The sequence below is a fragment of the Capsicum annuum genome, chromosome 3, assembly GCF_002878395.1.
Source record: "Capsicum annuum cultivar UCD-10X-F1 chromosome 3, UCD10Xv1.1, whole genome shotgun sequence".
NCBI classification, from domain to species: domain Eukaryota; kingdom Viridiplantae; phylum Streptophyta; class Magnoliopsida; order Solanales; family Solanaceae; genus Capsicum; species Capsicum annuum.
In genome coordinates, this window is record NC_061113.1 from 177401153 (window position 1) to 177473241 (window position 72089).

Below are 72089 nucleotides of genomic sequence, written 5' to 3' on the forward strand. Positions count from 1 at the left end.
GTTTGGCATAATTATATAAGCTTGCAAGCATAATTGGTATGACGATACCAAGTAATAAATACCTTAATTATGACTCCTAGGTTAATGGTTAGGTTTATGTGCAAACTATTTTAAATTGGGATTAAAGGGAATTATTTAGCTCATCATGAAGTTGTTGTCCCAGGGGGACTAACAATAGAAATCATGTTTGCCGGCGTGGGGGTCTATATGACCGTGTTCTTAGTTTACACACTATATTTTGGAATGGCTAAAGCCTTGGTGTTTTTATCCCTTTTTCAAATTCCTTGGTTCGTGGAGCTAGCATGCACTGGGGCCTTTTTAGCAGGAAGAGCTAAACCTATATAGACCGTAGGTACCTTTAGGATAGAGCGAGCTTCATAGTTCAGGTTAATGGCTTAAACTCTCATGTTCATGACCCTTGTCCCTATCCCGACATCTTATATGTATGTATATGAATGTGGTGCAAATGGTTTTTACTGGTTTTCGTATTGAAATTATTTTATCCTTATTACCCGAGTTATATACTAGTGCTTATCCTACTGAATATCCCTGGTCGCTAATCGTTTCATGATGTAGTATCCTAAGGGTTTTCTGTTGCTCCTGTGCAGCATTAGGTGGTTGAGAATGCCGTTGAGTTGCTATGAAGTGGTGATACTCCATCCTTAGAAAGGCCTTGTCATTTCATTATCCTTTCTTTATTGTCATAGTACTTTTGGATTCTTTTGGTCATAGTCGGGGACATGTCCCAACTTAGATGTTATTTTAGTTTTAGAGGCTTTCATGGACAAGTCTAGGTTGGATTGTTGGTTTGGATCTTATAACTTTCATTTGATATAATCTTCATTGGCTTCCGCTTATTTAATATTATTGTGCTCTTGAGGTTATGCTAAGGGGGTGGTCTCCAGTCCATGGTGGGCTTGAGATATTTGTCATGATTAGGCCTTGGTTCGAGTCGTGACATCGCCCAAAAGTACACTTCCAAGAAAGTATAAAGCAATCAATGTCAAAATATTTTAATCCAACTAGATTAGAGTCGATCCCACAGGGAATAGGCCGGATACATCTTTCGAACTTGTTGAAATCACCAGGCAGTGTAGAACATTAAATGGGGGAATTTTTTGTAATCGGTTGAAAGTAAAAATATGTAGAATGCTTTTGGTTATAAATAATCTAAGATGAACACTAGTCTTAGTGACCCAGGACCATAAAAGTGGTACCTAAGGCCTAATATTGGAGGGTCTGAAAAACTAAAAATTGGTGTTTGAGTCTTAACTTGTTTATTCTGCTTTTATCACTCACATTATATTGTTTTACATGTTAATGTTGTGCATTCATGCTTGTGTATTTTTTTCAGATTTTCAAAAAAACCAAGAATGGAACACTGGTTTATTGACGAATTAGAATTTGGAGGAGATTATGATCCAATTAGCTTTCTCTCCTCTGAGTGTCAGGGCGCATACTACGCAGACTTGGCTAGAAAGAAGTTGTTCTTCGAGAGACGGATTTCACTTGAGCATATCCCTAAGACTCTCCCTGACTTTTATTAGAGATTGGATAATACAAATTTGATTTGTTTTGCTCTCAATCCTTGGTAATAAAATGAGAAATGGGTGAGGGAATTTTATGAAAACCTCAAGTTCGTCTATCTAACTAATTCGGTGACAAGAATTAGAGGCAAGAATATTAACTTTAGGTTGAGGTGGTCAATGCAATCTATGGGCTTGAAAACCAAAATTCCTCTGAATTCACGGTATAAGATTGTGCCTCGAGTAGTTGGTTGGTTTTGAAGCTTTGTCCTATAAAGGGTATGTCTTAGAGTGTGAAAAAATTAGGAATTACTGTTAAGTATTTCACAAATAAGGAAATAAATTGTATATCCATAATTTATAGTCGAGTTTTTCCATGCAGTAACATATTCTCTATACTTTTAATGAAGGAATGGATGGTCGCTTTCATTTTAGAAAACATTCTGGTGAATTTTGGTCACTTCTTCATCCGAGAGCTAATGGAGTATAAGGTACAGGACAACCCCACTCTCATATTTTATTCATTGATCACTGAATTACGTAGATAGGCTAGAGAAGATGAGTTCCTGAGAGATAATTGGACTTATCTAACAACATCGATCTTTCCATTGAAGAAGCATGATGAAGGAACTGTGATAAAGAGCAAGAAAAGTAAGATTGATTCAAGAGAGTTGCCTCATAGGGAGATTGATTCTTGTAGACCATCTTCTATGGGTCCATTTTAGGTATTAATAGATGAGTTGAGGATTGTTAGAGACCTTGTGTCTATACTTCCTACTAGGTCGGTTATGTCATCTAAGGGACCTACCAGATATGTCTCAAAGAAATATTTTGACAAGTTCTTGAAGGACCAGAAGAAGCAGATGGCCCATCTCGCGAGATTGAAGAAGGCTTACTATAAGCTAGTTAAATCATATGGAGAGTTAAGTAAGTCTTATAAAAATATAAATAAGAGAGATATTAAATATATAAATGCATCACCCAAATGTCAAAGGGTGTGAAAGGGTTGTGGAAGGTTCTAAAGCCTAAGGATCTACTTCCCTTTTCGAGGCCAAAGGTGGATAATAATGTTCTCAAATAATTTTCAAACAATGATACTAATGGTGAGGGTATGGATGATGAAGATATTGAGAGTGGCGGGAGTCCATGACATGGTTTTATGGAGCCCCTTTTACCTCTTTATGCTTTAATATTATGTAGTGAGGACACTATAATTTCTTTTAGTTGGGGATGACTTGTCTTGGTAGTTATTATATGTTTTGTTATTTTGAAATATTTATTCCTTTGTCAGTCCTTGGATTATATTTTTGATATTATCGTCTTTCTTTATTTTATGAATATTTTGTGCCCGTGTCAGCTTTATACCCTTGTTGGGCTTAATCATTATGGATATTATTGTGCTACCTTTTTGGGCTTGTGCTTCACTTGATTTTGTTGGATTAGCCATTTCTCTAGTTTTCACTTTTAGATTAGTTTCTTTTTAATGTTAGTTTTTGTAGTCGGGTGTTAGTGTCATTTGGGTAGGGGAAGTTCGAGTACTCGTAGCCATTGTGAATTGGGGTTGCTATCAATTGATATGGTAAAGACTAAGTAACTAAATGCTATGGTGAATTGTGAGTAGTTGTGGCACTATTTCCCTTGTTGGAGTCAATTATTTGGTACTAATAGATTTAGTCTTGCATTGTAAAATGTTGAAATAAGCATACCCCTCTAAAAATTTTGTAAAATAAGTGCATGGAAGTGAAATGATATTTGTGAAAATACTTTGGCTCTTTTGACGACTCATATACTAGGAAGTGATAATGTGAAAATGACTATTTTGTTCTTATCTAGAAAATGAAATCGATCCTTCTAGAATAGTTTGCATGTCATGTGTAGTAAGGTTATATTCAATAATTCTTGTGCTTATGTGCATCATCTAGAACTTGTCCATTTGGTCTTTCAATGCTGGTCGAGATTGTATATGGTTGGTAAAATTATTTTAGGCCTTCTTTTATGATTTTTCAAAACCACTTTAGCGTTAAAAGCCTACCCGTGCATGGATGGTACCACTACTTAACCCATTTGAGCATAATAACCTTTCTTTGGCATCCACGTTATAAGCCTTGAACCTTTTTGAATTTTTCCCCTCTTTTGAACCCTAACCTCTATGAACTTGAAATTGCCAACTTGAGGCTAAAAGCCTAAGTTGGGGGGTGATGGAACATAGAAGAGGTGATCATTGTTTGTGGTTTTGTAAGTGGGTTCCTTATGAATAAAACAATGATTGAACTAGAAGATAAAAATCAAGAGAAAAAGAGAAAGTTTTTAGTAAGGTGGTGAACTAGAAGTGAAAAAGATAGACACTTGTGTGGTAAGAAAATAAAGAAGCAAATGATCAAAGTTTGAGTTGTAAAGTTATATGTAGAGTTCAAGGAATGTGTATCCACTCTTATCCTAAATTCTTATCCTATCCTTCCCCAAACCTACACTACAAGATACAAAAAGTCCTTTGGGATCTCTAGCAGATGCTTTTGAGTTAGCAGTGACTGAAAATAAAGGCAAGAATATGGTATGATACTTGCTTGCATTGGAAATTAGTTGTTGAGTATTGAATGTTTGTGTATTTGTCCGTTCTATGAATATCACAAATATTGATTGTTTTGGGACTTTCTTTCTTGTGAGGGCATGTAAAGTAGGATAGATTGGTGAAGTTGATAAATTTTGAAAATAAGGCAAAAGAGTGTATTTGATTGACTTTTGAATTTGAGTCACTTCTACAGAATTGGTTGTTACTTGATCACTCTTGAAATTCCATTATATTTTTAGAAGTGTGTTGGATTTTGAGAAAGTTTCTTGACTAAGACTCACGTGCTTGTTGACTAATTGTTAGAACCAAATAAATTCATAGTCGCTATGCCCATATGAAGTGAAAATAATGATATGGTTTTCAACTTAAAATGATAGCCTCGTTGACTTTGATTTTGTGTTTTCTTGGGCACAAGCAAAGTCTTAAGTTGGGGGTGTTGATGAGCGGCAATTTTGCCACTTATTTGTATCTCTTTTCTAATGATTTTGTATCATCATCCATAATATGAGGCTAATTATCCATTACAATATATTTATTTTAGGTATTTTGAGTTTACAAGGAGTTTTGGTGGAAAGAAGTAGAAATGAATAAGAAGAATCGAAAATGAAGAAAAAGAACTAAAATTAAAAAGTCGGAAGCACATCTCAGAAAATGCCCTCTGGTACCACTAAAGCGGCCTGAGGTGTTCTTTAGTGGTCTGATGTGGTTTTTAGCGGCCTAAGGGGCGCTTTAGCAGCCAATAAGTGCCTCAGTCAACGTTGCTTTAACGGTTAATTTAACCGCTTTAGCGGTCCAATCAACAAGGTCAATGTCTCTTTAGTGGTAATCTTGACCACTTAAGTGGTCTGGTCAACAGCCATTTTTTCGGCCCAGTCAAAGTCAACATACTGCTTTACCAACCAATCAGGCACTTTAGCGGTCACTGGAGTTGATTCCAAGGCAAAGTTAGAATTACATATTGTACGATCCTAAAATACATAAAACTGAGCCCAAGCCATTCCAAATACATCTTTGGAATAATTTACAATTTGGAAGCTAGGGTTCCTGAACCAACACCCTTGGAATTGAAGATTGCAAACTTTGTATTGTTAGTTTCTCAAATCTTTCTTCTTTTCATTTCTTTGTATAAAGTATTTTGGTGTAATTACATTTCATACTTGAATATTTGTAGTTAGAGATATTGTAATGCCTATGTGTTGAATTTGTGTTTGAGTTTATCTTATGTTGTCGTATTAACTGATTATACATGATTCGGAAATGGGTTATGCTTATCTAAATTAATCTCATATTTTACCATTTCTACTCTAGTTAAGATTAAAAGAGGATATTGTAGTGCATTTTGTGTATCTACCTCGATTAATGGTTGAAATAGCTAATTGGGATTGGAAAAGATTAGTTTGGCATGAGTTGAGACGTATGACCCATCTTAAGAAATTTATTGCTAGACATGTCAAATCCTAGCACAGCTAAAAGTTGTTTTTGTAATTCATAATTCTTAGCTTGGTTTGAAAGAATAAGCGAGGACTAAACCCTCAATGGTCGAAAGACATTAGAGGGTGATTTTGTATCCAAGGCTAATTTGCTATACTCGAGGCTAAGTTGTGAATAACTAATTGAAAACAATGGATCATTGATGGATTGATTCCCCGTGTCATGTTCCTTATTTTTCATTGTTGTGAAAGCCATTTATCACTAGTTTATATTTTAAATTTATTTTATCCATGTTTCACTTTATATATCAAAAACTTCCAAAACACTAGTATCTTTGTTTGGATTTTAGTGAGTCACTTTTAGTCCATACGTTCTCAATTACTAGTCACATTGTTCCTCGTAGATTCAACCCTAACTCTTGTTAGGTAAATATATTGATGAAAGTGCATAGATTTATATTCGAGAATGTACTTTAGAGTTGTCACATACATACCTAGATTTACTTTGCATGCTCTATCAATATTGCATTTCAATACACCTATATAAGGCAGCTCCCATTTGACTATGCAATGGTGTAGTCTTGGTTTGTAAGTGCCCAAGGTTTTGAATATATCTCTACACTCCTTAACTGGGATCTTTATCCATGGATACATTTATTTCATAATACAATAAATATTTTGTAGTACTTGACATATCATGTTTTGTGGGGATCTATCTCCACCGTGTTATCTCTTAATTCTCCTCTTCAAGAACACCCAGGTAATCAATGTTGGTATCACCTTGTAGATCACCTATAGATTAAATAGAGCAGGCACATGGCAACATATCATCATGATATATGGTAGTTGTATGCCCTCCACGGTGAGACCTAAAAAATTAGTAAAGTGTTTCCATAGCTTTACAGTTATGGGAGGTGTTAAAATATAAATGCTCCATGTTTTTTTGATGATATTGCTCATTGCAGCAACATCTGCCACCATATTAATCCTCATCATCTAGATATTATCATTTGTAGGGACCCTTGTTTTCCATATCCTCCAAAAAAAAGAAATTTATTTTGAAAGAGATCCCCTTATTACATATATTCGTGCATACCTTATTTTTCTCTCTTTTATGTGTTAGTAACTCCTATGCTGATTTAACACTGAAAACTCTAGTTGAGTCACCCATCCACCATGCCTTATCTCTACCTCTATGCAATAATTTAGGACTATTTTATCAATGATATATTCCATGATGTCTCACCTTCTTCTTTTATAAATTTCTTCACTTTACCACTTTTACCCTTAGATTTTGTTCTTCCACATAGTATAATGCACCCAATTTCATCCAGTTGTAAAACTAAAAGCTTGATTCCTCTATTTTATTTTTCCACCAAACGTTACAATCCAGTTTATCCTTTACTTGAATCATTTTTCTTTACACAGGAGAGATCCCTGAATCTTGAGTAATAACAGGGTGTTTCTTCTTATAGTTTTTGTTCTACATGAAGTGAATCCACAATGAATTTGAGAAGGTCCTAAAATTCCACAATAGTTTAGCAAATAAAGCATTATCTATAGTATGTAGTGATCTAAAACCAATCCATCTTTCCTTTTTAGGTAGACGTATTTCCTGCCAGGTTACCCAATATTTATGCATTTAATCTATCATACCTTTTGAAGGGTTCATTGGAGACATTAAATACAAGGGCGAAGATTGCAGAATACTACTAATCAACCTATACCTTCCTCCATAAGTGAAAAGTCTAGTATTACAAGACATCACTCTTCACCTTTCTAACAAGGTCTTCAAAAGGGCACTCCCAAATAATTTAAAAGGAAATATCTAACAACAATTCCTATAATCCTTCTTATCTTGTATCTATGTGCAATGTTAACCTTCTCATGTAAATATAAGCAGCTTTTTGTCAAGTTGATGAGTTGACCTGAAGTTTTCTCATATTGATTCAATACTTTGATCATTTTATAATTGAACCTTCATCCCCCCAGTAGAATAAGATAGTATCATCAGCATAAGAAAGGTGATTTATCTTTTTAATCCACTTGGGTAACCCAAATCTAATGGATCCATATCCTTATTAGTCTATTCAAGCCTCTTGTTAAGACTTCTGCAGCAACTATAAATAAGGTTGGAAATAGAGTATCCCCTTGATTTAGACCTCTTGAAGAGGAGAAAATCCAAAGCAACTTCTATTAAGTAGTGTTGAGTAATAATTATTTGAAACCAAACTCAAGAAATCCGAATTTCCCCATCTCCTTTGTCAAAAATATCCAATATATCCTGTCATATGCCTTTGTCATCTCCAACTTGACTATAATATCATGGAATTTATTCCTATTATTTATATCCTTGATAATTTCCTGGGCAAGCAATACATTCTCAATAATATTTCTCACCTTCATGAAGCTTGTCTGATTCTTTGATATGATTCTAGGTAGCACTTCCACCAATCTACCATGAATGACCTTGGAGAATGCTTTATTAATATAGGTGCTTCAGTTGATGGGTCACAAGTCTGTGAATCTACTTACGTTTTCTTTCTTTAGGATAAGAACAAGGTTTATATGAGTCAAATATTTTGGAATTTCAAAGCCACAAAGAAAAGATATACCTATCCTGACAATATCTTCCTTGATGATCTCCAATAACTTTGAAAAAAAATTCCTGAAAAACTATCAAGGCCACAAGCAAAGTCACTATTTAAAGAGAATACTTCATCTTTTAGTTTTTCCTTTGGAGGAGTTTTGTCCATGACTTTCTTTTGTTCCTCAGTGATAAGATAAGGTATGCAATCTTGCACTATGAAATCATCATTAGAATTACCCTCTTTAAACTACAAATTAAAGACCTCTGTATCTTTTCCAATACATCCAGGATCTTTGAGCATCAAGCCCTGATAACACACGGTTCCATTCAAAAAACAGCCTTATTATTTTTCCTTTTACATAAGCATGAAAGAATTTTGTGTTCCTATCACCACCATTAAACAATTTCATCCCTGATATCTGCTTCCAAAACACCTCTTCTAGATGATAATGGTTTATAAGATCCTTTTCAACCTCCAATAATTATTTCCTATTCTGCTTTGTGTTGTTGAAATTTAATGGCATTTCTTTTACCCTGACAACATCTTTTTGCATAGAAACTTTATGAAAGATGCTCCCATATGTTTCCTCACTCCATTTTGATAGAACCTTCTTTAAGTTTTTCATATTCTCCTGAACTATCCTAAAATTCTTCCTTAAACTTGTGAGTCCCAATTTTCTTTCACTAATTGGTGAAAATCCTCATGTTTCACCCACAACTTCAAAATCCTAAAACGTATGATTGTTCTTTCTTGATTAGCATTGAAGTAAACATGTAATACAGAGTGATCAGAAACTTCTCTAATTAGATGTAGTTCTTCTGAAGCAAGGAACTCATTCATAAATTACATATTCCCACACACCCTGTCCAACCTTTTAACAATGTTACCCTCTTTACTCTTCCATTCCACCAAGTAAAATTACTCCCTGAATATTTCTGAGAGTCACTTATCTGCTTTGTTCTAAGATGACCAAGTACGATCGTGGTTAGAACCCACAATCATGGAAATAGTTGTCTAATGCCTTCTATTGTCCAAAATCTAGCACTCCACTCTTCAGGGCCTATTTGGCCGAAAAATACCCAAGAAGCCATCACATCCACATAGAACTGCCCCTATACTTGCAAACACCCGAAAGCTCATAACATCCAAATAAAAACTTGATGTCACCTAAATTATACATCTAATTAAAGTATAAAGTGGTCGTTAATCAAATATAAAACCCATCGAGGCAATCAACAATAATTTTCAGTAAAAAGGGGCATTTGTAAATAAATAATTCAATAGTAACAGTTTTTGATTTGTTGGATATGCAACCAATATGAGAAAAGCACTATGACAGTGTTTCCTAATAGCTTCATAACTGCATAAGTTCTCCATACTTCATAATTACTCCCGATGTTCGATATACAAAATTGATAGGTTAGGTATACTTAGAACAACTTTATGCTCTTGTCTAAGTTTTATCCTCAAGTAAGTTTTCTATTGAGTCTACGTTCCTAATCACTAAGTTTTCTCCTATTATTGGATCAATCTATTAAGTGGAGGTTGATAGCTCCAAGTCTCTATTGTTTGTTCCTTTCTTCCCATCCATATTCATCATTTTGTCCAAAGTATAAATTAGGCAATTTCTAAAATTGTGCACTATCAAAAAGCTTTAAAAACCAAGGAAACAATCAATACGTATAAACACCAGTTGAAAACTATTCCATACTATGAATCCCATGTTGTTAATCCATCATAGTTTCCACAACCCCAGTTGTTGTGTTTAGCTACTCATTGCTAGAACACAAGAAGAAATCCAAGATGAAAGCATAATTACGTACATAATAAGAATATGAAAAACTCTAAGATCTTAATTTGAATGAAACTCTAAAAATCAATGTTTATAATCGCAAAATAAATAATGTCTTGAAAATAATAATTGAAAGTAAACTTACAAAATAAATTAAATAAGAGTATTTATAGACAAAACAAAACCTATTCTAACAAAAGGAAGTCAGAGTTGATCCCATTGGACGAGTGAAAAGTACGATTGTGGTGGGATACCATGATCATCCTTCGGTGCTCTTAGTTTCATCAAGGACTTTGTAATCATTAGGTAATCAATGGTACCACCCTCAGTATGTCACCATAACTTATACCTACGATCTTACAATGTGATTTTTTTTTTATCATACTCCTCTTCAACTCCTACAGATTTAACTTATAAGCTTCAATCCTATGACCTCGAGGTACAATGGTCACATTTAGGCACGGTCATGGCATCTAATTGTAAAATCTTCTTTTCCCTTAACTTTTGTAAGAATATTTCTAGGATATCTTTCCCACACTTATATGGTACAATTGTATGATAAATGTACAATCATGAAGCTCTCATCTAAGTAACATCTAAGAGCCACTTCTCTGCAATCGTGGAAATGGTTTTTTGATGCCCTTTATTGTCCAAAATTAAGCGGTCTACTCTCTGATATATGTTTGACCTACAAACACCTAAAACCCCATCATATCAACATAGAACTATTCTTATACTTATAAATATTTATTGTTTAAGCAACTAAGGTGTTGTAACTTCATAGAACATCAACACCCTCAACTTAGAATGCTTGTATATCCTCAAGCAAACATAATAAACTATACTATCAAGATGCTTACTGATGTGCCATGATTTCATGGCACTTTCGATGCTTAAAACAAGGAAATTATCCATGAACTTAGGTATTCTTGTTAGATATGATGTGCATTTGTGTTGATTTTGCAGGAAAAAGGGTTTGGAGTAAAGAATGAGAAAAATGGATGAGGCATAGTTGAAAAGCTACCCACGAGTCAACCTATGACTCGTGGGTAGTAACTATGAGCCGTGAGTACCATACGTAAGTCAAAGTTCTAAAAGAAAAAGTTGATTTGGATTTCCACAAGTCTACTAATGACTCGTATGTACAACCTATGACTCATAGGTAGTAGTTATGAGTAGTAGTTTTGAAAGATTGAAGATTCATGGGTTATACCCACCACCCAACCTAGGAATCATGAGTTGATGCAGACTCTGGTTTCCTACATGTTTAGGACAGGTTTTATTTTGTATCTATAAATACTCATATAGGGTTTTATGATTCGTTTGGACTCTTTTACAATAATTTATGCACTTTATACACTTTTTACGTTATATTAAGTTCTGGGATATACTATTGATCTTGGAATTATTGTTCTTGGTTTTTAGGGTTTACAATTAATTTGAGATTTCAAACTTTCATTCTTATTCTTCATAAGTTCATCATTATGCTTTCATATATGAAATCTATGTTTTTCCTTAGAACCATGGATAGCTGAATTCCATATCTGGGATTGTGGGAACCCTGATGAATTAACAAAGCAGCTAAGTGCAAAGTTATTCTAGAATAGTGTTCTTGCATGTATTGGGATTTTCTTTGCTTTGATTGCTTTGTTAATGGTTGCAAATGTGAGGAACTCAACTGTATTTGATACTTGCTTGAAAAAAGGGTAGAGATTAGGAAAATGATATCACAAACATAATTTAAAGCTATCAACCTTCATTTAATTAACTTGAGATCGAGAGGAGATAGTTAATATGAGATCATAAAATAGGGGTTAGTAATACGACGCTCAGAGACCGAGAGAAAATGAGTGAAATTCACCCAAATCAAAATTGAGAGATGATTAGGTAATACATAACTTGTTAAATTTTGCATACAAGGCACCAAGCTATTTTAACAAGTACAAGCAGTCTATGGAGTTAAGAAGTCAGGGGGGACACAATCCTAGTGGTCGTCTCATATTAATAACAACCCTAATTACCCAACATTATTACTGTTACTTTTATTGTTAACCGAAAAAACCCTTTACTTTACACACTATCCAATTACATCAGCAAGCTTTTGATAGATTTTGACCCATGATCGACCCAACCTAGTTGGGTTCTATACTTAACTATAGACCACTTTGTAATTTCTTAGAGGTGTAATTTGAGCAACACTACTTACCCTAGAGAAAATTCAAGAATATTATGGCAGTCAAATTTTCATAAAACCCAATTTTCAGCATGCAATCAATAAAAACACAACTCAACACACTCAGATACCAATAAACATCAATAAGTGCAGTGTATATACAAACCAATCACCATAACACAAAAGGATCAAGACATGGCATTACATTTTGAGTGGATGACCCAACACTTAATCAAATGACACTAGCGAAACAAGCAGAAACTAAAAGATATCCCCTATGCCCTCACGACAAAGAAGTCCTAATGCACAATAAACGCAATGTCAATTACGAAATAAAATGAATCAAATCTCTCACTCTTCTAAAGAAGTTAGGTTTTGTGTGTTTGGTACCATAGGCTTTCCCTTATTTTCTTTGTCTTTGTTTTCAGATAATTGGATTAGGATCACTATAGGACTTTTATTGGCTTGTAATGCTGGCTTGCGATGGGTATGGTCCATATGGGTACAGTGACTAACCCTCCTTGACACTACACTACCCCCCGCTTCCACTTTGTCTACCTTCTTTTATTCCTTTCCTTTTTAAAAATATTTTACTTTTTTCTCAGACTTTAAGTTGTTATTTTATTTTCTAAATTTCTCTTTTCTTTTTTTATTTTTTTTATTTTCTATTATGCTGCAGTTGAGTCTATATAAGACCCCGCAGAATCCTAGCTTAACTCTGTCCTTTAGAGTATGAAAAGAGGTCCCAAACTTAGAAATTTCAGCTAAATATTTATACTTAAATCATTTTAGCCTTTGTAATTTGGCGATCTTATTTTTCGACCCTTATGACCCTAAAATATCGATCCATTAATTGAATAATGATCAAGTATGTCAATAGATCACTTTTGGTGTATTTTAAATTTTCTGGACTTTGAAACATGTTTGGGAGACCAAAATAGTAAGTCGATACGATCTCGATGCGTCATGTCGCCCATCGTGTCGACCAGGATTTTGTCATCAGTCTCAGTGCAAATTTTAGTGAGTCAATGCAATATCGATGCATCGCATTGGCTATCGCGTCGACCTTCAATGCGATGCATCGCTCAACCCAACCTTGGCATATTCTTATTCATTAAAACTCCACGTCCATAGGGGTATTTGAGTCATTTTCCCACCCTTAATCAGCCCCAAAAACATGAGATTAACCTACTCTGAAGGCAAAATTCCTCATTCACTCTCAAATTTACTCAAGAACAAACCCTAGGGCATTCAAATTTCAAAACCAATCTTCAAGAACACACCAGTAATCTTCACAAATTTAATTACCAAGGTATGTTAGGTGTTCATTCCTGGGGTCCTTTCACCCATGAAGTCCAAGAACCCTTTTTAAAACTACAAGTTTATGATTTCATGATTTACATGTGAGAATTGGATTGTGTTCATGTGTGAATTGATGTTTGGGGTTTAATTCCATGATTTATTACAAGTTTCATGAAAACTAGATAATTGTAGGTTGATTTATGTGATCTTCATGTTGAACTCTTAAACTACAAGTTGAATGTAGTTAGTAGCCATGATATTATTACATGATTACTGCTATATGAAATAACCATGCTCCCCAAGTGTTTGCTAAAATGCTTATATGAATTGACTAGTGAAAGCATGACATATTATTATGTGATTCCATTTATGCACAAGCTCATTTATATCAAGTGTTTAAAGAAATGTGTAAATAAATGCATTGTTAGTAAGAAAGCATTTTATGCTTTTAAGGTTATGATATATTTTACTTTCCATGCTATCAAGTCCTGGGGTATTCAATACCCAAAAATCTAGCTGTTGACCTAGAGCTACAGTAGTTACAGAATAGTCTCAAAAATATCACGATCAGCAGTATTCAGGCAGTACAGAACTCAGTGTATTTAGTCAAATACAGAACTTAGTGAAATCAGTCCAGTAGAGTCATTTAACACGATCAGTAATATTTTAATCCAGCATAGTATAGTTTAGAAATCAGTTCAGTGTCTTTTCATTTAGGAGTAGGATTCAGCTCCGAGTGAACCCAAGATGGGGATTCACCTACCAGTAGATGATGTGATTCTTAGAAGTAGTCCTTGCATTCTAGAACTACGTAGCTAGCATAGGTTGAGACATCAACCTGCCAGTTGAGGGTTGATGAGGTGTCTTACCTTCCAGTTGAGGGTACCACCATTCTCATTAAGAGCACCTTCCAGATGAGGGTGACTCAGCAACTTGTCTTTACCTGTGGCACGATACTGACACCCTTCCAACTGGGGTTATAGGTTGGACCTCAATCAGTTCATAGAGGGGCATGTCGGTTAGATGATTACCTCCTACAGTTTCAGTTTCAGTGTCAGTATAAAACTCAGTTCAGTTCTACAGCACTAAGACTGTCAGAAACAATCACCCAGCTAACAGTAATACAGTTATCAGTGAACTCAGATATTAGTCATTCAATTATCAAAAATTAGTACCTAGTGTTAATATGATCTCAATTACAGTATACATAGTTATGTCCATAGTATTGCATAATCAGTATTTATAGTTGTTTCATATATACATGTACTCTCATTCAGTTATATTCATGTTACTCAGCCAGTTATTGTTCATGCATATGAACTCATGCATTAAGCCTTACCTCACTTTGCATACCAGTACATTCAAAGTACTGACACATACCTTTCTTTTGTGCCATGATATTTTATATCATAGGTTTAGATGCACAGGATCCTAATCATACTTAGCAACATAGCTTATCAGTAGTAGACTTAGTGGTGAGTCCTCATAGTTCAAGGACAGAGTTGTTATTTCAATATTTCAGTATATTTTTAGTAATTGCAGTTAGTTGGGGGCTTGTCCCATCAACTCCACCTTCAGACAGTTAGAGGCTTTCAGACTAGATTATTTCAGACAGATGCTCAATTTTTAGTATTTATTGACCAGTATTTGATTTCAGTTATGAACCTTATGGCAGATTCAGCCTAATTTCCATATTATTATAGTATTATTATTCAGTTATTCTAACAGGTACTAGATGTGGGTTAACTTGTGGTCCTTTGGGATTATGACCATCGTGTGATGTCAGGAGTGCAAACTCGGGGTGCTACAAACTTGGTATCAGAGCCTAAGGTACAACGGAGTCCTAGGGAGTCTGAACGCCGCATTTAGTAGAGTCTTATGCATGGGTATGTAGTGTGCCATACTTATGAACACGAGGTTATGAGGTATTTAAGGAAAAGTTTTCTTTCTTTCAGTATTCATATCATACGATTGGGCATGAGCTCAAGTTAAACTATCTGTATAATTCGAGTTTCCCTTTTGTTTACAAAATATGCCTCCAAAAATGATTAACAAAAGAAGAATAGGAAACCAGCCAGCAGCTCCGCCCGTCTAGCCAGATCCCCTGGATGAGCATATTTCCCATGCAAAATTCAGAGCATCTTTCACCATTTTAGCTTATTTTTTGGTATCCCAGAATAAACTTTCAACTGTCGTTCAGGCCAAACCAGTGTCCAATACTACTGCAGCTAGAATTTGGGACTTCACCCAAATGAATCCCCCATCATTTATAGGGTCTAAGTTAGATGAGGACCCAAAGGAATTCCTTGATCAGGAGCAAAAAGTCACAAATATTATGGGGGTACTGCTAGTGAGAGTGCTGAGTTAGTCCCATATCAGTTGCAGGATGTGGCTCACTCATGGTTCAAGAAGTAAAAGGTAGAGAGGGCCACTGATGCAGGGCCCCCATAAAATGAAGGAGTTTGCCACTGCTTTTCTAGATAGGGTCTTCCCATGAGAGTTGAGAAAAGCAAAGGTTTTAGAGTTTATTAATCTAAAATAGAGAAACATGGCAGTGAAGAAGTATTCTCTCAAGTTTACTCAATTAGCCAGATATGCCCCTTATGTGGTAGCAGATAGCATAGCTAAGATAAGTAAGTTTGTGTCGGGTGTGTCTAACAGTACTGATTAAGGAGATGGAGATATCCAGGTTTATGGTCTATGCTCAGTAGATAGAGGAGGCTAAGAATTAGGAGAAGGGGAGGGAGAATAAGAGGGCTAGAATAGGTAGTTTTAACTTCACTCAGCCTAAGTTAGAGGGTGAAAATCATTCCTAGTTCTTCCCAAAATCTTTAGTTCCAGATCCATCCTCAGCCAGTGACAAAATTTAGAGATGGCAATAAAAATAGGGCACCGAGCCCTAAACCCCAGGGTAGTGTTAGCAGTGCCCGAACAAATTCTCTTTGGCAAAAGTAGGGAAGAAACCATCAGGGTGTCTGTGGAGCTTGCACGGATGTGTGTTTTAAATGTGGAAAACTAGGACATAGAATCAGAGACTGTCCTTAGTCAGGTTCTCAGGTCAGTATAATCTTCCTTTAGCTCAGTCCGGTCTCCCAAATTAGCAGGGTGCCGCTACCAATGCCACCAGTGGCCAGCGCCCAAACAGACTCTATGTAATTTAGTCTCGACAGGATCAGAAAAGTTCTCCTGATGTGGTCACTAGTATGTTACAAGTTTATCATTTACATGTTTATGCTTTGCTAGATCCAGGAGCTTCTTTGTCCTATGTAACTCTTTATATAGTTGTTAAATTCAGATACAGTCCTGAAATCCTAGTAGAGCCCTTCTCAGTCTCTACCCAAGTGGGTAAATCTATCATAGCCCAATGAGTATATAGGAACTTTCAGTTATGGTATCTCAAAAAGTCACTTCAGTAGACTTAGTAGAGTTAGAGATGACATATTTTGATATCATTCTAGGCATGGATTGGCTTCATTCATGCTATGCTTCAGTTGACTGCAAAAATAGAATTGTCCATTTTTAGTTTTTGAATGAACCTGTCCTTGAATGGAGGGGTAGTACTTCAGCACTTAGGGGTCAACTTGTTTCTTACCTAAGGGTGAGAAAAATGATATATAATGGATGTGTTTATCATCTTGTTCTAGTTAAAGATTCTAGTTTTGATACTCCCAGTCTTGAGTCAGTTCCAGTAATATATTAATTTCCTAATGCATTTCCTGAAGATCTTCTCAGGGTTGCTCCTGAATGGGAAATTGACTTTGGAATATACCTTGTTCCTGAAACTCAGCCTATCTTGATCCCACCATAAAGAATGGCTCTATAAGAACTCAAGGAATTAAAAGAACAGTAGAAGGATCTCCTAGATAATGGATTCATCAAACCTAGTGTATCCCCTTGGGGTGCACAGTTTTATTCATGCATAAGAAAAATGGTTCTCTCAGAATGTGTATTGACTACCGTCAGTTGAAAAAAGTTTCAGTCAAGAACAAGTATCCACTTCCCAAAATCGATGACTTATTTGACCAACTTCAGGGTGCTAGTTACTTTTCTAAGATAGACCTCAGATCAGACTATAATCAGCTCAGAATCAGAACATGTGACATTATGAAAACAGCTTTCAAAAATCGATATGGCCACTTCAAATTCCTAGTCATGTCATTTGGTCTTACCAATTCTCCAGCAGCCTTCATGGACTTAATGAACCGCGTGTTGAAAAAGTACTTGGACATGTTCATCATAGTCTTCATTAATGACATTCTTATCTACTCCTGTAGTGAAAGTGATCATGCAGAGCATCTCAAAATAGTATTACAAACTCTCAGAGCCCATCAGTTGTTTGCCAAATTCAATAAGGGAAAATTTTGGCCAAGGTCAGTAGCTTTACTTGGCCATATAGTTTTCGGTGATGGAATTAGAGTAGATCCTCAAAAGACCAAAGCAATAAGAAACTGGCCTAGGCCCATCTCTCCATAAGATATTAGGAGTTTCTTGGGTTTGGCTGGCTATTACCGATGGTTTATTGAAGTATTTTCATCCATTTCATCCCCATGTCCAGATTTACTCAAAAAAAAGTCAAATTCCAGTGGTCAGATTCTTATGAGAAGAGTTTTTAGGAGTTGAAGACTCAACTCACTACAGCCTCGGTTTTGACTTTACTATATTGTAATGCTTCCAGAGTTGGTTTGGGGTGTGTTTTGATGCAGAGAGGTAAGGTTATAGCCTATGCCTCTAGACAACTTAAGCCCCATGAAAAGAATTACCCCACTTATTGTCTTGAGTTAGAAATTTTAGTGTTTGCCTTAAAGATTTGGAGGCACTATTTGTATGGGGTGCATGTTGATGTGTTTAATGACCATAAAAGTTTTCAGTATGTATTTTCTCAGAAAAGCCTGAATCTGCATCAGAGAAGGTGGTTAGAATTGTTAAAAGACTATGACATGAGTGTTCTGTAACATCCCAGAAAACCCAATTTAGTGGATGATTCTCTCAGTATGATGTATATGGGTAGTGTTGCTCACGTGAAGGATGCTAAGAAAAATTTAGTGTATGAAGTTCATTATCTTGCCTGACTAGGTATCGGCTTAGTCGATTCAGCAGAGGGTAACGTATGGGTATAGAATAGTTTGGACTCCTCTTTGGTTTTCGAGGTAATAAAAAGTAGTACAGAGATCCTAGTTTAGTTAAACTGAAGGATTTAGCCAGAGATCAGAAAGTAGAGGTTTTCTCCCAAGGGGGAGATGGTGTGTTACGCTACCAGGGTAGACTATATGTGCCATGTGTAGATGGCGTGAGATAGAGGATTCTTATAGAAGTGCATGGAGCGCGCTACTCGATTCGCCTAGGGAAACCAAGATGTACCACGAATTATGGGAGGTTTATTGGTAGAGTGGGATGAAGAGAGACATTGCAGAGTTTGTGGTTAAGTGCTCTATATGTCAACAGGTCAATATTAAGCATCAGAAGCCTAATGAACCTATGCAGGAGATTAGTGTTCCCATGTGGAAGTGGGAGGAGATGAACATATATTTTGTGATGGGTTTGCCCAGTACTCGTCGCCAGCATGATTCGATTTGGGTCATTATGGATAGGATGACCAAATCATCTCACTTCTTACCAGTTCATACATCTTATTTAGCCGAGGATTATGCCAAGCTCTATGTTAGAAAGTTGGTTAGATTGCATGGAGTTCCATTGTCCATCATTTCAGATAGAGGTATGCAGTTCACCTCTCATTTCTAAAATGCCTTCCAAAAGAGTCTCGGTACCCAAGTTCACCTCAGTACAGCCTTTCATCCTCAGATAGATGGTCAAGCGAAAAGGATCATTCAGACTTTAGAAGATATGTTAAAAGCGTGTACCATTGACTTTAAGGGTAGTTAGGATGACCACTTGCCCTTAATTGAGTTCGCATATAATAATAGTTATCATTCCAGCATTCAGATGGCTCTATTTGAGGTGCTGTATGGAAGGAGATATAGATCTCCCATTGATTGGTTTAAAATGGGTGAAGCCGCAGTAGTAGGACCTGACTTGGTATTTGATACCTTAGAAAAAGTTCAGTTGATCAGGAAAAGGATTAAGACAGCTCAGAACCGACAGAAATCATATACAGATGTGCGAAGAAAAGATCTCGAGTTTGAGATTAGTGATTATATGTATTTGAAAATCTTTTCTATGAAGGGAGTGAAAATATTTGGCAAGAAGGGGAAACTCAGTTCTCGATATGTCGGTCCTTATCGAATTCTCAGCTGTTTTGGAAAGGTAGCTTACGAGCTTGAGTTTCCTTCAGACTTAGCTTCAGTGTACCCAGTGTTTTATGTCTCCTTGCTAAAGAAGTGCATAGGTGACCCAACAGTTGTAGTCCCGATAGAGGGCATTGATGTCCAGAACAACCTCTCTTATGAGGAAATCCCAGTCGAAATTCTTGATTATCAGGTTCGCCAACTGAGGAATCAAAAAAGTTTCTCTAGTTAAAGTTCTTTGGAAGAACCAGTTCGTTGAGGGAGCTACTTAGGAAGCAGAAGCAAATATGCGGACCATGTATGCCCACCTCTTCTCCGCAAACTCAGACTCAGCTTAAGGTAAAAGTTTTCCTTGAATTTACTCAGTTCCTTGCTCAGATTACCTTTATGAACTCGGTATCGGTTTCAGTTGCATAGCATTCTCATATCATGCATATCATCATGAAACAGCTAAGTCATATGTCATGTCTTTAGAATTCACTCATGCTTTAGTTATGCATGTTCAATATGAAAACTCAGTATGTTAGTATTCTCAGTCATGTAATTATGTTAAATTTGTGCGTGATTCAGTATGTAAACCGAGTGTATCAGTATTCTCAGCTTAGTCAGTCTCATTCAAGGATAAATATACCTAAGGGGGAGATATTGTAAGGCCCCGTAGAATCCTAGCTTAACTCTATCCTTTAAAGCATGAAATGAGGTCCCAAACTTAGAAATTTCAGCTAAATGTTTATACTTAGAATTATTTTATCCTTTGTAATTTGGCAATCTTATTTTACGACCCGTATGACATTAAAATATCGATGTTTGGATTGAATATGATCAGGTGTGTCAATAGGTCACTTCAGATGAGTTTTGGACTTTTCGGACCTTGTCTGAAACATGTTTGGGTGACCAAACTAGTGAGTCGATGTGATCTCAATATATCACGTCGCCCATTGCGTCAACCAAGATTTTGTTACTAGTCTTCAGTACAAATTCCTATGAGCCAATGCGATATCGATGCTTCATATTGGCTATCGCATCGACCCTCGATGCGGCGCGGTGCTTAACGCATCCCTAGGCATATTTTCAATCATTAAAACTTCATGTTCAAAGGGGTATTTGGGTCATTTTCCCATCCTTAATCAGCCCTAAAACCACGAGATCAACCTATTTTAAAGGCAAAGTTCCTCATTCTCTCTCAAATTTACTCAAGAACAAACCCTAGGGTATTCAAATTTCAAGACCAATCTTCAAGAACACACCATCAATCTTCACGAATTTAATTACCAAGGTATGTTATGTGTTCATTCCTGGGTTCCTTTCACTCATGAAGTCCAAGAACCCTTTTTAAAACTACAAGTTTATGATGTCATGATCTTCATGTTGGAATTGGATTGTGTTCATGTATGAATTGATGTTTGGGGTTTAATTCCACAATTTAATACAAGTTTCACGAAACTAGATAATTATAGGTTGATTTATGTGATCTTCATGTTGAACTCTTGAACTACAAGTTGAATATAGTAGCCATGATATTATTACATGTTTATTGTAATATGAAATAATCATGCACCCCAAGTGTTTGTTAAAATGCTTATGTGAATTGACTAGTGAAATCATGACATGTTATTATGTGATTCCATTCATGCACAAGCTCATGTATATCAAGTGTTTGACAAAATGTCTAAATAAATACATTTTTAGTAAGCAGGTATTATTATTATTTTAAGGTTATGTTATATTTTAATTTTCATGCTATCGAGTCCTGGGGGTATTCAATACCTAAAACTCTAGTTGTTGACCTAGAGCTACAGTAGTTACAGAATAGTCTCAAAACTATTTTTAGTTTTAGTCTTAATATAGATCTCAGTTCTGTTCTACAGCACCAGGACTGTCAGAAATAGTCACCCAGCTAACAGTAATATAGTTATCAGTGAACTTAGGTATTAGTCATTCAGTTATCAGAACTCAGTACCCATTGTTAATATGATCTCAATTACAGTATACGTATTTATGTGCATAGTATTTCATAATCAGTATTTACATTAGTTTCATATATATATGTACTCTCATTCAGTTATATTCATGTTACTCAGCCAGTTATTGTTCATGCATATGAACTCATGCATTCAGCCTTATCTCACTTAGCATACCAGTACATTCAAAGTACTAACGCATAAATTTCTTTTGCGCTATGATGTCTTATATCATAGGTTTAGACGCACGGGCTCCTGATCGTACTTAGCAGCCGAACTTATCTGCAACAGACTTAGTGGTGAGTCCTCATAGTTTGAGGATAGATTTGTTATTTCCGTATTTTAGTATATTTTTAGTAGTCAGAGTTAGTTGGGGGCTTGTCCCATCAACTCCACCTTCATACAATTAGAGGCTTTCAAACTAGATTATTTCAGATAAATGCTCAATTTTCAGTATTTATTTACCAGTATTTGATTTCAGTTATGAACCTTATGGCAGATTCAGCCTAATTTCTTCATTATTACAATATTATTACTCTATTATTCTAGCATGTACCAGACATGAGTTAGCTTGTGGTCCTTCGAGATTATGTGAATCGTGTGACGTCCGTGGTGCAAGCTCAGGGCGTTACAGTCTATTTTCCTTTACACAAAAAATTATTTATACTAAACCATTTGTGCACCCTTACGCTAGCCACCCTAAACTTAGGTGACTTTCCTAAGTTGAGGTTCACAGTGCCCAAGGAGGGACCAGGGCCAAAGCAAATTCATTGTAAAAATCAAGACGGTGAATAAGGTTGTCCAAAGAAAAGGTCTATTTTTGCTCAAAATTGTGTCCAAGGGATATTTATTCATTTGGTAAGCTTATTAGGTATTTAGTGGACTATTTCAAAAATAGCCTATGATCCTTTCCTAACCTTTGATCCTATGACTTCAGTGAAACTAACAAGGCAAGTTTTAAACTGCACACATGTTATCTATGTACAACCTAACACACTCTTGCTTTAAGGCTATTATTTCATTCACTACCTATTGGGTGCATTTAAAGTTAGGCCCAGTTATCATACAAACAATCCTAATGCCATGAAAGATCTAAACATTGGTTACAGTTTAAGTAAGCACAGAACACAACACATAAAAACAAAGTTTTTAAAGGGGTATCATTTAAACAGTTCAAAACAATTTGCATACTTTTTATCTTTTTCAACTACACTAAGTTTTATGATTTCTCTCCAAGTTATACATTAGACACAAAATAACACAAATACATTAATAAAATAACTAAAACATGTTGGTTCTAATTAAGATAGCACAATCGATGGGAAAAACACGACAACAAAAATCCTCGATTGTGGTATACCCCCACCCTAACTTATAAGGCAAGCAATGATGTCATTGGAAGATGTGAATATAAAAACTGGGACAAAGAACATACTTGAGAACACTATCCATCCATCATACTCTAATCGTCTGGGCTTCAAGATAGGACCCCTTTACCAGCAACCCCTCTCAAGGCCTTGATTGTGGCCAAGGCACTCTCTGATATGTAGGCACTGGTAGCATCAGGTGCACTAAATAATGCAATAGGGGTTATATCTACAATCCCTCAGACTGAACCACAACCTTTGTAGTAGGTAGGATCTCAACACTCTCTGGAATATGTGTCTCTGAGGTTTGTACATTTTTAATTAGTTTCCTATTTTTTCTTCTTGCCTCTATCTTTTATCTTATCTCCCCATCATCTTTTGACCTCTTCTTCTGGGGCTGCAGATCATCACTTCTCCCCTTAGTATCAATATTATCCCTATCAACCACTATAGGTTTTTTATAAAAATAAGGGACTATGGAGTCCATATTAGCATCTAACTCCATAAGGATGGCATAGCGAACAGTGTAGGAAGTGCAACTGGGATGGTCCGCTCAGTAAGATCCTTGACTACTTGTTTTTATGTGGCCTAGTAAATAGTAATGGCCCTTATATAAGAGGCCTGGACATTTATAACCTTAGCTGATATTCAATTCTCACATTTGTAAAAATAAGTTTGAACCACTTGTATGACTTTTTTTATGTCATCATCTATGTAGGGTTTTACCTCTATCTCCAACTTTTGAATCTTAGCTCATGCAAGACCTGCATCCTCAAGACTTGATTTATTAAAGCAATAAGTATTAATGTATATCCCATAGGAGCATATGGATGGGCATCTAAATGTGTTATATACAACTAAGAAGAGGATGAAGTAGCACCAGCTTTAGACACTGGTATATCACTAGTCGGGGAATATCTATCCATATTTGGTATCTCAACACCCCAGGTATGTTGCCCTATTGACCCATCGGGTATTCTAGTTGTTTTCTACAATGTGGCCTGCCAACCACCTTTAATGCATAACCATGTCATCCACGTCCAAATTTTTTATCTTTTTTAAGTAATTCATCTAGAAATCATATTTCAGAGTCTCCTCAACGAGCTCAAATATGTTCTAGAATAAGGCATTAGAGATTTTCTTGATGGAAATATAAACTCCATGGTCCCAAACTTGAATTATGTCTAGCCAGGGTTATTTTCTCATACTTTGTCCTTTATCGAGAGAGTCATGTTCTTGATCAAACCGCATAGTTAGTATAGAACTCTTCACCAACTTTAACCCAAAGTTTCTGAGGTTTCTATTCATCCACACCAACTCGTACCCCTCAAATCACCCCACCAACTCAGAGATTTTATGTAGGGACTCTGGAAATATCCAGGGCTCTTCTTGGTTGTTCCTATTTTTGTTGCCTAAGTTAGTCAACGAGACCCTATCAATATAGTAGTCTCAAGATTTTTGGATCTAGTGTCTTAAATCAACACCTATTTTAAGTAGGGAAACACCATCACCCTCGGAGGATTCAGGGTTGTATTCTTCCACATCCTCTGAGGAACTTATCGCCTCATCCTTCTTACCCTTATCTTGTTGGTGTAGCATGCCCTTCCTCTTAAGATTGGGAAGGTTCATTAGGTTAGAAGATTCAACCAAGGTGGTAAATGTAGTAATCTTTGCCTAAATAATCTCCTTAGACATATCTCTCATGGTCAAAGGAGAGTGATGTTCATTTGCGGGGTTAATAAATACTTTACCTCAATACCGTTATAGATGCCGGACTCTCTCTCTGAGCCTAGAGGTGTGTCTTTGGGTGATCTTATCTTAGAGATGTCTTTCTTCAACTTGTTCTAGGGCTTAGGTGCGATTGTACCTGCATCAAAAACAGTTAGTCTCAATTTTAAAATATGAAAATAGTAAAGGGAAATAACTTACAAGATCTATCCTATGATCGTGTAATAAAGGTATTATTGTACATTTTGATCATAAAAAGGGTTCCCCAAAAGTATTGGGGAAACATCACATCATATGATCCAATCCTACAACTATGCAATAAAGTTATGATTGTACCTTTTGATCATAGGAACACTCATAATGTAGTAATAGAAAGTCACATTATACAAGCACATAGCTCGCTTGTACCTTGATAGGATGATCATGGGATGTGCTCAATTGATGAGCACTTCAATAGGGATATTTGTACCCCAAAACAATCCAGCGGATGACCTCATATGTAGATACCACAATTGTATGTTGTGTCGTGGAATACACTAACACTTAGAACTTTACATGACAACTTTTTTAACTTCTTTAGACATATTTTTATATCTTTATCTTACCTTTTTAGCATAAAAAGGGTACTCAGACTTTCATGTGCTTTCAGTCATCAACACATACAACCAGTTTTAAATTCATACCTCATTACATTTCTACCCCCATGAAACCCAACTATGAACTCCATTATATGTCATCTAGACCTAGAGAATCATTGTCCAAATGGTATGAGTACACTTACTTGAGTATAATGGAAATCGAGTAGTATAATGATAATGATCATTAAGTATTAATCGGGTCTCAAACATATGGTTTAAGGTTTAAACCTTAAGTGGGTCGGGTCAAATCGAGTTATACGTATTTAAATGGACTTATCAGATAAAATCCTTTTACGATCATGGTATCAAACCACGATTGTGACTCCTTATTGTACCAAGGGGGTTTAGGACAACTTATTGGGGAAACTACGAGCCTTAAAGATGATTGTGATATGTGACCACAACCATTTCCTAAAATTATAGGTTCTATGTTCTAAATGTAGGATTTCAGGAGTTTGATTAGATGATTGGCACCATGACCATGAAATCTAGGTAGGATCATGATGACAAGTCATAGGATATCTCCTAAATTTCATCCTTTGAAACTTTAGTAGATTGAGTGAAGACAACTAAACCCATAATAATAGGATCTCCCCACAGTCGTGTAATCCTCTCATGGTTCAGTGTAGAGTGTATTTTGTACTTGTTTTCCTACACAATCACTACACAAGTAACACAATACCCTATAAATTATTATGTACAAAATCATGAGTTGCCTCCCAAGAAGCACTTGATTTAATATCAAGGCTTGACGTGGCTAAGTTGATTGCTCAGAATTCACCAACAAACTCATGGGTTTCCTCTTATAATGAGCCTAATTTAATACTATGGAACAACTCGGGTATGCTTAACACCTCAAGAGCCATCTAAATCCACATCGCAAACTACCATTACTTCCTTTATAGACCCAACATAGTGTTTCACCCATTGGACATTTACTTTAAACTTGTGGTCCTCCTTATTTTCCAACTCAAGTGCACCATAGAAGAACGAGAACACTCTAGTCACTCAATTCAGCCTTCTCCACCTTGACTTCAACTTACTTAGAAATAACTTCAGCTTAGACTCAAAAAACAATACAATATTGGATGCAGTGATTTCTCTTTTCTCAATCTTGTAATTATGGTATAGCTTCGTCCTCTCATTGTACAAGTATGATCGTTTATAGGCATGGAGATGGAGTTCATTCATCTCATTTAGTTATTCTAGTCTCGATTTGGCTGTATCATTCCACTTTAAGTTAGCTTCTTCAGAGGCCACAATGCCTGATAATCAAGCTCGATAGCAAGTGGCATGCTTTACCATACACAAGTTAATATGGGGACATGCCAATAAGGGTTTTAAATATTAACTATTAGGCCAATAGTGTGTAATCTAACTTTATTTCCCAATCCATACTATTAGTATTCACAGTCTTTGCCAAGATGGACTTGATCTCATGATTGGAGACATCAACCTGCCTACTTGTCTAAGAATGGTAAGGCATTTCCACCTCTTGTTCTATTCCATATTTCTCAATCAAATCTATGATTAGACAATTACAAATATGTGAGCCTCCATCACTAATGATAATCCTAGGAGTCCCAAATCTGGAAAATATGTTCTTCTTCAAGAATGTCGTGACACTCTTTTCCCTTCTTTGATTGGAAGCTTAATTGTCTCCACCCATTTTGAATCATAGTCAATAGCCACCAAGATATACTTTATACCATGGGAACTAACAAAAGAGCCAATGAAGTAAATGCCCTATACATTAAATAACTTAAGCTCTAGAATAGAGGCCATTGGAAGCTCTTGCTTTCATGAAATATTTCCTTGGAATAGTTGTGTGCATCTTTGTAAATAGTGGGGCAATAGTATCCACATTTCAAGATCTAGTGCGCAGTCTATGCAGTACTATGATGACCCACGGTTGGAGAAGAATCGTCTGCTTCTGAGACACCTATCAACTCAACTTCAGGAACACACCTCCACACTACTCTATTAACATAACTTTAGAACAAATATGGCTCATCCAAAAAAAACTTCATCACATCATACATAAGTTTCTTACATTACTGAAATGACGCGTCTTTAGGAACCGTATTACTCACTAAATAATTAGCAAAATCTACAAACCATGGAATCTAATTATGTGATGTGGCTAATACATGCTCATCTGGAAATGTGTCATCAATCTTGAGCTCATATTTTAGTTTCAACCTGGCCTCTTCTTAAAGGAATGATAAGTGATTAGCCACTTGATTCTCAGTACCCTTTCGATCCTTAACCTCAAAGTTAAATTCTTGCAATAATGTACCCAACGAATTAACCTTGGATTTGCATCCTTATTTGACATAAAGTACCTAAGAGTTGCATGGTCAGTATGCATAATGACTTTTTTGCCAAGTAAATAAGACCAAAAATTTCAAAAAAAATCAAACTCTACCGCAAGAAACTCTTCTTCAGTCATAATATAATTTTTTAAGCAACGCTAAGCAATTTACTAGCATAATAGATGGGATGTGATATATTTTCTCACCTTTGGACTAGGACTGGACTTAGAACTCACTAGCATCACACATAACATTTAATGGTATAGACCAATTAGGAGATACAATAATAGGGGATGAAATAAACTTCTCTTTCAAGCACTCAAGTGCTTTTAGACATGCATAATCAAACACAAATTTCATATCCTTATCCAATAGCTTACAAAAGGGATTGGCAATGCTTGGTAAATTTTCTATAGAAACTCATATGCCCAAAAAAGCTATGAATACCCTTCACAGAAATTAGTGGAGAAAATTTTTCAATCACCTCAATCTTTTCCTTGTTGACTTTAATCCCTCTTTTTAAAATCTTGTGACCAAGCACTATCCTTTTTTTAACCTTGAAGTTTCACTTCTCCCAATTTAAAACCAAGTTGCATTCCTCGCATCTCCTCGAAACATTGTGACATATTCCAAACAATCATCAAATTATTCACCAACCATCAAGAAGTTATCCATAAAAATCTCAATAGTATTCCCAACTATGTCAAAAAATATAGCCATCATGCAACACTAAAATATTGTGGGTTTATTACATAAATCAAAAGGTATTTTCTTGAATAAAAATATCCCATATTGATAAGTGGTTTACTCTTGGTCCTCGGAAGCAATAGAAATCTAATTATAACTCAAGTATCCACCAAGAAAATAACACCAACCTCTACTAGCAAGTTGATCTAATATTTGACCCATAAAGGGCATCAAAAAGTGATCTTTCTTGGTCCAAGAAATCACTTCTTTGTAGTCCATTCACACATGGCAACTCATGTCCGGCCTCATAAGAATAAGCTCGTTGTTCTCATTAGTAAGAATAGTGATTCTACCATTCTTTGACACATATTGGACAAAGATTACCTATATGCTACCTGAAATTGGATAAACCGTAATCACATCCAACTACTTGATGATTTCTTTCTTCACCAACTTTTACATGGATGGATTTAACCACCATTGATTCTCAGTACTAGGCACACAATTTGGTTCAAGTTGGATTTTGTGTGTGTAAATTCCAGAAGGAATCACATTAATGTCAGCAATGGACCATCTAATGGCCCTCTTAAAGTTTTTTAGCATAAAAATTCTCAGCTTTCTAATATACCAATCAGCTATGCTAATAATCAATAACGTGTTGTTAGCTCCCAAAATTACATAACAAAGATAGGATGGAAAAGCTTTGAGCTCCAACACTAGAGGCTCCTCAATAGATGGTCGAGGTGGTGGGGTCATTCAGCTCTTCAAATCAAGATCTAACTTATGCGTATAACTGTATGAACCCTTACCCTCAAGTGCGCTCACCATCTCATCATAATTATCAATACCATCACCCTCAAAATTCATAATGACTGTTGCAAGGGCCTCAATGCCAAGTATCTCCTCAATAGAAGATACCAAATCATTCTCATCGACTGTATCCATCATAGAGATCACATGTATGTCCTTTGATTGCTTCATATATTGGCATACCTTAAAGTTAACATGTTCATTGTTCAAGAAAAACTTCATCAGCCCAGTTTTCATATCCAGTTGCAAAGAAAGGCCTTCCCATGATAATAAAAACCTCAAAATCAACCTTGCAGTCAAGGATGATAAAATCAGCTGGAAAAATAAAGGATGCAACCCTCACCAAATATCACACAAGATTCCAACCAGCTTCATCACTATGTGGTCCACCATAAAAAGTCTCATCGAAGTTGGTTTGGGCGACCTCAACCCCAACTGTTTATAGACTGTTAGTGGCATTAAGTTAATGCCAGCACCCAAATCATACAAATCCTTTGTGAAATTGAAACACCCAATAGTTCATGGAATCGAGAATGCTTCTAGGTCTTTCTTTTTCTCAACAAAAAATCTAGAGACTATTTCACTATAATAGTGCACCTTGTACACAATCTCAAAACTTACTGTATGCTTCTTATTCACCAAATCCTTCATAAAATTTACGTAACCTGGCATTTATTTAAGTTCCTCATGAGAGGGATATTCACTTTAACTCCTTCAGTATAGAAATAAACTTTTGATACTTTCCTTCTTTGACTTTAATTTTTAGTCTTTGCAGAAAAGAAGAAAAAGGTCATGAAGGGAGTCAATACTTATAGGACCTTCTTGTACTTCCCCTTTATTTCCTTGGACTCATGATCATCAACTTGAATTTTTCTAGGTGCATTATTATTAATCATTACTTATTCAGAGTCGACCACTTTTTGATCAATTATAATCACCAGATCTAGCACATCATCCATAATATCGAGCATAGAAGGGTTAGTAGTCATCTTATCACTCCAAATAGTAATTGCCAAGTAATAACCATTATTTTTTAGGTTTTAAATGGTATTGCTTGGGAGTGTACCTTGTTGATGCTGATTTAATCTTGTAGAAATCTGACTAAATAGTAGCTCAAGTTGCTTGATAGTGATAGCAACTGATTTAACTTTCTAATTCATACTTGAAATATCTGCCATAATTACTTTAAGGTAGGTTTATGTTTTCTCTACCCCTTTTGTAACCTTTGTAAGCATCTCCTCTATTATTGAATTGCTCAAATTGGCATCACGGTTCCTTAGTGGAACGTAGAGGTCACTCCTATCCTTGAAGTAATCTTTTCTTCTTAAATCATCATCACGATCCTTACTCTTATCTCTATACCCAGACTTGTTGTAGTTGTTATCTTCTTAGTAGTTTTGACCTTAATTTGCCTCATGTTTCAGTTGTCTTGGTTAGACCCTTGGCCCTTAACTCAAAAACCCGCAACCTCTCTATTAATATACTTTACCTCCTCTTCAAAATTTGAATCCTTATACTTAGGTGCCTTACCTTGTGTACCCACCGCATTCACCTTTTCTTCTCCAGCTAGTGTAAATTGTTTAGTAAGCAATCCAATTCAGACCCCAGTTATGCAACCTCTTGAGTGACTGTCACATCTAGTATTCGTTATTCTATTGATGCTTTAATTGTATAAGTATCTGCGAGTCTTCCAGTCTCCTAATTATGTCAACCTCAATTGGTTTTTGTGATCCAATCTAGGATCTCAGAAGCGTACACCCAATGATAATTCATGAATTTCCTACCTATGATAGTGTTCTATAGAATATCTCAAACAAGTTTCTACCAGTCATCCAATGGTTTGGAATACTTTACAACATCTTTTTGAACCTCTACAAAGTTTTATATAATGCCTCTAAATGCAAATGTCTAAAATTATATACCTCATCTTTCAATTGCAGCATTCTAGAGGGCAAAAAAATTGGTCTAAGAATTTATTCGTCAACTCATTCTAAGTAGTAATAGATCCATTTGGTAACTCACTCCAGATAGAATATATAAAGTATAGATCCTACAAAGTTCATAATATCCATATTCACATCATCAGTAGGAAGGCCAGCAAATACCCCCTTCAAATTTAGCAAATAGATTATGGAACTGATAATGTCTAACTTAGTCCCTAATGGCAATTCTAGTGGAATGATTGCACCCATTTTAATTGCCTCCAAATAATCCAAATCTTTCTTAGGATTGTCAAACTAGGGAGATATTATTGTAGAGGTTTTTTCCCCTGTGTCTTCTCTATCTCTCCTGATCATCAAGTGCAGTCAAACGATGTACTTCATCTTGCATAGCTCTTTTATCCCTGACTGCCTTCCTGATAGCTTCTTACCTAGAATTCTCTGCAGCCATCAGTCTAGCAGTGGCATGTCTCGCAGTTTCTAAGCTAAAAGTATGAAGAGTTGGTTGATCATGAATTTTACCACCACCATGATCACCTTCAGCAAGCCTGCTGAATCATGAACTCCTTCGTTAACCATCCTTTGAATACTTCTTAGAATTCTTTCAAGCTTCATGTCAAGTGGAATTAGGGGATTACCTTGACTTTGAGTATTGAGCATACATTAGTATGTGCCCTAAAGACAACAGAAAAGTAAAATTGGGAAACAAAAACCAATAAACCTAACAAACACACTCAAATCAGCTTTATACCCATACTCCCGACAATAGTGCCAAAATTTGATGTCACCCAAATTAAACCTCTAAGCAAAGTATAAAGTGGTCATTAATCAAATATAGACCCCAACTAGGTTGGTTCGATCCTACAAGAAATAGGTCGGATTCTCAATCAAGATATATGTCGAGACAATTAATAATAATTTTCAGTAAAATTGGGGCATTTATAAATAAATAGTTCAGTAGTAACAGTCATTGAATTGTTAGATGTGTAATCAATATGATAAAAGCACTAGGACTATATTCCCTAATAACTTCATAAATACATAAGTTCATCATACTTTTTAATTCCTCTTGATGTTTGATATGCAGAATTGATAGGTTATGTATACTTAGAACAGCTTTACGCTCTTGTCTAAGTAGTATCCTCATGTAAGTTTACTCTTCTCCTAAATCTGTGTTCGTAATCCTTATCTCGAATCCCAAATAGATATTTTGTATTATCGACTCAAGCTATTATGTGGAGGTTCTATACCTCTATTGTTTGTTCTCTTATTCCCATCCATATTCATTCTTTCATCTAAAATACATATTAGGCAAGTTCTAACATTGTGCACCTTCAAAAAACATTCAAAACTAAGAAAATAATCAATAAATATGGAAACTAGTTGAAAATTACTCAGTACTATGAATCCTGTGTTGTTAATTCATCATGATTCCCACAACCCTAGTTGAGGTGTTTATCTAGTCCTAATTACAAGAATATAAGAAGAAATCCGAGATGAAAGCATAATTAAAGACTTACAATAAGAATATAGAAAACTCTAAGATCTTAATTTGAATTAAACCCTAAAAAACAATATTTGTACTTGCACAACCAACAATATGTCTTGAAAGTAATAGTAGAATGTAAAAATACAAAATTAAATGAATAAGAGTATTTATAGTCAAAACAAAACCTATCCTAGAAGAAAATCTGAGTCAGTCCCATTGGACGAGTAAAAGGTACGATCGTGGTCAACTACCACAATCGTCCTTCAATGCTCATGGTTTCATTGAGAACTTTGTCATCTTCAGGTCTTCAATAGTATGTCCCTTGGTATGGCATTGTGACTTCTACCTAAGATTGTATAATGTTTTTGTCTGATCATATCCCACTTCAACTCTGGCAGACTTCACTTCTGGCCCTCATTCCCATGACCTCAAGGTAAGATTTTCATATCTAGGCACGATCGTGGGATCCAATTGTTTGATCCTATTTTTCCATAGCTTCTACATGCATGTTTCTAGGATATCTTTACCACACCTAGATAGTATGAACATATGATCGACGAATGATCATGGGAGCCCTCGTCTGAGTAACATCTAAGTGTCACTCCTCTATGTTTCTGATGATGCCTAAATAGGATGGCGGCCAAATACCATGATCGTGGAAATAGTCATTTAATGCCCTTTATTGTCCAAAATCTAGAATTCCACTCTTTGGGACCTATTTGACCTACAAAAACCCATCATATCCACATAGAACGATCCTTTTACTTGCAAATATTTATTATTTTAAACATCACAAGTGTCGTAATTTTATGGAACATTAATTTAAATTCTACTAAGGCACAAGAATTTATGCATTGAGCAAAATAAATTATTTCATAATGAGTAACTTGTAGGACCCCCAATTTTTCAAAAGCATCCATAATTATATTAGAGTCACCACCTACCACCTAAGACTTATCTATATTGATGCTATTATCTTCCTCTCCAGAGTATTATATCTAGCATAGACTATAGTTATGAAAACCTCTTTCTATATTTATTGATGTACAAATTGTATATTGATTTGCTGATGCTTATCATTAACCACACTTTCACTCCATTCATTATTCCAAAACACCCAAATTTTAGAAGAACGGTTTGCTACAGTATTATCCATCCCAAGCTTCCTTCTATAATTCTCTAACTCACGAGACTCTTTATAAGGTTCCAAAAAGGAAATATTTGAATGTTTATTTTTTTAAGATCAATTAACCTCTCAAAAGAATTTTGAGTGTTAACTATCTACCGTTTCCAAAAAAATTTATCCATCATCATCTAGAAAGTGAGAGTTTCACAGAGCTACTCCTTATGTTTTTAGCCTTACCAAATTTAGTCATCTTCCTACCTGCTCTCATCTTCTTTTTATTTCTTGGTGAAAGGTCTCCCTTTACAATTACATCCTTGATATTTTTTTGGATGTCTTCATCGTCCTCATCATCTTTTTTATCATTTGTACCTTTTCTGCCTTGGATTTGCAATGAGTCTTGTTCTAATTCATCAATTGTGCTCTCTCCATACTTATTTGTTGTTGAACCTTCTTCTTTCCATTCAATTCACTTACAATTCTCTCTTTGCCTAGTGACTTTTCCTCTCTTCTTTTCTCATCCACTATTTTATCACCCTCACTATGATTTTCTTCTTTACTTTATGTCTCTTTGATCCTTTGGCTATCATCATTTATGGTAATAGTCGTATCCCTTTTCTTCTGATTATTTTCTTTATCATCCTCTTTTTTCTTGTTAGGAATTTTATTATTATCCTTCTCATATTCCTCTCTTATTTGAACACCTTTTTTTGCATTCTGTGCATTTTTTTTATCTTATGGAGTTTGTTTGCTGTATTTCATTTACCCTCACCCTATTTACCAAACACATCATCTACCTATTTCTTTGTAGAGTCCTTGCCATTGTTTTTGCCTTCATTCTTTGACTTTATTATTGTATTTGATGGGACTTCCTTCTGCAGATTACCAGTACCTTTATTACCATCAAACTTGTTCCCTGTAAGAATATCATCATCTTTCATAGCAATATATTTTTGATTCCATCTTTGAGCCATCCCTCCTCTGTATAAATATATCTTCTCCTTGCACCATTTTTTGCCTTGTTTCCTGAAAATAATTCTCCTTTTTCTTTCCTTTGTCACTCTGATTTGTCCTTTTCTTCTCTTTTTGTTCTTCTTTCTGACTACTAGACTTGTTATTCACTTTTTTCTTTTCATTGTCTTTCTTCTTTGGGTATAATTTAGGGTGTAGAACAAAACATTTCTTATTGTATCCCTGTAATTTATAAATCTTGCAATATTTGGGCAAAATCCATTTGGCCACTATTTCACCCGACTTCTTCTTGATACCAACATTAACTCTCTTTGAAAAATCAATTAGCAAGTCTACCTCTACCTTGACTCTAGCATATCTTGGTCTTGTTTTGTTGTTTGGAGTCATATCAACTTGAAAAGGTTACCACCTTCAGCAGCAAGTGAAATATGGTTTTTTCCCCACAAAAATAGGTTGTAATATAGGTAGTGAAATTCATGCAATTGCTATCAATGTTTCCTCCTTAGAATCAAATAGTGGATTCTATTTGAGTGTACTCATTGGATGGTTCCAATTCCCATGAGCAATATAAAAAATAGGTTTTGATAAATGGTTCACATAGTCTTCCATCCTTGAAGCCCTTATGAAAATTTATCAGTTACATAACTAACCTATGTTAACGCCTCTTTTCAATTCACATTGTTTAGGAATGACCTTCCTAAGTTCTTGAATATACAGCCAACCATACGAGAATTTTTCAACGACTGCATATTCGAAATACTCATTTACTATCATTTATGTTATCTCTTCTTTCCAGATAATTCTAGGTTCTCCATGCAAGTAAGTTATAGGATTTATTAGTAAAGGTGTGTAAATGGATAAAGGGGGTTGAAGGGTTGCAAGCATAAGTAATCTCCCTACCAGTATTCGATGTAGGCACAGAGTTAAGGGGCTGAGCAACTTCTGAGAGAGGCTGCCCAATGTCCAAGTTGGTCATTTAAGTGTTCACAAAACTTTGGCTGAATAATTTCGTAATTAAGTTGAGTATTGCGTTACTTCAATATAATAATTGATTATTTCAATGCTTGAAATTTGAAGAAGACACCAAAAAGTCCTTTTGTAAGCAAACAACATACAAGATTAATTTTGCAAAATACAGAAGATTTGCTTAGATTTCAACATATTTAATAAAGAAAATAATAATGATGAAAGAGGGATAAAAAAGAAGCAAATATAGAAAAATGTGGTTTTACACTTGTTATTAGGATATAAATGAGGCAAACAAAAAGTAACCCCATATAAAAATAATATTATAATTATTTAAAGACTATATTATTTTTAATTATTGTAAGGTACTCATATCATAAGATAAAAAGTTATTTTACTTTCTCACCAAAATTTTTTTCCAAACCTAATGTTACATAGGATTTTATTTAAAATAATACATATAAAACACTTCTTTAGGGAAAAAAAATGGTGCCCCAAAAAAAGTGGGGCCCCAAGCCACTAATTTAGTGGCCTTATGGTAGAGCCGGCCGTAAAGCTCACCTAATATAATTTCTCAAAATTAGACATATTTTATGAAGGGGAGCGAAGGAGTATTACAGAAAACGTCTTGTTAGCACAGGATATAATCAGAGACATGAACATGAGAAACAAGAATATCAATGTAGCGGTCAAATTAGATATGACCAAAGAATATGATAGAGTTTCATGGATATTTCTTACAAAGGTATTAAGGAGATTTGGGTTTTCAAAGGTCATTATTGATATGGTTTGGAGACTGATTTCCAACAACTGGTAGTTACTGTTGATAAATGGGCATTTCTTTGATTTTTCAGTCTTCAAGAGGAGTTAAGCAAGGTGATCCTCTTTCACTTGTATTGTTCATAATTGTAGCAGAAGTCCTATCAAGGGGGCTTAACATGTAATATTGTGACAATCAATTCAAGAGATATGGACTTCCAAAGTGAAGTCCTGAAATCAATAACCTCTTTTATGTTGATGGCACTATTCTATTCTATTCAGGAGACAAGGTATCTATCATTAAAATGATGGTGGTTTTAACGAATTATGGGAGTATTTTAGGACAATTAGTGAACAAGAAAAAGACTTTTTCCAATCTACATGACAAAACATCACTGATTGTTGCAATAAGACTAAAAAGGTTAACAGGTATAATGCAAGGGAATTTTCCTTTTATATACTTGGAATGCCCTGGGGAAGTAGAACATGAAATTTGGTGGCAGGTCATAGCAGGAAACTCTAGCTTTTGGTTTGATAACTGGACAAAGTTAGGGACATTATATCATGTGGAATAACAGGATATAGAAGAAGAAGAAGTGGAAGTTCAAGAATTCAGAAAATAACAGAGCTTGGTGGATGGGGAATACTAAAGGTGATTTTACAGTGAGTCGGCTTATCATATATAAGGTACAAGAGAGAAGAAATAGAATTAATATAGAATATTTGGATAAAAGAAATTAATTTTAAAATTGCTTTCTTCTTATAGAGAGTATGGAAGAAAAGGATACCTATAGATGATAATCTTAAGAGGATGTAGATCTAAATTATCTCAAAGTGTCAATGTTGTGATGCAGAACATCAAGAAACCATGACAAACTTATTACTAACAGCGCCCATATCTCAACAGTTATGGAGGCAGTTTGCTACATGTGTAGGTATCAGCATGGATGGACTTAACTACATCAGGCAATCCACAAGTGTGAAGCTATGAAAGAAATCTAAAAATAAGAAAAATCTTCAAAGCAGTGCCAGCAATATTAATGTGGGAACTGTGGAAGAGGAGTAATACTAAAAGACATGGAAAAGATAATACTTTGGAGAAGATTAAAAAGCAATTCCAAAAGAATATGTTTTATCTTATCAAAGTAAACTTTTCATGGATTAAAGAGGTATCTTTTCACTGGAATGGAATGGTGAATACATTACTGGTATACAAACCCAGACTTCACTACTTGCTAGTGAAATGGTATATGCTAGAAGATGGATGAATTAAATATAATACGAATGGTGCTAGCAATGGGAATCTAGGTATGAGTTCTTACAGATTTTATATTAGAAACAGTGAGGGTGATCTAATATATGTAGAGGCTCATAATTTGGGAATTAGTAGTAATATAAAAGCTAAATCAATAGCTATCCTAAAGGCCATAAAGTATTGTCTAAGTCAAAATTTTATGCATATTCATCTAGAGATAGACTCTTTGGGGATCAAAAAAATTATCACAGGAGAGTGGAAAGTACCTTGAGCTTTAGGGAAGAGGATTGAGAAAATCAGGGAGCTTATGATATAGCTAAACATCAACATAAAGCATGTATACAAAGAGGCCAATCAACTAGCAGATTTCATGGCAAACTTAGCAATAGAGCAGGAGCATATAATACAGTGCCACAGTTTCAACCAGCTACCAAGTAAAGGGAGAAAGATTCTCAACATAGACAAAATGCAAATACCATCAATAAGAGTCAGAACCAGAAAGATAATTGTAAGCAACTTATTTTTCTCCATTTCTGCTTCAGCTACATAGAATACATGAATCAATAAGAATAAACAAAGAAAGGACCTACATACGAGGACAAAAAAGGAGATACTTACACAGATCTATGGAGCTGAAATGCAATGTTCAAGCTCTCTATCGAGTTACAGCTGAACTCATGGACATCCACCGATAACACACCTGAAAGAGGAGATTTCAGTGAGTAGGGAATCATTTCAACAAAAAGAGAATGGAAAAGGAGAGTTCTTACTTCTGCAAGCTAAGCAAGAAACAGATATACAAGAAGCGGTGGAGATAATTCATCACCTAGAGCATGAGGAGGGGGAGATGACTGTTGGTGAGGAACAAGCGCAACATATTTAGAGGCGACGGCGGAGACACAAAGATGATGAGGTTCAATTAGGAAACCCTAGGATTAGGGAACTTTATAAAGACCCGAACGGGTCATATGGACTGAGTTTGGGCTTCATGTTTATATTTATGTATGTTGGGCTGATCGAACCGCTTGAGGATTATTAATAAAATGGAACATGCAGTCCACTATTAATTTTTTTTTAAAAAAAAAAAAGAGCATGAAGCTCAGGCTACGTATTCAATAACGTGATGTATCAATCAAATACAAATCTAGTAAACAACCGTTATGTGTGTCTCCTTGTGGCATTCCCAATAAAAATAATGATCAAGCAAAGTTCTTCAAGCGTTCAAAATGACATGTCTTAACCAAACAACTACAATTTATCACATAACTTTTACTACAGGCTATATGACTTGTAGAAGCAATCAAAATCAAGCAAGAGAGGACACATTAAGAAGTTAATCAAGCAAGATAGAAGACATTCATAAGTTGGTGAAATTCTACCCGTAGTAACAAAGTGTTGCCTGATATTTTGTAGATGAAAATCACAATGAGTTTCGTATCATACTACATTGAGGAAAGACATCATTACAGTCCTCGAATGATTAAGGAAGAGGAATCAAAGGAATATAATACACAAAATTATACTAACAAAAATTCAAGAATAAATTTATTTTTCTTCATAATTTATTTTTGATTACAATTGATTTTCCATAATGCAAAATTTGTCGCGAGCGACAACATGCTTGAAGAAATAATAGGAAAAACATGAAAATATTAGTGTTAGTCGCGTGGGACACAAAATAAAAAATTTCAAATAGTATGATATGTGCCAAGTTGAGCAATGCGAAGATTTATTAGACATACAACTGTAAATGCTCTTGTTTTGAATTTCATTTTATGTCCTTTTCTCTTTATCTACACTTTATCAACAAAATCCTGTATAACAGTGGATAATATATATATTTCTTCACTTCATTAGTGGCCCTTTTTAAAAGTAAAATTGATCACCACTATCTTGTTCGGTAGGAAGGTAACTACCATGCAAAATCAATCTAATCTTTTCAGCAAATGAGGAAAATATACATACTATTTACATAAAATAATAAACAAAATAGACAAGTTCATGAAAAAGAGCTGTACGCAATATGGCCTGGTGAATGGTGGGGTTTAAGTTGAGGATGCTTTATAGCACAGCTCCATTTTTGCCTATTTAATCATAATCCTTCTTCAATAAGTAATTACTATATATTTCTCTCATCTTTGAAAAGTTTTTAAGTAATTTAGAAGTGGAGAAGGTTTTTGGGCATTGAGCATGCATTAACAGCATAAAGGATCACAAAACTAACAGCAGTACTGCTAAGGAAAAAGTGGAATATATATATATATATATATATATATATATATATATAAACTGAGTTATTTATAATGAAGCCAAACAGCATTAATGCGTAATTGGGACATAGAAGCAACTTGAGATATGGAATTGATATAATTAATATACACTCACCTGTTTAATCAAAATGTTTCTCTCCGTCACAAACCACCAAACAAGAGCCACCTAAACTTTACATGGGATGTCTTTTATTTATATTTATATTTATTTATAACAGTAGCATTCACATCAGCTTTCTCACACAGACTATTCTATTGCGTTCCAAGCCACATTTTGCTAAACTGATCTAGGCCGGATTGGCTAAATTTGCAATTAGTATTAGCTAATATAAAAAAGTGAACTTTAATTTCATGTATAATTTCAATTTCTCTACTCCTGTCAATTGAATCTAGTAATTAAATGCTAATTTGACTATTAGATTGTTCTTTCATTTTCTAATTCAATCTCTATCTTCTTATTACTATTTGCTCCTTGAATGGTTGTTCGATTTCTTGTTTCTTTGAATTTGGTTGACATCACTCTACAAACCACAATGCTCGAAATAACAGGATTTCATTAATCTTCTTATTAATGCAACTCGCCAGTTATTATGTTCTTTGACGGCCATGTTATCTAGTAAGCTACGCTCTATCAAAAATTATGCAGATGAAAATATATTACCCATACAAGTTTATTTTTCTTGTGCTAGTATGTGCACGTGCATTGGGAGACAGAGGGAGAACATCAATACAGTAATCAAATCTATACTGTTAGCATGTAAATCTTACGGTGTTAAGACTTTTCGGGCAATGACAAAACTGGCAGATCAGTAATTTCAATGATAGGCAACTGGCTCTTCTTTGTCTTATTGCTCAAACAGTGTCTTCTCTAAGTGATATTTAAGCTTTTAACCCCAAAAAGACAAAACAGCTCACAATATTTGTCTGGTATATGTACTCTCGGTTGATGTGTGATTATATCTTAAGGATCCTTTGGAACTTCCAACTGTCACCAGATTTTCTCTGAAATTGAGACTAATCACACTGGTTGGATAAACTAATTAAATGTCACTCTAAACTTTCGACTATATGTTACAAATATCTTGGTCATATCGCAATGTGTACTTCCTACTCCATCAACCCCTAGTGGCGTGAGGCTTCTTTGGTGTCACGAAAAAGTGGACCCAAATCTTACACTTTGGGTCCATTTTTTTGTGAGACCCACGCGACTAGTGTCAGTAGTGTGAGTCTGCAAAATAAAACAATTCGAAGCTTGAGAATGATATTGGAAGCTAATCTTCAAGATCCAGAAACTTGCTTCTGATTCTTGAGGTGAAAACTTCTGCTTTGCCAAAAAAACTGAACACCAACTTCATAGTTGTTGCCAAATGATATAAGCTTCCCAACATTCTCTTGCAGTGATAGCACATAAGGAAATAAGAAATGTCCCCAAAAGCAGTTTCCTCACAAGAAGTCAGTGTGGTTATATCAGCATCAGCAGCATGCTCATAATGACCGTAAAGTATGTCGATATCGATTGAGTGGATCAAGTCAGTCAGAGAACAAGTCATGCTTCAAGCAGACGCAGAAAGACTGTTCATTTTACTTCCCAATCTCTTCAAGCTTGTCGAGGACCTGCTTTATAGTAGGCCTAAGAGCAGGTGAGGGAGAACAACAAGCCACTGCAAGCTGAAGGAATTCATAAACATGATCTTCATTAACTGCCCTTTGGCCATCAGTTTGGCTAACCAGAATCTGCGGATGATAAAAATCCGCAACTCTATGATCAAGAATTGCACTTTGAATGGCATTAGGCAAATAAATATCCTTATCAACATTTGGTTTCTTGTAGAGTGGTTCTTTCCCTGTTAATAACTCTAACAAGATAATCCCAAGGCTGTAAATGTCAGTTTCTTCGCTAACTTCTTTCATCTTGATTAATTCAGGGGCTTTGTACCCCTGAGCTGCTGAAGTTTCAAGCATTTCTTGGCCTGCAGTTGGATTCAAGAGAAGATGCAACCCAAAATCCGACACATACGGTCTGAAGTGTCGATCCAAAAGTATATTATTCGACTTGAGATTTCCATGGATAATGGGAATTTCCAAGTCTGAGTGAAGATAATCTAGTCCTTGAGCAATGCCAATGGAGATCCTACATATGACGTGCCATTTGTGAGCCTCACCGTTCCCATCTGTATCATTAGACAATTTAATTTATAAAACAAAAATGCATTTGTATACTTGAGACATATATGGAACCTAATACATTAGTATATTTGAGACATGAGAGTGATTCAACTTTAACACGATTAGAAATTAATGAAACTATAGATTGGACAAAGTGCCTACGATTAGGTTCTAAAATGACAAAGGAAACTAACTAAAATTTAAGGCAAGATTTGTTGAAACTATTACACTGCACATGTGTACAGTGGCGAACTCAGGATTTAAGAAAAGTGGGTGCTTACTACAGAAAAAAAATAAAAAATCACGTGCACCTAACCAACTTCTTGTTTAGTGGTGCTTTTATATAATTTATACCCATTTTCGTATATTTTTTATGTAATTATACCTATTCCGCGTCGAGTTTAGTGGGTGCCGGAGCACCCAAAGTTGATGTGTAGGTCCGCCCCTGCATGTGTAGGTTTTTAAATAAGAAGAAAACAAATTCCTCCTAAATCCAGAAAGCAAACTTTTTCAATGCAAACAAACATTTCCAGGGACCCAAGAAAACGATAATTATGGAGAAATATAATAGTATCACGGCTAAAATATTTTTAAAAAAAAACTAGGAGGAAAAAAAAAGGAAGAAAGTCAAGTTCCATCTATGCTTTTCAGATTCAGAAACACTGATTGTTGAGATGTCACCAAAAAAGGTGAAGAGAAAAGGAAACAATCAAAGTACCAAATATTTAAACCAACTTAATAAAAGGTCAGTGCACTAATATCTTGATTCAAACCGCATATAGATATCTAATAATTGAAGTCCCTTCAAAAGGGAAGATAAAGTAAATTACTCATTCCAGTTGTGAGAAAATGATTGACAGGGACTCTTTCCAAGGCACCAAATGGCAAAATCAAGATCCCCCATTTTTGCCCTGAAGATTTTGTAGTATATTAACTAATAGTAGAAGAAAACAGAAAATTGAAATGTTTTTCAAGCTGTGGAAATCAAGCATCTCCTGCCAGATGTTACAACTCTTTTAAACGACTAATCTACTCTTTTCTTATTCTATTTCCAAGACAAGAAACTTCTTTGAATGCACACCACACATAGGCTTAAAGATTAGCTTTTTTTATACAACAGCATACCCAGTTTATTCCTACATAGGTGAGGAGGACAGAGTGTACGCAGACTATACCACTACCCAAAGATTAGCTTTTTTTTATAATCCTGATTTTTGAGCCACTTTGCACACACCTTATACCTCTACTGAGATTTGATCATAAGACCTCATGCTCCTCCTCAACCCACTTTATTGACCATTAGGTCACACACTTGGTTGCCAATAGGCTAAAACATTGTTAGCAGTGAAGTCTTTGAGTTTTAAAATTATGGGATCACAATTTTAACACTTGTTGATATTTTAGTAATTCTTTTACCATATACATTAGGTTCAATTGAAAACCATAGAGCAGAGGCACATGAGATGAATGCCATACAATGCAACAAAGCAAGAAGCAAGAGCCATACCTCTAATCAATTGAGCTAAAGTGCCATGTCGATAAAAAGGATGTACCATCAATTTCTCTCCTCTTGGCCCTGCATAAAATGCACACAAAGGCACCAAATTAGGATGCCTTAAAGACCCCAAAAGCTCCATAACAGGCACCACTTCTTTCATTGTCACAGTACAAGCTGGTCTCAAGAATCTCAACAATGTAAGCCTATCAATACTCAACAAAGTAGCCCTGTATAAAGTCCCATAACTTGATTTCCCTATAACTTCTCCAGGAGCATCCAAGATGTCATACACAGTAAGATCTTCACCATCTTGAAACTTTATTAACAAATCTTTTTCAACCCCATCTCTTTCTTTAACCTCAAAACTAGCTTCTACATCTCTAGAAACAGTTTCCCTTCTTTTTTTCGTACATAAATAGATCACTACCAAGAAAACTGTTATTGCAGTTAATGAGCTTGATAGTGTAATAAGTATGAGCATATGCTTATGTTCCATTTTCTTTAATGAAAAGGGTCTGACACTGCTGAAAAAGATTGAAAATTTTATGACATTTTGAAGGAAAAAATAAAGGAAGATTCAAGATTTGGTTAGAAGGGGCAAGTATTGAAAATGTGTGAAAGGGGAATGTAATGATTGTTCATGGAAATGGAAAGAGAAGAAATCTAAAGGGGGGCTTGCGGAGATTGTGGGGAAACAAAATCAGGAAGAGGACTTTGGCTTTGAAAGAAAGTTGCCGCAGACAGAGGGGAAAAGAGAGAGAGAAAGCGAACAAGTCAGAAGAGGGGAGTTGGCAAGAGAAAGAGTACACATATGGAGGCATGTGTCTATTATATGGAAACAATTCTTTTCTTCATCACATCTCATGGTTATTACCCTATTCCTTTAAATTGATTTACCTCTTTTGATTGGGTACTAAGTTTAAAAAAGTTTTAAAAAAAAAATTAAATTTTTATAATTTTAAATTAAAGATATATGGCAAATCAAATATATTAAAATATTTTTAAATTTTATAATTTTAAATATGTCATATAAAAAATTAAAATTTAAAAAAAAAAAAGTTAAAGAGGAAAACATCATTCTTTTTTTAACATATTAAAAAAAAGACCAAACAACTATTATTTATTATACTAGATATTAGAGCACGTGCTAGCACCGACCTAATACATGTTATTTTTATCCCAATTTATATGGCAGATAAAATTTAAAAAGTCAATCAAGTTTTTTGTATGATTTTTAAATATTTTAAGATGTTAATTATTGATTTATAGTACGTTCTTTTTGTCTCAATTTATGTGGTACTGATGAAATATTTGAGAAAGTCAATCAAATTTGTTATATAATTTTTAGATGTTTTAAGTTGTTAATTATTACTTCCTCCGTTTCAAAAAGAATGGTCTAGTTTAACTTCGCATGAAATTTAAGAAAAATAAAGAAAACTTTTGAATCTTGTGATCTTAAATTAAAGATATGTCAAATGTACCAAAATTTCCTTCAATCTAATGGTCTTAAATATGTCACGTGAAAAGTTAGAATTAAAAAGTTGTTTAAAAAGAAAAAGAATAGAAAGTGGTTATTCTTTTTTAAATGGAGAGAGTATGATTTTATAACACATTCTAAGTAATTTTCCAATTTATATGACATTGATTGAATTTTAAAAGTCAAACCAATTTTCTGTACAACCTTTAAATTTATTGGTTCTTGTGATTTATATTACTTTTTACGATATTTTAAAATAATATATAACTTCATCTATCTCAATTTAAGATGCATTGATAAAATTTTGAGTCAATCAAAAATGTTATGTGTCTTTAAATAATTTAAATTGTTAAAATTTATAATATTTTTTACGTAATTTTTAAATATATAATAAATTTAAAAATAAATTTAAAAAAAATTACAAAAATACTCTCGATCAAAAATAAACACGACAACTGTCAGCTCTTTGCTCATTGGCGTTATCATAGTAGTAATACGCTCTATTATGTTCTTGTATTAATTGACTCGCCATTCCTCCATATCCTCACCAAAATAGGGTACCTTATTTCTCCAAAATCACATCTTATTTTTTATTTTATTTTCTTATAAATTTCATAGTGTTAATATTTAGTGTGTCATTACAAATGTTTAATATCACATAATTCAATATATATATATATATATATATATATATATATATATATAAAGTCTCTTGTACTTTCTTAATATTTATATCCAATTAAAGTAAGACACACAAATTAAATATACAGAGTATATATACTCCTTCCATTTCACTATATTTGACCCTATTTCCTTATTATTTCATTTTTTATATTTTCTTAGTGAAAATTCTTAGTCACATAAATATCATGATATATTTGAAATCACAAGTTTGAAAAATCATTATCACGCAATATACGTTTTTCAAGAAGTTCTAAAAGTTTTTTTTAAAAAAATTTTATATCGAGTCAAATAAAGTATAACTCACAGAATATGTAGCGGAGCCAACATATATTCAAGTGATGTCAATTAAGATCAACCTTTTGATGTATATATACTATACATTGATTCCATTTAACTTTTGTGTGGATTTATTTTTTTATATTTTGATACTACTTAGTGAGAAAGTTAACTCTATCATCGGATGGAGTAATAATTAGGAAGAACTAAATAACTTTATTATTATATAATATATAGTATATGGTATAGAGTTTTTTTTTTTTTCGGTTGTTGAGGTATCCCACAGCCGGCACCAGTAAATCTAATCCTCCGTTCCTTCAGCGCATTTTATGGTAGGAAACTGGCCACAGAGTTTGCTCCATTCGTCAGGGGCGGGGATCGAACCCCCGACCTCTTGCTTAAGGGACGTAGCGTTGAACCACTATGGCAACTCTGATGGTTATGGTATCGAGTTAATCTAGTCCATTTCATACTTGTTACTAGGCCTGGGCAACAAGTTTGAGCAGGCTCCGGACTTGATTTGGCTCACCTATATTTAGTTCGCCTCAGTTTGGTTTGCTTTTGATTAAAATTTAATTCAATTTGGCTTAATTTAACTCGATTAAAGCAAGGGTCAGTAAAATTCGGGCTCGGTTGACTCGTTTTGATCGTATCATGATTACTATAAAATCAAAATTCATCCATTGATCTTAATTAATTTTACAAAGTGCGTGTCAATTTAATAATCATTATTTGTTATATTCAATTTATAATTTTATACTTCTTTAATTAATTTAATATAAAAAAATTATTATAGCATCGTTAATTAAAATTATTATATGGTTGGTATAAAATGCAATTAATATTTTAAATTTAAGAGTTAAATTAAATAAATTTAATGTTGTACAAATTTTTAAAATTTACTGTTGATTTATTTTTGTTAATTTTATTTTTCCTGAAAGTTCTTTTACATTTAATATAAAGTCAACATCATCTAAATTTGAGTTCTAATTTACATTAATATTTACCTTGAATGCAATCATCAAATTAAACTACTAATACTTATATTTTTCTTAATCAACTATTTTGATTTAATTTTTTTGATGGTGTAACATGCACTCTGTAGAACTAAACATTAAACTCAGGCTCCGCTCGACTCGAGCTAGATTATATTTGACAAAGCTCTATTAATATTAGTTTGGGTTTGATACTGATACGCCCAAATTACAACTCTCGTTAGAAAGTGTAAGCGGTCGCTGTCAAATATAGAACTCAACTGGGTTGGGTGTCGAATCCCACAGGGAATACTATGTTCACTAAGTATTGTGGTTGTTATTAGACTGTTGACCGAAGGTTCCAAAATAAAGGGGGGGTTTGATTTATCAATTGTAGTCAAATATTTGTAGAAAGTAATCCAACTGTAGGTTGTAATGCAAATAGTAATTCAATAAAATAAGTCATACTAGAGTTATGGTTACCAAGATGCTTAAGTAGCTAGGGTTGTGAACTATTTTGGATTCTTAATGAACAATTCTAATTGCAAGAGTAGTTGAATTCTCTGGTTTACCCATTAGTTTCTCAACCTAAATGAGTAACTTATCCTTTAATTCTTTCAAACTTAAGGAACATATTATTTATTCAACTATATTCTCACATGGATTGATCCGGTTAAGGCATCTACCCTCTATCTAAAGGTTAAAGCCCTTAGATTTATATAAACCCTTTCTTTTTCCAACAAACACTTTTCTATTCGAACAAGGGTTGTTCTTGGGCTCACTTTTCAAGTTTGCAACCAAGAAAAATCATTAAAATGAAGAAGGGTTTATGCAATGTCAATTAATCATGAGAATCTACTAGATTCACAACCTCCAATCAGCTATTCACATCAAGACTCCCATAACCCTAGTTATGGGAGCTTAGCCATACCTCTCCATAACAGAAAGAGAAGAAATCATTGTGTTATTCATAAATTAATTCAAAATTTACTTACAAAAGTCACAATTATTGTTCTTCAATCTTCAGTGGAGAAAATGATAATGAAATCTAGATCCACAATTCTCTAATGAATCTTAAATAATAACTATGTACAATATGTTTTCTAGTATGAAAAACTCTCATAAAGATAAAAGATAAAACCTAAAATTGAGTATTTATATGTTCCCAGGTAAAAGAAATTTAAAATTCAAATATTATAAAATCCACATCCAAAGTGAAAACCAAAGTGGTGGTCCGTCGCACGACTGACGGTCCACTATTTGGTCCGACACAGCTGATCCTAGAGGGTCACATTCTGGTTAAGACCGACGGTCTACATGGTGGTCCATCATAAGACTGACGGCCCACCATCTTTGATACGGGAATTCTTCGGTCGAGACCTTTCACACGAAGCTAAGCACATGAGTTACAACGACTCCAAGCCTTGTTCACATTCTTGGCCATGTGTGAGGCCTTTGTGAGCCCATCTAAGGGCCTATATTTAATAAAATGTAAAGAGGCCCACCAAGACACCCCAAACCCACTCATTTAAATGCCAAGGGTAATTTGGTCTTTGTCTCTCCTTTCTAAGTGACTATATAAGCCATGTAATAGGGCTAGTCTTGTTTTAGTTCATTCCTATTATTCAAGAAACAAAGACTTGTAAATTTTTGACTTCTCTTTCTCATCATTTAGAGAGGCCAAAATCAAATTCTCACTAGTAGAGTGATACTAGTGTTGTATCTTGGCTAGAAATTAGGTTCTTGAGGTTCTTTGAGTTCCTCTTGGTCCAAGTGAGAACTTGGTATTGATATTTATTAGTCTTAGGATCCCTTCTCTTGTTAGGGTTCTTAGATTAATGAATATTGTGTGTCAAGTTTCTATCTCTTTCTTTGTAAATCTTGTTAACATTGTGTTGTTGAATATAAAAGTCTAGTGAAGCCGTGTGGGGCTCTTTCGATTCACTAGCAATATTGTCTTTGTTGTTCTTGTTGTTAAACTCACTTTTCTAGTTCAAACAAGTGTTGCAAGCCTAGTGAAGCCGTGTGTGGACATTTTTGATTCACTAGCACTTTGTTGTTCATCTTGTTGTTCTTGTGTTGGTTGGAATCTCTTGATACACACTTAGCATTGTATCATTTAGTATCAAAGCTCAAGGCTAGGTTTTTTTCTTACAAAAACAATCTTAGAAGGCTCTTACCAAAAAGTGTGTTCTTGAACATTTTGGTAAAAAAAATTAGTTGTAGATCTACAAAAGTTTTACTTGTTTAGTTGTTTCTTGTGTTGGTTTCTTTCTCATCAACACAAAGGGTGTCTAAATCTAAAGTTGAGCTTAATGAAAAAGAGAATTGTGTTGTGAAAAAAACAAACCTTGGAAGTGACCATTGTGGTGTATTGTTGTTGTGTTCTTGAAGGTGTTGATATTGTGTTCATCCTAAACTTCTCCTCATCTTATGTCTTAACTTCTATAAAGATAAATAGATCCAAAAAGGTTGTAAGACAAAATTGAAAATTGTTTGTGAGAAGACTTGCCAACATCACCTTTTCAAGACTTGACAACCACTTTTCTTTAAAACAAGGAACCTTGTCTTGTGGGACTAGTGAGGTCAAACATCACCTTTTGAGTTTGAAAAAAAAAAGTGTTTGAAAAATGTTACAACAATTTATGTTTTCCATCCCAATAACAAGTCATCCATTACAAAAGATTTAAGGGACTAAGACTTCAAGTTGATGAACTATTTATGTGGACCCGCGGCCATTGACATGTTGCCACGTCACCCTAGTTACTGTTCACGTGATAATTAAGCTCAAATTTGGACGTTCTAGTTTCTAATTATTGATTTCTAGTTTCCTCTAATTGACTTGAGAACTAATTAACAAACTAGTACATTTCTACTAGCTTGTCAATTAGTCACTTAAAGCCTTGTGTTCATGTCAACGTTTGTTTATGTGCTTTTGTTGTTTGAATACGTTGTAACTCTTGGCTCTAGTCCAACGAGAATTCTTTTAGTTTCAAACAAGAATCCATTTCGGGCAAGAGCATACTCATACCTTACGAATTCATGGGTTCCTAGCCAATCTACAACTCTTGTGGAACTTGAGTGTGAGTGAACCAAGATAGTGTGAGTGAGGAGAGGGATTTTAAACTAACTTATTTTTTACTTGTGTAGGTGATACCTTGATAATGGAAGAAACCACGTCTCAAACCGTGGATTCTAATGAAATGGAGAATATGAGGGTCACTCTTGAGGCTATGACCCGAGCTCTTGAAAGGTTGAATACGGAAGTAAGAGCCATAAGGGGAGAAGTGACAACTATTAGTGGGAGATTAGAACAAGTGGAGAGTCAAAGGAACTCTCGTCCTTCTACTCCTCGACATGTTTCATCAAGTGGACATGATAGAAATTCCTCCGCTACCGTTACTCCCAAAACATGGCCACAATTGCCAAATCCTTTACTAGCTCCACTAAATGCCGCAAGCCAAACCACTTATAACCCTCTAAACCGAGACTCCAATAGACCAACCCATTCCCAAATGTCTCAAGTTCTGCAAGAGGTACTCGGACGTCAAATGCCTCTACAAAATCCGAACCCCCCCTTCCAAGCTCCACTAAACCAAAGACCACCACCTCTACAAAATCTAATTCATTCGAATCAAGTTCCAAATGTCCAATATCATCCCATCTACCTTGAGGAATATGGTAGAGAGAATTATGAAGGGTATAGAGCCTTTGACGATGCCTACATGAGAGAGAAAGAGATGAGAGGAGGTCATGTGGATCCAAGGAGACACCGAGGGTATGAAGAAAGGGAAAACCGACACCTAGAGAGAGACGTAGGCATTAATACCATCAAATTAAGCCTACCTATCTTTAAGGGTGAAAGTGACCCCAAGGTGTATCTTGCTTGGGATTCGGCGTGTGATAAAGTATTTTAAGTGAATGATATCTCGAAGGAGGAGAAAAGTTGTTATGCCATAGCTCATTTTGAAGGCTATGCTAACACTTGGTGGGAATATGTCAAGCGATTCGAAAACGAGTTGGTAGAGGGACAACCACCACCATGGTTTCGCTTGAGGTACTAATGAGGCAATGGTATCTTCTCAAAAGTTATCGTCATGAGTTGCTTGCTAGGTTGTACAATTTGCGACAAGGGAATCAAAGTGTTATGGCATACTATGACGAGTTTCAACAATTCATGTTGAAGCTTGATCATCGGGGAGAACAAATTGGCCATGACATTATTCGGTTCAAGTATTCGTTGAACAAATAGATCTCCACTTAGTTGACGTTTCACAAGTTTAGTACTGTTGAAAGGATTTTCCCAGCGGCTCTTGAGATTAAAAGGGAGCTTAAAGAGAGGTTGTCATTCAAGGCAAAGGGACTATCAACCTCGGGTTGGCCGAGGAGCAAAGATATGGTTCAACCTTTGGGTTGGCCCAAAAACAAAGACCAACCCACCACTACAAGGCTGTTCGGGCCTAAAACAGTCCATAAATTTCCTCCCCAGCAAGAAGCTCACAAGTATCCTAATCCTAAAGGGTTCTAATGTTTCAAGTACCAAGGTTGGGGACATAAAGCCAATGAATGTCCAAACCAGTGCAATGTGATCCTAAGGGAAGGGAGATTGTATTACCTTGGTGAGGAAGTGGGTCTTGAAAAAAAAAAGAATGAGGCCAAGCCTCAAGATAGAAAGAAACCCAAAAATGAGCCACATGATGATGATGATTGTGAGGATGCTTATCCGCAAGAAGAGGAGTGCGTGGTTCCAAACTTTGTAGTGAGGCGTGCCATGATTAGTAAGGCGATAGATGACCCTAGCCAACGGGAGAATTTATTCCATACTAAATGTCTTGTTAAGGAAAGTGTGTGTACTATGGTGATAGATAGTGAAAGTTGTGCGAATGTGGTTAGTGTTGCAATGGTGAACTTCTTGAAATTGCAGACTACACCTCACACTAGTCCTTACAAGTTGTAATGGTTGAATGAATGCAACGAGTTAAAGGTCACAAGGCAATGTCTGATATATTTTAAGGTATCCAACTACCATGACGAGGTGCTTTGTGATATGATACCAATGCAAGCTTGTCACTTGTTGTTAGGAAGGCCTTGGCAATACGATAGGTCGACCAAATATGATGAAAGGTCCAATCGGTATACACTTGAAAAAAATGGCCAAAAGGTCGCTCTTCATCCATTATTGTCTTCCTAAGTGAATGAATTATACCAAAAGATGCGGGAATTGAGGGAAAAGGGAAAGAAGGCCGAGAGTGAGGGAAAAAGAGGGGAACCCAAGAATGAGGGAGTAGGGGAAACCGAGGGGATCCTAATTTCTAAGGGGCAAGGAAGTGTGGTGATGATGGCTAGGAGGAAAGAATTATTTGTGGATCATGACGAGGACACTGCGATGCTTCTCTTAGCTCATTGTTTTAACACTAACGCCACTAACATTTCCATTTCTTCTCCTATTTCTCATGTTTTGTAGGAGTACGAGTATGTCTTCCTAAAGGAATTACCGCAAGGATTGCCCCCACTTCGGGGAATTGAGCACCAAATAAATTTTGTGCAGGGTTCACAATTGCCCAACAAACTGGCTTATAGGAGCAACCCGATGAATACCAAGGAATTGTAATGCCAAGTTGAGGAACTCCTCAACAAAGGATATATCAAGGAGAGTATGAGCCCTTGTGCTGTTCTGGTGCTACTAGTTCCCAAGAAAGATGGGACTTGGCGTATGTCCGTTGATTGCCGAGCCATCAACAAGATAACGGTAAAATATAGTTACTCTATTCCTAGGTTAGATGATATGCTTAATGAATTGAGCGGTTCATGTTTGTTTTCTAAAATTGATTTGAGGAGTGGCTATCACCAAATTCATATTCAACCAGGTGATGAATGAAAAACCGCCTTCAAGACCAAATTCGGTCTCTATAAATGGATGGTTATGCCATTCGGCCTAACAAATGCTCCAAGTACTTTCATGAGGCTAATGAATCATGTGATGAAGCCATTTATTAGAAAGTTTGTTGTTGTTTATTTTGATGATGTTTGGTGTATAGTAAGTCCTTAGATGAGCATGTAAAGCATTTACAATGTGTGTTTGATGTCCTCCGAAAGGAGAAGTTATATGCTAATCTATAAAAGTGTTCTTTTGGTGTCAATGAGGTTGTATTTCTTGGGTTTGTGGTGAGCTCAAGAGGGTTCGAAGTGGATGAATCTAAGATTGACGCCATTAAAAATTGGCCAACTCCCAAAATAGTAGATGAAGTGAGAAGCTTCCATGGGTTGGCTAGTTTTATAGACATTTTGTCAAAGGATTTAGCACCATTGTCGCCCCCTTGACCGAAGTGATTAAAAAGGATCGGCTTTTCAAGTGGGGATATGAACAAGCTAAGGCATTCGAGGACTTGAAAGCTATGCTTATCTCGGCCCTTTTACTATGATTGCTGAATTTTGACAAGAGTTTTGAGGTCGAATGTGATGCAAGCAAAGTTGGCATAGGCGTGGTTTTAATGCAAGAATTGAAACCTATTGCCTACTTTAGCGAAAAGCTCAAAGGAGCAACTCTCAACTACTCTACGTATGATTTAGAGTTGTATGCCTTGATTAGAGCCTTGGCCACTTGGCAAAATTATTTGTAGCCTAAAGAATTCGTGATCCGAATGGATCATAAATCCTTGAAGCATCTACGGGTACAAGACAAGCGTAAGCGGCATGCCAAATGGATTAAATTTCTTAAAACTTTTCCTTATATTATTCAATACAAGAAGGGTAAAGACAATGCGGTTGCCGATGCTTTGTCCCGAAAACATATGCTTGTGTCTACTTTGTCGTCCAAGTTAATGGGGTTTGAAAGCCTCAAGTCTTTATATCTCGAGGACCCTCACTTCGCTCCTATCTATAGGGAAAGTGAAGAGTTGGAAAAGGATAGGTGGGTTATGGATAGGGGTTCCCATCTCTATACCAAATTTGATGGATACTTGTTTAAAGGTAGACGATTGTGTGTTCCCTCAAGTTTGTGGAGAGAATTATTTGTGAGGAAAGCACACAATGGCGGTATAATGGGCCATTTTGGGGTCGAGAAGACCCTCGAAATTTTGGAAGAACAATTTTATTGGCCTAGAATGCACAAGGATGTGGCCCAGATTTGCGGCCAATGTGTTGAGTGCAAAGGATCTAAGTCACGGCTTCAACTCCGCGGGTTGTACACCCCATTGTCCACCCCTTTACATCCTTGGATTGACATATCAATGGACTTCGTGTTGGGATTGCTGAGGACTAGAAGGGGGCGGGATAGTATTTTTGTCGTGGTATATCAGTTTTCCAAGATGGCTCACTTTATTCCTTGTTCTAAATGTGATGATGCGCCTAGCGTAGCTTCTTTGTTTGTTGATAATATTGTAAAACTTCATGGTGTTCCGAGGACCATAGTGAGTGATAGGGATTCTAAATTCTTAAGCCACTTTTGGAAGTCCATGTGGGGTAGACTCAGTACTAAGTTGTTGTTTTTGACTTCATGCCACCCACAAACCGATGGCCAAATGGAAGTAGTAAATAGGACCTTAGGGTTTATGCTACGATCCATGGTTAAAGTAAAAATGACTTCTTGGGAGGAGCACTTACCGTTGATTAATTTTGCTTATAATCATGTTATACACTCGAGCACGGGGATGACACCCTTTGAGTGTGTATACGGCATAAACCCCCTCACCCCTTTGGATTTAACCCCTTTTCCAAGTGATCTTGTGATAAGCTTAGATGGAAGCAAATAGGCCGAGGCCATGAAAAAGATACATCAGAAGGTGAGGTTGCGGTTGGAGAAGAAAAACCAAGAAGTTGCGAGGCGAGCCAACAAAGGAAGAAGAAAGCTCATTCTTGAACTGGGAGATTGGGTGTTGGTGCACCTAAGGAAGGATAGATTCTCGTCTCAAAGGAATGCTAAGTTGATGCCACGGGGTGATGGCCCGTTCCAAGTATTAGAAAGGATCAACGACAATGCCTACAAGATTGATCTACCCCCAAAATATAAAGTGCACAACACTTTCAATGTGTGTGATCTCTCTCGGGTGAAAACGATGGAGGATGGAAATGATCCGAATTTAAGGACAAATTCCCTTCAATATGGAGAGGAGGATACGAGAATTTCTAGCTCGAGACCTTTCACACGAAGCCAAGCACGTGAGTTACAACGACTCCAAGCCTTGTTCACATTCTTGGCCATGTGTGAGGCCCTTGTGAGCCCATCTAAGGGCCTATATTTAATAAAATATAAAGAGGCCCACCAACACACCCCAAACCCACCCACTTAAATGCCAAGGGTAATTTGATCTTTGTCCTTCCTTTTTAAGTGACTATATAAGCCATGTAATAGGGCTAGTCTTGCTTTAGTTCATTCCTATTATTCAAAAACAAATACTTGTAAATTTTTTACTTCTCTTTCTCATCATTTGGAGAGGCCAAAACTAAATTCTCACTAGTAGAGTGATATTAGTGTTGTATCTTGGCTAGAAACTAGGTTCTTGAGGTTCTTTGAGTTCCTCTTGGTCCAAGTAAGAACTTGGTATTGATATTTATTAGTCTTAGGATCCTTTCTCTTGTTAGGGTTCTTAGATTAATGAATATTGTGTGTCAAGTTTCTATCTCTTTCTTTGTAAATCTTGTTAACATTATGTTGTTGAATATAAAAGTCTAGTGAATCCATGTGGGGCTCTTTCGATTCACTAGCAATATTGTCTTTGTTGTTCTTGTTGTTAAACTCACTTTTCTAGTTCAAACAAGTGTTGCAAGCCTAGTGAAGCCGTGTGTGGCCATTTTCGATTCACTAGCACTTTGTTGTTCATCTTGTTGTTCTTGTGTTGGTTGGAATCTCTTGATACACACTTAGCATTGTATCAATCTTGGTCGTTGCTGATGGTGCTGGAGAGTCGGGTTCTGGATGATACTGAGAGCTAGAGTGGTGGTCCGTCGCAAGATCGATGGTCCACTATGTTGGCCGTCGCTGAGCCTTTCAAGATGCCTGGTTTTGTTTAGCGCTGACGGCCAGAGTGGTGGTCCATCACAAAATTGACGGTCCACCACATAGTCCATCGCTGGGTCTTCAGAATTCATAGTTCTTCCTCGATCTGACGGTTGAGTTGATGGTCTGTCGTAAAACTGGTGGTCCTTCGTAAAACTGGTGGTCCATCATTTTGACCATCAAAAGTGTTTTTGTGCCAATTTTCTAAGGCTTTTCTTTCAGCCAGCTCCTTACCCTGTAACACTAAAAGCCAGTATTAAATTCAACCTTGATTTCTTGAAAACATGTAATTTTTCTAAGAAAAAATGAAAAATATTCCGTCAAAAGCCAGAACATCAACACCCTCAACTTAAGATAATTGTTTGTCCTCAAGCAACTCGGTATCAAATTGTAAATACAAACAATATAATGACGGACATTTGTCACTGAACCAATTCTCACACAACCATTCACTTGTCATCCAAATCGTATGGTTTAACATGTCAGCGTCTATAATCGACATTGCTTTAAATTCAATTCATCTACACAACATAGATACAAGTATTTACAGAGATCAGCCAAATTAAGTAGGACTCAAGTTGCCCTTATAGTCAAGGAGATCCACCACTCAATATCTTTTATGGACACAAATCACAACCCTTGCACTGATCAAAGAAGTTTCAAACATAGCACATGCACCCATAAGCTTGCCCTTATCATCCAATGCCCCCTTATGGTTGAGTTCCAAGATCAAGCAGGTCTTTTCTAGGCTAGTTCTGAGGTATCAGGCCAGGGTAGGAGGAAATTTGGGCAAAAGTGACTAAACACTATGCTTTAACTCTCTTTGCCTACAAAATAAGTCTTTTTAACAAGGCCATTGCTTTGCTAGCCCACTTACCCTTTTCTCATTCATTCATGCTTTACCACCCTCAACTTAGGCTAATGCCATAAGTAAAAGTGCACATTGTCTTAACTAGACAAGGGCCACATGCTCTAATTCAAATTCTAGACTAACTTTTCATTAGGCAATTAACAGTCCTACAATAGCCACCCTCAACTTTGTTATTTTGCCTACGTTTAGGTATACATTGCCCATTACTAGGCCAAGGCTAGAGCTAGGCGTCAACAGCTGAAAGAGAGTTAACTAGGATGTTTGGTGATGAAGAAAAATTAACAAAGGCTCAATGAAGGGTTCATAAATGGAAACTTTTTTTGGGTGGGGTCAATTATTTTGGCTAAATGAACTAAAAGCACAAAGTGGCCTGCCATCACTTATTATCCCATCAACTATAGAACAACATCAATTGAACCAGGAAAGTTCTAGGTACTATACTATGTAAGAACTAATACAAATACTCGCACACACTGTGGCAACTGAGTCATACCTATTCTACTGTTCTTAAGATTTGCAACACAAACATTACTTTTATTTTAAGGACCAACCTTAACAACATAACGGGGCTTAAAATAAGAAAAATGCAAATCTAAAGTTAAACCTAAACATGTCACTTCTTCTAGATAGCACATGGTAGGGGTCCAGAATGTCGGCAACACAACCCCCCTATGGTACAAGTACCCCACGCCCACAGAAAAACATATGCATTATCCTCAAAGAATTTAAATTAAAGTACAAAAGAATGGGTATACTTGCATTGCCTCTCATTCATCTAAGGCATCTATGAAGTACAGTGAGGCTCCTACGTCCTCATCTGGTAAAATGTTGGCCCCTATGGTGGTAGGGGCACTGAAAAACTCACCCTCCTGGATCGGAGGATTCATCTCCCAGACTGATGCTGAACTTTGCCCCCTTGCTGGGGAAACACTAGTAGATACTCCTGTTGCTTCATCTGTTTCTTTCTTCTTTCTATTTTCTTCATCTTTCCTTGATTTCTTTAGATCACTCTTCAGATTATGCTTTTCCTGTTGCTCTGGTGTCATTTCTACTCTCTTTCTCCTCTTTTTTTCTTTTCTTGTAGCTCGCTCATCTATGTGTTGCTTGCCTTTATATTTCACGGGTCTTCCCATCAGATATACAATACCCTCATCATCATCACTTGCCAGTAAGGCTGGGTCAAAAAATAGTCTATTGAGGCTGTCTTCCCTTCAACTCTGCTATATCAGCCTTTGCCTACTCAAATTCAGCCATGAGCTTTGCAAAGTCAGGGAGGGATAGTGCATCTAGCCTTTTGTTGATATGGTGCTCTATGCTATCTATTCTAGCCTGAATAGTTTGTAATGGACGGATTGCCTCAGCTACAATTTCATCAACAAAAAGCTTAAATTCTGACGCCCATTTATCTAACTATCTTTGAAACCTCTTTTGTAGCTTTACTAATTTTGCAAAATTCTCTTGCATTAATCTGCATTCGTTAAATTCTTCTACACCCATAGATTGTGCAGAACCCGACCCTACAGAAGTACCAGGAGGCACATATTATAGTGGCACATAAGTGGTGATGGGCAACGGCATACCTACGGGAATTTCTATAGCATCAGGAACTGGTGCAGATTGAGTCTGGTAAGCTGGAGGCTTGGTGACACGCATCTCAAACTTTAATTCATTTTTCAACTTCTTAATTTCCTGTCTATATGTATCCAGGATTTTATTATCAACTTCACGAATTAGGGGCACACCTGCCAGTTTGCATAAATCAGTGATTAAGTAGGGAAACGGTGATGCACTGGTTGTCTTGTGTGCTCTGACGAACATCTCATCCATAATAATCTGGCCAAAGTCAACTGGCAACCCTGAAACTATGTTTGCCACCAATACATCTCTATGTTTATCTAAATTTTCATCACCTTTGTTGGCATCATCCTTAAGCGAACAACGGCCCACCAGAACTTAGCCTTGAAACTAATGGAATATGTTACAATACGCTCCAGTGGATTGTTCAACCAAGATGGGTTACCGTCATTAGTCAATAACAAAGCCACCCAAGGCATCTGAGCAGATGCAGTCCTCAACCTAAATTCAAGATCAGGTATAGTAGGTGGAGCATCATACTCTATCCCGAATAGCATCCTATTAATTATTCGGGATGAAATATCGATAGTGACTTCTCAAACAGGCAAAGACTCCCTGTTCGGCAGGCTTACAACTGATGTCCCCTTTGGACAGTTCTTTTCTATTAAGACAAGATAATTGGCAAAGAATTCTCTTATAAAATTCGGTTGATACGCTCCTGGTGGCCTAATCATCCATGCTAGTTCATACTCATTGAAACGACGTTCCAACTCAGGGTATTCATGTAGCTCCATTGTCACAATCTGATGTTCCTCTACAAATGGCCTTTTTATCCCTCTTGATGTAGGTGTCAATCCGTTATAGAACTTATCTCTCTCTCTCTCTATTTGCCATTTAATTGCTTCTTGAACTTGAGGATCTTTACGCTTGATTATGCTAGCATCCTCAGGTTCAGTATCCATATCAGTCATTTTTGTTTTCTCTCCTATATTAGTAGCCTCCGTTTTACCCTCGACAGGCTCGGGCTGATTTATAGCAACTGTTGCCTCGTCTGAGGTTGAGCTGGTGTTGCTTGTACTACTGCTACTCTCCTCTTCATACTGGGAGAGTGTGGGAGTTTCCTTTTCACGTTGCCTGGTATTGTAGGCAAGTGCAGATTTGTCTCTTCCCCTTTGAGATCTTCCTTCTCTGTTTGGTGGTATTTTACTAGCCATAACGCCCGAAAAAAAAGTAAAGAATTAGTTCCCAGCATGAACAGTAAAAATTTTGATTTGACGGCGACACTGGTGGTCCATCAGGTCTATTCAGAAGGCCTGAAATCTCAGGTACTTTCGATGGTCTATTTGGTGGTCCGTCAAGACAGCAACGGTCCACCATTTGGGCCGTCGCATCTTATACAGTGAGTGTCATATCTGGGGTCATTGCGACGGTCAATTTAGTGGTCCATCACAAAAGTGACGATCCATCATTTCGACCGTCGCACCTCCTTCTTCAGATTTCAGCTTTTAATTCATCATTTTGTCAACCAATTAGCATATAACCCTAATTTTTAAGCAACAATTGACACCTACTTTACATTTATACACATTATTTCACGATTTTAAACATGTGAGTTACTCAGACTTCACTCATATTGTATACTCAAGTTTCCAAACATACAACAACTCAAAGTAAGAGAATAACACAAGATGTCATTTTAATGAACAAACCACTTAGTCATTTCATGTTTTTGCAATTCATAATAAAAGGAAGGTTGATGCTCATACCTTGGTGTTGCAGTAGCTTATTTCCTACTTTCTTGCAAATTACAAAATCAACTGCAACTCTAGTAATTTACTTTCAAGATTTCTTATGATAAAGATAAAGAAATGAAATGAGTTTGCTTAAATAGAGAAAAAAGAAGCAGATAGAGAGTCCTAAGAAGATCAAATACCCTCAGATTCTTTGAATACAAAGGAATTTGGTCAGTTGAAGAAGTTGAAAAGGGTACAACGTATTTAACTGCTCTTTTACCTATTTAAAATAGCTTAGCCAGGAATGGGTCACTTAAAGAAATCTCAATTTCAACCCGACCCGACCCAGTGCTAGGGTAACAGCGATAGATGTTACGATGGTCCGTCGAAAATGCGACGGACCACCATATGGGCCATCGCTCTTTACTATAACATGGTCTCATCAGCTTGGTTTCGATGGTCAAAGTGACGGTCCACTACTTAGGCTGTGAACCGTACCAGAACATAGTCACATCAGTTTAATTTTGACGGTCCAAGTGACGGTCCACCAAATTTGTAACGGTCCACCACTTTGGTTGTCGCACCCTACAAGAACATGGGTAATTCAGCTTGATTTTGATGGTCAAAGTGATGGTTTACCGAATTTGTGATGGTCCACCACTTTGGCCGTTAACTTTTTCCACTGAATGAATTTTTCAATAGTTTTACGCTGATTAAAATGGTGGTCCGTCAGGTGACTGGTGGTCCACCAATTCGGCCGTCACTTTTGTTCCAGTAGCTCAGATTTTTCTCTTTTTTCCAATTGTACTACTCCTTTTTTGGCGCATTTTAAATCCTGCACACTTCACAAACACATTAAAAATGCACTGGAACAACAAAATAATTTAACTAGTGCTTTACAATAACACACTATGGGTTGCCTCCCACTAGCGCCTGATTTATTGTCGCGGAATGATTCAGATATCTCGATTACTCAAACTTCATCAAGATAGACAGTATCAATACTCCTTATCAAGTCCATTAGACCGTTATACAGTTTCACACATTGTCCATTTACCTTGAAGACACTTACATCTTCATTTTCAAGTTCCACTACTCTAGATGAGTAGATTTGACTCACTTTAAATGGGCCAAACTATTTGGATTTGAGCTTACCTAGAAACAGTTTGAGCCTGGAGTTGAACAAAAGCACCAAGTCACCTCTCTGGAAATCTCGCTTTTTAATCCTTCGGTCGTGGTATTTCTTCATTCTTTCTTTGTATAGATCAGCTCGATCATAAGCTCCAAGATGGAACTCATCCATCTCATTTAGCTGCCCCAATCTCATATTCGTTGTCTCATTCCAATACAAGTTAAGCCGCTTCAGTGCCCACAATGTTTTATGCTCTAGCTCAATTGGCAAATGGCACGCCTTGCCATAAACTAATTGGTATGGCAACTTGCCAATAGGTGTCTTGAAAGCCATTCGATATGCCCATATGGCATCGTCTAGCATCCTAGACCAATCCTTCCTGCAAGCATTTACAGTCTTGGCAAGGATAGCTTTGATTTCTCGATTAGAGATTTCTACCTGCCCACTGGTTTGCGAGTGGTATGGTGTAGCTACTTTATGCTGCTTAACTCCATATTTTGCCAAGGTAGCTCTGAACATTTTATTGCAGAAGTGTGATCCTCCATCGCTGATAATGGTACGTGGTACCCCAAAGTGAGAGAAGATGTTTTTCCTAAAGAATGCAATAACTCTCTTCCCTTCATTATCTACAAGAGCTACTGCCTCAACCCATTTTGATACGTAGTCAACGTCCACTAATATTTACTTCATCCCAAATGAGCTCGCGAAGGGCCACATAAAATCAATGCCCCAAATATTAAATAATTTTACCTCCTGCATTTTATACATTGGCATCTCATGGTGCTTTGAGATAGACCCTTGCTTTTGACATTGGTCACACCTCTTCACGAACTCGTAGGAATCTTTAAACAAAGGGGACCAATAGTAGCCACTCCGAAGCACTTTCCTTGTAGTTCAATCACCTGCATGGTGACCTCAAATTGGGGAAGCATGGATCGCTTCCAGTATACTCAATATATCTACTTCTGGGATGCACCGTCTAATAATACCATCCACACATCGCCGAAAAAAATATGGCTCATCCTAGAAGTAATGGGTCATATCATGGAGAAACTTTTTCTTTTGATGAATGGAAAGATTCTCTCATATCACCTCGCTCACCATATAATTTGCAAAATCAGCTTACCAAGTTATTTTCTCCATAACAGCAGCCAAGATTCCCTCATCTGGAAATACATCATTGATCTCAAATTCATCTCTAACTTCTTATTTACATTACAGCCTGGATAGATGATCCGCAACTTGGTTTTCGCAACCCTTTCTATCTTTGACTTCAAAGTCAAATTCTTGAAGTAGCAGCACCCACCTGATCAACCTTGGTTTTCTATCTTTTTTCACCATCAAATATCTCAAGGCTGCATGGTTAGTGTGGACCACCACATTGGTTCCTAGCAAATAAGCCCGAAACTTCTCAAAAGCATAGACTACTGCAAGAAGTTCCTATTTTATGAAGGTATAGTTCTTTTGAGCTCCTCCATTCAGCGTTTTACTGGCATAATAGATTGGATGAAATAATTTTTCTTTTGTCCTAGCACAACTCCAAGGGCAACACCGCTTGCATCACACATTATCTCAGATGGTTTTGACCAATCGGGTGTAACAATAATAGGAGCATCAACCAGCTTCCCTTTAAGGCATTCAAATGCCTTCAAGCAATCATCATCAAAGTAGAATTTGACTTCCTTCTCCAAAAGTTTGCAAAGGGGGTTTGCAATCTTTGAGAAGTCCTTTATAAACCTCCTATAGAAGCCAGTATAACCAAGAAAACTACGCACCCCCTTCACTGAAATAGGAGGTGGAAGCTTCTCTATAACCTCAACTTTAGCTCGATCAACTTCAATCCCCTTTTCTAAAATTTTGTGTCCAAAAACAATGTCCTCCTTCACCATAAAGTGGCATTTCTCCCAATTAAGCACAAGATTTACTTCTCACACAGCTATAAGACCCTACTCAGATTTACCAACCACAGTTCAAACAAATCTCCTACTACAGAAAAATCATCCATAACCACCTCCAAGGTGTTTTCAACTATATCTGAGAAAATAGACACCATGCATCGTTGAAAAGTAGTGGGTGCATTACACAATCCAAACAGCATCCGCTTAAATATAAAAATACCATATGGTCCGGTGAATGTCATTTTATCCCAATCCTCTGGGGCTATAGAAATCTAATTTTAACCAGAATAACCATCCAAGAAATAATACCAACTGATTAAGCATCTGATCCATGAAAGACATTGGGAAGTGGTCCTTCAATGTCCACAAATTGAGTTTTCTATAATCTATACACACCCTTTATCCAGTAACAGGACTGAGGGTAATCAACTCGTCCTTCTCATTAGCCACCACTAGCATGCCTCTTTTCTTGGGCATGCACTGATCATGACTTACCCACTTACTATCTGAGATGGGGTATACCACTCCTGCATCTAGCCACTTGATAATTTATTTCTTCACCACCTCTTGCATAGGTAGGTTAAGACGACATTGATGTTCAATAGTTGAGACACAATCCTTCTCTAGTTGGATTTTATGTGTGCATATACCAGGAGAAATATCAATAATGTCTGCAATCATCCAACCAATAGCCCTCTTATATATCTTAAGAACAGAAATGAGGGCTTCCACCTGTTGTTCACCTAAGTCAGCTACAATAATAACAGGTAGTGTATTCCCACTACCAGAAACACATACCTCAAATGACCAGGCAACTCTTTCATCTCCAAAGTAGGTGGATTTTCAATAGATAGATTGGCTGGTGGACTGAGATAATTTTTCAAGTCCAAATCTATCTTATTGGGTGCATAAAAATAAAACCACATGCCTATCAAGGCATACACAGTATCCTCATAATCTTCAATACCGTCTTGATCAAATTTCATTAATACAGTAGCTAAAGTCTCCACAACAAATTTTCTTCTATAGGTACTTCCTGCTCCTCCTCGTAATAAACATCCACAATAGAAAATACGCTCATATTTTGATACTGTTTCATGGATTGGAATACATCAAATTGAGTCACTTCATTATTCAGCCTGAATAGTAGCTTATTTTTCTTTAGATTAATAAGTACACTGCTTGTTGTAAGGAAAGTTCTACCCAAGATTACAAATACCTCAAATTCCACCTCGTAATCGAGAATGAAAAAATTAGCTGGAAATATGAAACCGGTCACCTTTACTAATACGTCGTATAAAATCCCCACGGGCCATTTCACAAACCTGTTTGCCATAACTAATTTCATGTTCGTGGGAGTAAGATCCCCCAAACCCAGTTTTTTATACACAGCAAGCGGCATCAAATTTATACTAGCTTCCAAATTACATAAAGCTTTTGCGAACTTAAGAGGCCTAATAGTGCATGGGATAGTAAATGCTCCCGGGTCTGCCTTCTTCTGCACCAATTACCTTATAGAAATAGCACTATAATGATGGAGATTGTCCACCGTCTTATAACTAACTATCTACTTCTTCGTAACAAGGCCTTTCATAAACTTTACGTACCCGAGCATTTGCTTTAATGCCTCCATTAACGGCAAGTTGATTGTTAATTGCTTAAGCATGGCCATAAACTTGCCAAACTTTGTATCGTCGGCCTTCTTTTTTGACCGATGGGGAAATAGAGGGGTGGTTTTGGGAGCGTAGTAACCACTACTTCGGTCTTCTTTCCCTTGCTCTTCTCCAACTCATCAACCTACTAACGGTTTGATAATTTATTATCCATAACTTCATCCAATTTCTCAAAATCCACTAGATAAGTTTCTTCATGCTCAATATCCTCTGCAATCATAGCTTATCCCACAAATGGGCCTGGTAAAACCTTACCACTCCGTGTGGTAATTGTCATACAGGAGCCATCATTTCGAGGATTCTGAACTATATCACTTGGCAAAGTTTTTCTGTTCCTCTGATTCAATGCTGTTAAGAGTTGGCTCATTTTTTGCACCAACTATTTGATAGAAGTAAAGTGTGAGTTTACCAACTGACTCATAATAAACAAATCACTCTTCATAGTAGTCACCCTAGAGTTAGTAGTCTCAACTTTTTTTAATAATTTCTCTATCATGTTCTCTATGGACGTCTTGCCAGAGCTAGTTGTAGCATTCTCTGCTTCTAGGAGGTACATATAGTCCACTCCTATTATTTTTTCTCTTCCAGTTTCCTTGATCTCTATCCTTGTAACCAGTTTTTTCGTAATAGTTTCGACCTTGATTTCCTTGGTTATTGCCTTGAAAACCCCCTAATTAGTTAGATAGTTTGCCTCTTCTTCTAAGTTAGAATCAGCTCTTCCCTGGGATGCAACAGCTTTCGCCTTCTCCATTTTTCCAGACAATAGATGCTTAGTTAGCAAATCAATCTGTGTCTTTAAATGTGCCATATCCTGGTCATGTTCTTCCTCCTTCTTGAGTTGCTCTGCAATTATACTGCCAGGCACAGTAGGGCTTGCTACAACAGAATCCCTGGTATGCCAAACTCTACTCTGTTTGGTCATCCAATCAAGCATCTCTGAGGCCTCTGGAAAAGTAAGTTCAACAAACGACCCTCCTGCAGTATTATCCACGACTGTTTCATAATAGATTTCAAAGCCCGATAAAAAGCCTCCATAAAATAAATATCCTTTATGTTATGGCTCGAGCATTGCATCAGCTTCTTTTTAAACCTCTCCCAGGTCTCATGAAGAGCTTCTATGAGAAGCTGTTGGAAGTTACTTATTTCATCCCTCAATTGTACCCTTTTAGAGGGTGGAAAGAACCTTTCTAGGAAAGCCTCTTTCAATTACCTCCAGTTGGTTATAGACTTGGAAGTCAGTTCGTTTAGCCATAGTGTTGCCTCCCTGGACAGTGACAACAGAAATAAACGTAGGTGGATAGCATTTTGACCCACTCCTGGATTATCAAAAAACTTAAAAATGGTGACAAAATTCAACAAATGCATATTTGGATCATCTCCAGGAAGACCATCGAAAAACCCCTTAAGATGAAGGAGCTGAATCATCATACTGGTAATATTAAATTTAGATCCTAGTGCTAGAGGTGGAGGAATGATAGATCCATTTGTACCTACTCCATCCATTCTATCTTCGTCATCGTTCAGATCAAACTGCACTAGTTGACGCTCTTGTCTTAACCTAAAAGGGCAATTTCTGGTCACATTTCGATTCACTGGTGCAGCCACATTCTCTGCATGCCTTGGGTTAACATGATCTAACAAGTTATCATCCTCCAAATCATTATCATCAAGATTAGGATGACGTGTCTGCTGGCCATCATTCTGCTGATTTAGTTAAGCTCTAGCCAGGGCGGCTAGTCTTTCAGCATCTTGGGGGTCTGCCATTCTGCCAATTAACTTTGGTTTTGAATGTATTGGTAATAATGGTGAACCCAATATCCTTGTACTTGGCATACACAATAACTTCCCTGCACGGAACAAAAACAACAAATAAAAGTAAAATTTAGAAAACTTAACCAAAGGTCGATTAACAAACACGATCTTAATTGACAACCGTATTCCTCGACAACGGTGTTAAAATTTGAAACGTCCAAATTATAACTCTCGTTAGAAAGTGTAAGCGGTCACTCCAAATATAGAACTCAACTGGGTTAGTTGTCGAATCCTACAGGGAATACTGCGTTCACTAAATATTGTGGTTGTTATTAGACCTTTTGATCGAAGGTTCCAAAATAAAGGGGGATTTTGAATTATCAATTGTATTCAAATATTTGTCATAGAAAGTAATCCAAATATAGGTTGTAATGCAACTAGTAATTCAATAAGAGAAGTCATACTAGAGTTATGGATACCAAGATGCTTAAGCAACTAGGGTTGTGAACTATTTTGGATTCCCAATGAACAATTCTAATTGCAAGAGTAGTTAAATTCTCTGGTTTACCCATTAGTTTCTCAACCTAAATAAGTAACTTATCCCTTAATTCTTTCAAACTTAAGGAACATATTATTTAGTCAACTATATTCTCAGATGAGTTGATTCGGTTAAAGCATCTACCCTCTATCCAAAGGTTAAAGCCCTTAGATTTATGTAAACCCTTTCTTTTCCAATCAAACACTTTTCTATTCAAACAACTATTGTTCTTGGGCTCACTTTTCAAGTTTGCAACCAAGAAAAATCATTAAAATAAAGAAGGGTTTATGCAATGTCAATTAATCATGGGAATCTACTAGATTCACAACCTCCAATCAGTTATTCACATCAAGGCTCACATAACCCTAGTTATGGGAGCTTAGCCATACATCTCCATCATAGAAAGAGAAGATATCATTATGTTATTCATAAATTAATTCAAAATTTACTTACAAAAGTCACAATTATTGTTCTTCAATCTTCAGTGGAGAAAATGATATTGAAATCTAGATCCATAATTCTTGAATGAATCTTAGAGGAAAACTACTTACAATATGTTTTCTAATATGGAAAACTCTCATAAAAATAAAAGATAAAACCTAAAACTGGGTATTTATATTTTCCCAGGTAAAAGAAATTTAAAATTCAAATATTATAAAATTCGCGTACAAAGTAACGGCCAAAGTGGTGGTCCATCACACGGCTGACGGTCTACTATTTGGTCCATCGCAGCTGATCTTGGAGGGTCACATTCTAGTTAAGACTGATGGTCTACATGGTAGTCCGTCACAAAACTGATGGTCCACCATCTTGGTCGTCGTTGATGGTGCTGCAGAGTCAGGTTCTGGATAATACTAACGGCTGGAGTGGTGGTCCGTCGCAAGATCGACGATCCACCATATTCACCGTCATTGAGCCTTTCAAGATGCCTGGTTATATTTTGCGTTGATGGCCAGAGTGGTGGTTCATCAAAAAACTGACGGTCCACCACATGGTCCATCATTGGGTCTTCAGAATTCATGAGTTCTGCCTCGATCTGACGGTTGAGTTGGTGGTCTGTCGCAAAACCGAAGGTCCACCATTTTGACCATCAAAAGTGTTTTTTTTTGCTAATTTTTTGAGTCTTTTCCTTCAGCTAACTCCTTACCCTGAAACACTAAAAACCAGTATTAAATGCAACCTTGGTTGCTTGAAAAAATGCAATTTTTCCAAGAAAAAAATGAAAAATATTCTGTCAAAAGACGAAACATCAGATACTATAAAAAGTTTGATTAAATTTGGTTAGATTGTTGGAATTTTAGTCTGTTATTTTGTTCTACTAGTTGACCTAGTCTTTAGGAGTTGTGAATTCTTAAAGTTGAATTAGTCGTATGTTGTTTTGATTTCTAGGAATTAGTGAAGTCATGTATTATGTTTCTTTTAGGAGTCATGTGTTCTACTTTTTAGGAGTAAGTTGTTTCACACTTACTGTGAACTGATATGTGTCCTATTTTAGTGAAAGTACTCTACTAGTAGTATCAAAGTTGGATTATTATAAGAGGAAAAACAAGTGAGCAGCTACATATAATTTTTCATTATTCAATGGCTACTGAAAATAATTTCATGCAAGCAACAATTTCCTATTATGATGGTCATTATGACCATTCGAGCATGCTGATGGAGAATTTCTTACGATCAAAGGAGTTTGTTCAATTGTTGAGGACAGCATTGGATCTCCGACGGAAGGCAAAACTTTGATGAATGATCAAAACGCTGAGTTGGAAGCAAGAAAGATGAAAGATCTGAAAGCTAAGAATTATCTCTTTTAGGCTATTGATCATCCCATTCTAGAAACTATTCTTTGAAAAGAAACTTCTAAGGATATTTGGGATTCCATGAAGAAAAAGTGTCAAGACACTGCCAGAGTGAAACATGCATAGCTTCAAGCCTTGAAAAGAGATTTTGAGACTTTACAAATGAAGAAAGGAGAATATTTATTGAGTTACTGTGCTAGAACAATAGAGATAAGCAATAAAATACGCTTTCACGAAAAGAAGATGAATGACATAGCCATTGTGGAGAAGATTTTCCACTCTCTGACATCAAAATATAAATATGTTGTCTACTCAATCGAAGAGTCAAAACATATAGATGAACTATCTCTTAATGAATTGCAAAATTCTTTACTAGTTCATGAACAAAATATGAACAAAAATTTAGAGTGTAGGAGCAAGCGTTGAAGTCTTCTACTGATACTTATTACAACAACAATAGAGAAACAGGTAGAGGCAGAAGTTGAGGAAGAGGATGAGGAGATCGTGGAGGCAGAGATTTTAGCAGGAATTTTAAAGCCAATACTGATCAATCTTAAGGTGAAGTACAGACCATGAAAAATTGACATAGAGTATTATAGATGTCACAAATTTGATTATTATCCATTAAATTATTACACTAGACTACCTAATGATAAAGAAAAAGAAGAAAGTGTCAATTATGTTGAAAATAAGGAAGTAGAAACTTTGTTAATGGTTTTCCATGATGGAACAAAATACAAGCCTAATATTTGGTATGTAGATTTCGAATGCAGTAACTATATGTGTGGAAGCAATTTTTCCTTTTCATCTCTAAATGAAAATTTTCATTCTACTGTATCATTTGGCGATTGTTCAACTGTGGAAGTTATGAAAAAAGGTCATATTACGATTAAAATCAAGAATGATTTTATGAAAACAATCTCTAATGTGTTGTATGTTTCTGACTTAAAAAATAATTAACTTAGTGCTGGTCAGTTGCAAGAAAAGGGTTATATCATCACCATGAAGAAGAGTGAGTATGAAATTTATGATCGCGTGAGAGGGTCTATTACAGTAGTTCAAATGAGTTTCAACAAATTATTTCCACTAAAGATTGATAGTGTTCAATCTTATTTGATAATTGAAGCAAAATATTCCTTATGATTGTGGTATTTTCGTTAAGGTTACTTGAGTTTTGGAGGGTTGAAGACACTGCAACAGAAAAATATGGTTACTGATTTTTCTCAAATCATTGTTCCTTCCAAAATTTGTGAAGAATATGTTGTTAGCAAACAACCATGCTCTCAATTTTCAAAAAGAAAGTCATGGAAAGCCAATGATGTTTTGGAGTTGGTTCATTCAAATCTGTGGTCTGATAAGCCCAATGTCTAATAGAGGCAAATGATATTTAATCACGTTTACTGATAATTTTTCAAGAAAAACTTGGATCTATTATTTACAAAAAAAAAATATTAAAGCTTTTTTGACATTTAAAAGTTTCAAGGATCGTATGAAAAATGCATCAGAAAAAGCCATTAAGGCTCTACGAACTGATTGTGGCGACAAAAATTATTCAAAAGAATTTGAGGTTTTTTGTGTATAGCGTGACATTCTAAGAGATATTAAAGTTGTGTATACACCACAATAGAATGGTTTATGAGAAAGAAAAATAAAACTACCCTCAACACGGTGAGAAGCATGTTAACAAGAGGAAGTATTCTGAAAACCTTCAAGTTAGAGTCGGTAAATTAGAGTACTCATATTTTAAATAAAAGCACAACTTTTTATGTTAAAAATATAACACCAGAGGAAGCATGAAATGGAAGAAAAACAACAGTAGATCATTTCAGAATTTTTGAATGCATCGCGTATGCTGATGGCCCAAATAAGAAGAGAAAGTTGAAAAAATATGTTTTTCTTGGTGTAGGTGAGTCTTTCAAAGCATACAATCTGTTTAATCCATTGACAAAAAGGATTATTATTAGTAGGGATGTTATGTTTGATAAGGAAAAAACTTGAGATTGAAATAGGTAACAACCTACCCAGATCCTTTATGACAATAAAGTTGAACAGGAGCAACTTTCAACACCCTGCACAATGAAAAATTTATCAAATTCAGCTTCTATAACACCACAACTGTTGTTGTAGCAAATGAAGAAACAATTTAAATTATTGGGCGGGTTAGAAGAAGGCCTATTTGGATGAAGGATTATAAGGTAACTGAAATTGAAGATCCAATTACTCACTTTGCTTTGTTTTTAGATTGCGATCCTACCTCTTCCGAGAGTGTTGTGAAGAAAGAAAATTAGAGAAAAGCAATGAACGGTGAAATTAATGCCACTGAACAAAATGATACTTGGGAGTTGTTCGGTCTTTCAAAATGACAAAAACCATTGGAGTAAAGTGGGTGTTCAAAATAAAGTTGAATAAAAATGGCGAAGTAGATAAGTACAAGGCACGGTTAGTGGCTAAGGGATATAAACAACAATATGAGATTGATTATACTGAAGTATTTTCCATCGTTGCTAGGCTTAATGCAATCAGATTGGTTATAGTATTGACAGTTCAGAAGTCTTGGCCTATTTTTTAGTTATATGTCAAGTCGGCATTCCTACATGGATACTTGAAGGAACAAATATTTATTGAACAACCCCTGGTTATGTTAAAGTTGAAAATGAGTATAAGATTTATAGATTGAAAAAGGCCCTTTATAATCTAAAACAAGCTCCTCGGATTTGATATAATCTTATTGAGGGATATTTTCTAAAAGTTGATTTTTCAAAATGTCCTTATGAGCAAACGTTCTTTGTTAAGATTAGGGATCGAGGAAAGATGTTCATTATTTGCTTGTATGTTAATGATCTTATTTTTACTGAAAAGTGTGATGTCATGTTTGAAGAATTTAAGAAGTCGGTGATAGATTAGTTTGAAATGTCCAATCTCGAATTGATGCATTACTTTCTTGGCATAAAGTTGGTGTAATATGATAAACAGATTTTTATTTCTCAGAAGAAATATACAGAAAAAATTCTTGACAGACTTCAGATGATGGATTGCAATTCAGTTAACACTCCAATTGAACTTGGTTTGAAGCTACACAAAGATCATACTATGAAGAAGGTTGACAACACACTGTACAAATAAATTGTAGGCAGTTTGATGTATCTCAC

The 72089-nt window shown here is 35.9% G+C and overlaps 1 protein-coding gene and 1 long non-coding RNA gene across 2 annotated transcripts; both read right to left on the reverse strand.

The window, feature by feature from the left end:
* Positions 1–24702: 24702 nt before the first annotated feature.
* On the reverse strand, positions 24703–38670 carry LOC107866261. Its single transcript, XR_001672828.2, has 3 exons — positions 38462–38670; positions 38254–38335; positions 24703–24820 (listed from the first exon to the last, which is right to left on the reverse strand). It is a non-coding gene; the product is annotated as an uncharacterized LOC107866261 (long non-coding RNA).
* A 2025-nt stretch (positions 38671–40695) lies between these two features.
* On the reverse strand, positions 40696–44387 carry LOC107863534 (putative kinase-like protein TMKL1). The gene is made up of 2 exons (XM_016709487.2): positions 43579–44387; positions 40696–42076 (listed from the first exon to the last, which is right to left on the reverse strand). Exons 1-2 carry the CDS (start codon positions 44063–44065, stop codon positions 41487–41489), a joined length of 1077 nt encoding a protein of 358 aa, XP_016564973.1. The 5' UTR covers positions 44066–44387; the 3' UTR covers positions 40696–41486.
* Positions 44388–72089: the final 27702 nt, after the last annotated feature.

What these genes read in the sequence shown, in the direction of transcription:
- LOC107863534 (XM_016709487.2), bottom strand. Translation starts at nt 44,065, where the DNA reads ATGGAACATAAGCATATGCTCATACTTATTACACTATCAAGCTCATTA. An exon ending in TTTAGCTCAATTGATTAGAG is followed by an intron (nt 42,077 to 43,578) that starts GTATGGCTCTTG and finishes CTAATGATACAG; the next exon opens with ATGGGAACGGTGAGGCTCAC.